General features: G+C 35.6%; 2 pseudogenes across 2 annotated transcripts; both read left to right on the top strand.

Moving 5' to 3' along the window:
* Positions 1-29,946: 29,946 nt before the first annotated feature.
* On the top strand, positions 29,947-30,918 carry LOC306667820 (S-adenosylmethionine decarboxylase proenzyme-like; annotated as a pseudogene). Its single transcript has one exon. The product of its transcript is annotated as an S-adenosylmethionine decarboxylase proenzyme-like (transcript).
* A 28,574-nt stretch (positions 30,919-59,492) lies between these two features.
* Positions 59,493-60,251, top strand: LOC306667218 (S-adenosylmethionine decarboxylase proenzyme-like; annotated as a pseudogene). Its single transcript has one exon. The product of its transcript is annotated as an S-adenosylmethionine decarboxylase proenzyme-like (transcript).
* The last annotated feature ends 11,838 nt before the right edge of the window (positions 60,252-72,089 follow it).

The following is a 72,089-nucleotide window of genomic DNA, read 5'->3' as shown; positions in this document are numbered from 1 at the left end:
GAATGGTAAATAGAACCAGTTGTGGTTCTTGCTTTCATGTAGCTTCCAGTCTAGTACAAGAGACCCTAAGTCAAATAATTACACAAATAAGTGGTTGCTTGTAGCCTGAGTGACCACAGTGCTCTGAGAGCAAGGAACCAAAGAACTCAACCTGGTTGCTGGGGTTGGCAAGGCTTCTCAGAGGAGCAATGTTTGTGTTCAATTAATCTGAGTAAGGGGGGATTACAGAGTGAGGGGGTCTTTTGGGGGAGGAGGTAACATGTGCAAAGCCATCGTGTTTACCAGGATGATTTGAGGAACTAGAAAAAGTCATCATGGCTGAAATGCAGAAGGTCAGGCAGAGGGTTGTGTGTTTTGATCCTGGAGAGGCCAGACCATATAAAGGTCTTATGAATTTGGGGGTTAATTGCAAGAGTAGTGCAATGTTCCTGAAGGGTTTTAATCAAGATGCTGATATTGAGAAAGGAAGTTAAGGTAAAGTGACATGCCCCCAAAGTCCCTAGATATCTTGTGGGTTTAAAGCCTATAAATATATTCCAACCTATTTTTACTTCTTAATAGAATCCATACATAGCCAAACCTATTTTTACTTTCAAGTAAATGATGATGATTCATTGTGTGTATAAAAATAGATAAATTCCCAAATGGGAGAAGAGACAGTTAATACTACTGAGAAAATAGAAAAACATATTCATTATTTCTCTAATGAAAACTTCTATTGTTCTATTTGCCTTGCTTGATCTGAAATCTTACTTCTTTTGAGATGACAGATTACATTATTTTAGTACCTACCTTATAAAACTCTAATTTATTTTTTCATCTTTACTCTTGGTTCTCAGGCAGTAACCAAATCTCTTTTTTTAATTTTTTTATTTTTACAGACTGTGTTTTGATTCATTGTACACAAATGCAGTACATCTTTTCGTTTCTAGGGTCATGCACGATATAGATTCATACCATTTGTGTGATCATACATGTACATAGGGTAATGATGTCTGTCTCATTCCACCATTTTTTATTACCCCCCCCCCCTCATTTCCTTCTACATAATCTAAAGTTCCTCCATTCTTCTCTCACCCCCACCCCCTTTATATATCATCATCCACTTATCAGGGAAAACATTCAGCCTTTGGACAGACACTTCACAGAAGAAGATATACAGGCAATTAATAAATATATGAAAAGGTGTTCAACATCTCTAGTAATTAGAGAAATGCAAATTAAAACAGCTCTAAGATTTCATCTTACTCCAATTAGAATGCCTATTATCAAGAACGCAAACAATAATAGATGTTGTCATGGATGTTGGGAAAAAGGCACACTTTTACATTTCTGGTGGAGTTGAAAATTGGTGCAATCACTCTGGAAAGCAGTGTGGAGAATCCTCAGAAAACTTGGAATGGACCCACCTGTTGACCCAGTTATCCCACTCCTCAGTTTATATCCAAAGTACTTAAAATTAGCAAATCTCTCTTTTTAAAAAATATTTTTAGTTGTAGATGGACATGATACTTTTATTTCATTTTATTTATTTTATGTAGTGCTGAGGCTCAAATCCAGTGCCTCACACATGCTAGGCACTCTACCACTGAGCTACAATGCCAGCCCAAGTAACTAAATCTCTTGTCAGTCCAAATAATCCAAATCTCCAGTGATTTTTTTTCTATAAGACTTTAAGTGTTTTTATTTCAGCTGCTTTCTTACATGTCTAGACTACAGACATGTTTTGCAAGGACATTATTTTGCAAGTCTGTTCATCCCTACATGGCCAGGCCTTTAAAGAAATGGTATCTTATAGTCAAGTGTTGTCTTACTCACCTTTCCCTGTCTTAGGTCTGATCTTAATCCTCCTTTACTGCTTTGTGGCTTCATGTCCAGATAGAAAGGTAGGTGATGCACCTAGAAGAGTGACAGCTGTGGGGAAGGACACCGGTCAGAGGTTTTTGGTTGCAAGCAACAGACCACTAAAAATGTACTTATTAGAACTGGCTTGCCAGATTTCAAAAGTGCCACCCAGGATCTTGGGTAGCAATCTTTTCAGTGTATTCTGGATATGATTTTGCTTTATGTATTTGAAAGATGAACACATTAGTATGTTTGGCAATAAGCCTTGTCTTAACCTTCCAAATGTACTTTAAAAGATCAAAGCAAAATATTCAAATAAAACAGAATCTAGCACACAGAACTTACTACTCCTCATTTTAGAAAATAATTGAATATGTATTAATAACTATAAAAATGATTATGACCTCTGACCTCACGATCTTAACCTTAAATCAGTAAATAGTGTATTTATGAAGTTTACAGATTTGATAAAATTTCAAAATTCACTTAATCTTGACTTTCACTTTGAGAATACTAAATTATGTTTCTGTAGAATTCAAAATTTATTCGGCGTTACATAATATTTCTTGAATGGCATTAGAATGATGGGACTTAACATTTTCCATCAAATTTGTGAGTTAGAAGTACAGCAATCCCTCCCAAGGGGCAACTCTGATCACCGACTTAGATGGAGAATCCTACTGCACAGAAAGCAACTAGGGCTTCCTGAAGCTAAGCTCACAAAATGTCCCTGCTTTCAGCTGGGAGTGCTTTTAACTTGGAATTTGAATCAAACTTATCACCAAGTTTTATGAAGTGAGAGGTCAGCTATTTAATGGGGTAGTTTTAATTAAATGATAATGGCTTTGTGTTGTATAAAAAAAAAAGTAAGCAAATTCCAAAATGGGAGACTGAATCATTATTCTAATGAGGACCTTATGAACAGAAACAGCAAAGTTCTTATTAATTACTTTCTTGAATGAAAGTTTATTTTGTACTATTTGCCTCTGCATTAATTTTTATAATGTCTTTCCCCAATATTTATTTGTTTTAAATTACAGTAGATAATTACTGTCATCCTATCAAAATTGTAAAAAATAAAATATTAATACCAAAGATGTATTGATATTAGAACGTGAGATAAACTGTATGTGCATTGATGATTAAAACCCATCTTTCAATTTTCACTACTTTAAAACCAAGATGGACATATCATTAATTCAAAGTCAAAATTATTTTTCCTACAGGATTGGTCATTTATGCCTCAAAATTAAAGATGGCTCTCATTTCTGTAGGTAGAGTATAGAGTATAGCTGTTCATTGGTGAGTGTATGGAATTCTGTGGTTAATTTAAACAGCAAAAAAGCAGAGAATCCTTGTAAAAATTTGCACTAAAACTAAATTAAAGATTGAGGAATTAGCAAGTTAAATGTGCACATAAACAGATATGCTTATTAAAGTTTATATTTGGGTGAGCAGTTACTGGCTGCTTCTCTCTTTTGAACATTTGTATACCAACTGCCTCCATCTTATATAAAACTTTCATCTGCCTTTTAGCCAGATTACTCTATTGAAAATGTTCTGAGAAATTCAATTATTTTCTAAATGATAATGCATGCTAATAATTTTAAATTGAAGTTTAACATACATGTAGAAAAATACACAGGTCATAATTGTTTTGCTCAATGAATTCATTCTTCTAAAGGTGACTACTATTCTTAACTTTATGGTTTCATTTTGCAAGGTTTGGAGGCATTATATATATATAATCACATAATGTTATAGACTGGGTTTCTTTTGCTTTATATTTATTTTTGAAATTCTTTTATGTTAATAGGTATACCTATTTATTTTAGTTTCTGCAGAATATTTCATTAAGGAATGTATAAACTTCATCCATTTTATTGGTTGACATGATAGACATTTGGGGTTTTAGCCAGGTTTGAGCTTTTATGAAAATGTTGCTGTGAATACTTTTATGCACATATTTCTATTGTACATTTAGGGGATTGCTGTATCATAGACGAACATTCTCCACTGTTGTAGATAAGGCCAAAAAGTTTCTTAAAATGATGTCAACAATTTATGCTTCCACCAATGATATATGACAGTTGTATATTTTAGTAAGTAAACAGTAGTATTTTATTGCATTTTTATATATATAGCCTCAATCACTAATGAAATCCATGGCTTTTTACAAAGAATATTTATTTGCCTTCTTTTGTGCAATGTTAGCTAGGGGATCTCTTTTTTTTTTTTTTTTTTTTTTTTTTGAGATGGGGTGTTCATCTTTTTCTTATTGATTTGTAGTTATATGTGTACCAATATCTCCTCCTACTCTGGGTCTTGCTTCTTTACTGTCTTAACTATGTCATTTGATGTATGTAAGTTTTTAGTTTTAATAAAGTCTAATTTGTCAGTCCTTTCCTCTAATGTTAGCACTTTTGTGTCCCCTTGAGGAGTCAGTTTGTCATTCTGAAGTCATGAGGATATTTGCCATATTGCCTTCTAAATGTTTTATTGATGGCCTTTTAGAAATAATATTTGGATATTGTAGAAGAATAAACCAAACAAGCTTGTAGGAGCATGAACTGGTAAAGAGAAGGCTCTTTCAGTTCCTTATAAATATTTCCAAGTCAAGGACTGAAGCAACTTTTACTTAAACAAAAACAATGGTAATGCATCTTCTGAGTTTCAGAATTAAGTATAAATAGCATTTTTAGGAATGACAGGGGCAGTGACCTCTTTGGGCTCAGTGATTTTTTGCTCAATTGAATTGTAGTTTTTCTGAGTGTGCTAAAGAGTGAACTGCTTTGGGAAGGGAGCAATGCAAGCCCAATTCCCGGAAGACCACCACGGGGAGCGCACCCCTCATTCAGAGGAAAGCTGTTCCGCTCCTTGCAGGAAAAGCTAGGAAATACATGCTTAGATTTTCCTGCAAGGAACTAAAGAAATATCTGCTTAGAGAAAAATCACAGTCCTTGTTTTTTTTTTTTTTTGTTTTTTTGTTTTGTTTTTTTTTGTTTTTTTCCCATTCAGATAGGGTTTGTCTGAATTCTGGTGTATTTGCTGTTGAACAGAAAATAAAGCATGACCCATTTCACTAAAACCAAATGTACTCAAGGAAATCAGATTCACCATTACTCCAAATGGAATCTTCTATCATTTGATTCTTTTTTAAAACAGCTTCTATTTTATACTTTTCAATTAGTAGTACTTTCATAAAATACTAAATAAATGAAATAAAAGTATACCTAGATATAGAAATGAATATTTTGGTACCACTTTTCTCATTAAATTGGTTTCCAAAGTGATTCTGATACTGTCAAAGGAATTGATGATGATGAGGGCAGTCAGGACTTCCTGAGTCTTACATGAGTTAGATTTTAGTTATTTGAAAACACTTGCATAAAGAAATCACAGAAGTGTGAATGACCTGGGTTGGGCTAGGTTCTTATTGGCTGGGAGATGGTGGGAAAGTTTTTAGATTGAGTCCTGATTTGGAAAGGGGGTTGAAAACTAGGCAGAGAGGTTTGGATTTGATGCTTTAAAAAATGTTAAAGGCTGTTGGAGAAATGAAGAGTGCTGAAAAGCAGTGCTAAAGAAAGGCTAACCATGCAGTGGTACGCATGAGGACTTGAGAAGGCGAGGTTCTGTGGAGGGCTAGTAGAGGAGGTGGCTGGGATAAGATGTGGTCCAGTACATTTGAGAGCCTCACCAGGAGGACCTGGCAGTGACTCCCTACTGTCCATCTCACCTTTCCAAGCCTCCTCTTCCTTTCATTAATCAGGAATCTTTCCCAGCAAGTAATGGAATCCCAACTCAATCTAGGCTTTAAAAAAAAGAAATTCCTTGGGCAATTATTCAACTAGCTCAGAAAGCCAACGGAAAACTGAAAAGCCAACCATGAGGAAAACACGAACTCAGATAGCTGTGGGAATTTAACACATAGAATTAAAGATTTAAAGCCTGACAAAATTCTTTTTTCTAGTCTGGGTAAGGTAGAGGGATGCTTCGCTATGGGTCAGGGATATGACTACAAGTAACTCTGCTTACTTCTTGTTAGTACCCTCCTCATCAGCAGAGGGAAACGGATTCCTCTTGCAGCTGAAGTTCTTAAATTCTGAGAAGAGACTAACATACACCCAGGCACGATTAAGAGTAATCTCTATTATGGTTTGGATATGGTTTGAGTGTGTCCGCCATGTGTTCACTTGTTGGAAGCTTAGTCCCCAGTGTGATGGTAGAACTTCCAAGGGGTAGAACTTAGCTCAAGGTAAATAGGTCATTAGAGGCATTGCCTTTGGAGGGAAATTATAGTCATTTTCTTGAAACCTTAGTTCTCACAAGAGAGTTGTTATAAAAGAGCAAGACTGACCTCTCTTCAGTCTTTGGCTTCCTGTCTCACCACGTTTTCTTTCCTTCCCACACATACTTCTACCATTGTGATACCATTCACTGTGAGGTCCTCACCAGAGCTGAGTTGATACCAGTGCCGTGCCTCAAAACTCTGGAACTGGGAGCCAAACAAATGTCTTTTCTTGATAAAGCACTTAACCTTGGGTATTTTATTGTAATAACAGAAAATGGACTAATAACAACCTCTCTGTGCCTCTGTCTCCTCATCTGAAAAATGAGAAAAAAAAACAGAACCTATATCATAGGATTGGTATAATGTCTAAATGACTTAACTTTTAAATGGAAAGTTGGAATAGTTTGAAATAGTTGTCAGCACAAAAGCTGCTGCTGTTGTTTCATTATTGTTATTAGCTTACCATTGGACCATCACTGTGGCTAGGAATGTACAGTTCCATGGTTAACTTTGGGGAGGAGGAAATAGGGGATTATCATTGGTACCACAGGAATCAGTTGGAAAAAGAATCACACCTCAAAAGAACATGAGGTGAAGGAAGGAGTATCAGTCAGACAAAAATAATAACTTTCCACCACATTCCTCATATGTAAAATAGGTTTATTATTGAGTTGCAGTGTTTCTGTGAAAATTAATAATAATTCATGCAAAATGTCTGGCACCTGGAAGGCCTTTGAGATATGATAGCTTTATAATCTGCACATGAGAAAATCAAAGCTTGAGCTAGATACCAGTACTTGGAATTAATGAAATGAATCTGTTGAAGAAATATCAGGCTGGAATTGGGTTGGTTTGTGTAGATAGTGGCCAGGGACCATCACTTGGGTATTTTACCATTTCTTATTTTATATCAGAATAGTCACATATACATACAGTGACATTGAAAACATGTTTTGTTATTTTTCTTTTGTTTACCATATTTTTTTCTATGACCCTAGGCAGGCATGGAAAGGCTCCTCAGAAGACAGTGCCTACCATAATCTCATCAGTCCAGTGGTATTTGGTCTTTGCTTATGAAGGAAACATCTCAGGAGCTGGAAGGTCCCCAAGGTCCTGGGTTATACTTTGTTAAGTCAGAGAGTGACCTTTTTAGTGAGCAGGACCCATTGCTGGCCAAAGATATTTCTACTCCCAATGCATTGTAGGAAAAGGTCTCTCTTTTTAAAAGACTAACAGAGTATGCTGGTTTTTCCCAATTGCTACTAAATGACCTAGTCATTATGCTGTCCTCTCTATCATCACATTCACATTATTCAAAATCTAAACCAGCACTTCTATCAAAATATCACATCATCATGGTTAATTTTATGTGTCAACTTGACTGGACCATGGACACCCAGTTTGCTGCTTAAACATTATTTCAAAATATGTCTTGAGGATGTTCTTGGAAGGGATTAGCATCAGAATGGGCATACTGAGTAAAGCACATGGTCCTCCCAATGTGAGTGGGCAACATTCCATCCATTGAGTGTCCAACTAGAACAAAAAGGTGGAGAAAGTTTGAATTAACTTAGCCTGTTTGATATGGTCTTCTCCTGCTTTTGGTGCTTCTGATTCTCAGGCCTTTAGATGCAGTTGAAATCTGTGCTATTGGCTCTCTGGCTCTTGGACCTTGGAACAGCACCAGTTTTCCTTGGTCTCCAGTTCCCAGACGGCAGATCACAGGACTTGGTCTCCATAATTAAGGGAGCAAATAACTTATAATGAATTCCATCCTGAAGATATGTCAGTTCTATTTCTGTGAAGGACCCTGACTAATACATACTTAGTTCATAAATTTGGGTCTATAGGCTTCTATTTAGTTAAATTAATATTGTAGTCATAATCTTTTAAATAACCCGTTGTGTAGTGCACTGAGAAGGAAAATCCAGTCCCAAGAGAGATAATCCCAGACCTTATTTAGACTCAGAAATGAAAAGCAGGCTTTAGTCAAGGATATTTCCGGTTTTTAAGGTCTCAGTCAAGAGATAAGAAAACACTTTTCTCATCTTAAATCCTTTGAAATGTATGAAGCAGAATAAACACTCAATGACCTTGTGTGTGTGTAATGTGCTCAAGAGGAGCAAGAAAACCTGAAAATCTAGCCTACCTTTCATTGTGACATCACTCTGAAAAAAAAAAAAAAATGTATGTAGAAGAAGGAATTTTATAAGCATTTGATTAACACAGATTATTCCTGACAGGAAAGAAAAAGTCTGGGAAGAGAAAATTGAACTTTTATTTGTACTACAAAAGCACAGCAGACCAAAGGGAATTTAAGAAATGATATTAGGGAACAAAGAAGGTGGGATATAGGGTGGTAAGATAAAAAAGAGCTATACAGCAGGAGCCTGTGAACTACCTTTGTTTCAAGATCATACTCTCTAATGTGTAGAAAAGTGGAAGAGGGGCTGTTATTTTATGAAGGTTTATTTGACTTCATGTTAAGTGTTTATGAAACTCATTGATCAGAGTTTTATTTGATATGCAAAATTCCTGGCTTACACCTGAAACTGTATTATTTCTTTACATTTTAAGATTCCAGGGGCTACCATATGTGTAAGTACACACACCTGTGCATGTCTGTGTACATATTGCAACTCTTAGAAATAGACAAGTGGTTCTTGTTGCATCCCTCCCAGGGGTGTTCCTGTGGCTCACGTACCTTATTTACTCATCTATCAGTTTCACATTAACTTTATTCTTAATGCATCAATTCAAATGAGAATTCAAGTCTTCTAAATTAGCTAATTGCATTGATCAAATGAATTAATAATCATCAGTCAGCATTCTAATTAATTAATAACAGCAAAAGCAGTAGCAGCAACAATTTCATCTCTTTAGCATTTTACAATTTACAAAGTGCTCTCACAGATTGATCCCATTTGAAAAATGAGCATACAAATGAGTGTGGCATGCACACAACTGGCTCTTTTACAAACAAAATTCCATATTTACATGGGGATAAGTACCTCTTCTTATAACCATAGACATTGACTTCTACCCCAATGCCAATTACAATAACAAATTTAATTAAACAAATAGCAGTTTTTGCAACATCAATGATAGGTTTCATTAATATGAAAGACATAAAAAGATCAGTCTAACACTTATGGTTCTGAACACTTAGTCTTCTGCCCAATGAGCACCTGACTGTGCTCTGGAAAAGTAAAACAAAGCTCTACTGCTGAGTAAGAGTAACTGGAAAGAGTCTCATAAATTTGGAAAGTGCAACTCATTTTTGCTTTAAAAATCTTAAATGGATTTAACACATATATTCCTTTTTGTGATTAATTCATGACTGACGATCATTTAAAAACTGCTCATGGTCTAATGTTTTTCTTCCAACTTTATTGGGGGTTAATTGCTTTGTAGTAAACTTCTCATAAAGACAGTGTACAATTTGATGAGCTTTGGCCTACATGTCTACATGGAAACCTCACCACAATCAAGACAAAGATATTCCCATCACCCCAGATGTTTTCTCCATGGCCCTCTGTAATTCATTTCTCACTCTCCCACTTCGCCGTTGGTGGTCATTCATCTACTTCCTACAGATTAATTTGCATTTTCTAGAGTTCCTAAAATTAGAATAATACAGTATGTCTGCTTTTTTTGTCTGGGTTCTTTCAGCACAGTTAATTTGAGATTCATGCATGTTGTTAATGTCTACGGATGGTTCTTTCCATTTTAGTGCTGTTATGTTTTATCGTATGTATAGTCATTTGTTTATCCAAGTTTTTCACCTGTTGACGGACATATGGTATTTCTCTCATCTGGGGCTCGTTACAAAGAAAGCTGCTATGAAACATCTGCACAAGTCTTTGTATGGACATATTCCTTTGGTTATCTTAGGTAAATACTCAGAAGTGTGATGGCTAGATCCTATGGCAAAGGTATATATAACTTCTTAAGAAACTGCCAGACTTTTCCAAAATGGAAATCAAGCAGATAATTTACAAAACAAACATTTCTTCAATGTAAAATTAAACTTGCTCGATTTGAAAGGGTTGATTCTTGGTGCATCATCAGAGAGGAAGGGTGGATATTTTTCACACTATTAATGAAAATTAGTCTTGATTGAGTTAACATGTTTTAGAGCTTCTGACTGATGTGCTAACATTTGCACCAACAGTTTTTTCAAACTACTTTAAACTAATGTGCCAAATATAATCTCATTATTCATCTGAGGCACCCATTTCTTTGCATGGCTATAGCACAGATGTGTCAGTCACTCGCCCTGCTTCTTCCTTCGTTTATATTGAGGTTAGTGAAAAGATCATTACTAAAGTATACATGCTAGGATTGATATTATGGAGAGACTTTAGTAACAACACAGATGATTTAGTTATAAATACACATTAGATAAAACTAGGGACCTAAGAAAAAGATTTATTTTTGGAAGAATATACATATTTCCTTAGAAACAGTAAATAATCAAGTTTGACACACAAGCTACAAAACAGAGTTGGACACAAATTTACAAATGCCTGTAACCAGTCCCCTCTCCTACTCTACTGGGTAGAAGAGGAGGAATCATTTATTTTTTAGCATGAAAATGACTCCAGCTGACACCCCACTTGCAGAAACAGCATCTCTCATTCTCTGACCCCTTCCCACACCTTCCCATATTATTAGAGATTGTTGGAGTGGTGGATTACCTACTTATCACTGCTTTAAACTCCTACTTCTACTAAACTCCCAATCTCCTTTGTGTCTTGCCTCCTGAAGCTGGTCTTGTGTCTGCCCCACAACAACACAAATATGGAACAGCCAACTATTCTTTAATCCCACAGTGACACAAACATAAGGCTCTTATCTATGGCAGAGTAGCAGTGTGGGTTCAGGAACATGGCAAATATAGTAGGGATTTCAAATGATTTAACTGAATATTAAGCATTATTTTTCCAGAGGTCTTCAACCACCCTGCCTTGGAAAATTTCTGCCCAACACCCTATTGCTCTTCCCTCTCTCCTTCTGCAGTCCCTTGTCAGTCTCACCTCCTTTGAATGTCCTGGAGTCCCTCTCTTTCCCTCTACATAAAAAGGGTTTCAGAATTATCTTCAGTTAAATAGTGGACTAGAGCAGTCCTTCTCAAACTCAATGCACATATGAATCATCTTGAGATCCTGTTACAATACAGATTCTGGTTCTGTGGACCTGGGGTGGAGCCTGCGATTCTGCATTTCTAACAGGCTCCCAGGTGATGCTCAAGTTGCTGGTCCGAAGACTACACTCTTAGGAATGCTAGAGAAGCATTGTAACTCAAGTCCCTATCCATTTCTCAACTTACATTTGTCCATCTTGTTCTCAACTGGGGTCAATTTTGTCCCCTCAAGGACATTTGGTAATATCTGGAGAACACTTTTGACAAATGGGGAGATGATGCTACTGGCATCCAGTGGGGAGAGGTCAGGGATGCTGCTAACTATCCTAGAATGCACAAGACACCCCCATTCCCCAGAATGTCAATCATACTATGGTGGACAAACCCCACTCATCCCAATAACATAAACTCCTTTGCTGAATGGAAAACTACCACCCATCTGTCTTTAGATGAAGGCAGAAGCAGAGAAAGTCAGTTTGTTGCTTTTTGTTTGTTTTAAATATCAATAAAATTGTCTCCAAGTGCATTCAATATAAACATACTTCTTGTTATGTGTGCATGTTATTAATAAACCTCTGCTTATCTTCCCATATGTTTTTCCCTTATGGCATTAAGAACATAAAAAGGATCTCAAGCATCCTGCTAGCATAAATAGTTTTATAAATGTATGAGGAAAGAAACTACTTTATTTGGTAGAATTCTGGATTAGGTGAAAGAATACCCTCTGCTTTCCTCAGGTTCTACTAGTGACCGTGTGCTCACAGTCCCAGGCACATGAGTGTTGTGTCCAACCAGTGTTATGGTTTGGATCTGGACTGTCCCCCAAAGGATCATATGTTGAAGTTTTGGTCTCTGATGCTGCAAGATTCAGAGACTGGGCTTTTGAGAAGTGATTGACTCATGAGGTCTCTGACCTCACTAATGGATTAATCCATTGATTGCTGAATGGACTATTGGAAGGTGGTGGGAATCACAGACAGGTGGGACAAGCTTGGAGGTAGTAGTTCACAGGGAGGTTACCCTTAGCGACTGTAACTTGTCTCTGGTTCTTTCCTTGATTTTTCTCTCCTCTCCTCCCTTCTCCCATTCTCTCCTCTCTTCTCCTATCTTCTTCTTCCTCCTCCTCCTCCTCCTTTCCTTCTCTCTTCTCTCTCTCTCTCTCTCTCTCTATATATATATATATATACACACACATATATATACATGCATATACATATATATGTATATATACATATATAACATATAATATATACACACACATATATACATACATATACATATGTGTTTATATTGAGGTTAGTGAACATATATATGTGTATATGTATGGGTATATGTATGTATATATATATATTTATATATACATATATCTCCTTCCACCATGATGTTATGCCTCTCCTCACACTCAGAGCAATAGAGTTAGCCTACCATGACCTGAAACTTCCGAAAACATGAACCAAAATAAACCTTCCCTCCTCTAAGTTGTTTTTCTTAGGCCAGCTGTCACAATGATGAAAACCCAACGAACACAACTAGAGTACAAAATATGACTGATAATGAATAGTCCCTAAATAACATCAAAGAATTGACCTTTCCAGCATTAGGAACCCACCAAAATAGATTGGAATCACTGTCCCCTTAAGGCACCTTGTTCCTAATAATAATGTGGGAAACATGTGAAAGGAAAGGTCCTAGATTAGTGTGATAGCTAAGGGTAAGGACTGTAGTCAGGTTGCCTGCATGAAAATCTTACCTGCATCAATTACTAGCTCTGTGACCTTGGAAGGGCAACTCAAGGCAAACAAGTCCTCTTGGCTTTGGTAGGCATTTGAAGGGTGAATAATGCCAGGTGTAAAACACCTGAAGTTATGCAATGTACGATCTGCTATGTATTCAGCCCTTGTACACCTTTATGAATCCTTCTGTGCATCTGTTTACCCTTTTGTAAATGGAGATAAGAACTAGCTGCCTCATAGAGATGGTAACAGTTTTAAATGACTTCATATTTATGATCTGTTTAGAACAGAGGCTGGCACAATAAACACTTAATAAATACCACGTGGTCACTTCTTTCTAATGTAGGCAAAAGGGCAGTAGGGATTCCATGATCCAAGAATTCTTGTGAATTTGGGAAGAACTACAAAGTAAATAGATGGGGACAAGAGGAAAAAAGAGTGTCTGAAATATCCCATAATTGTAAAATCCTAGACAATGTGTCTAAACACCCAGACTCCGTTACTTGATCCACGTAACCTTATTTCCTTTGGGAAAGTCCTTATAGATATGACTTAGCACAATGTCCCCAGATTTTATTATGTGTTCATTATTGGATGGGGCTTAGGAAGGGTATATTCTGCATCTTGAAGGAGTCCCTAATAAGACCATCTCTATTACATTACTCAGTATATTAAAAATCAGAGTGATTTGTTCCTGAATCTACCACCAGGTTAGTGATGATCTCTGGAGAAAGTGATGGGGACAGTGACAGTTGTGAGGTCACCTGCCCCAAGGAACTTCAGAGTTAATACTTAAGAGGATTATTGCACCCTCGTTTTTCTTTCTCTCTACTAATTTGAATTTTCATCTTAATTCCATTTCCCTGTGAATAATATGAGTGTGTGATTTTTGTATAAGGAGAGCAAACTCTTATGAAAATAGGAAAGATATGAATTGCACCCTGATTTTTAAAACGATAATATCTTTGACCATATCTGCACCATTTTTCAAGTCATCCCAGCTCAAACTCTAAAATTCTTTCTTTTCCCCTCCTTTCATTCTTGAAAAGTATGCCACAGCAATTTTTTCCATATCTATTGGTGCATGATAGGTGTACATATGGTGTGATTTGTTTTCACATATTTGTACACACACACTTTATAAAAATAGAATTTAGTCAATATCATTCCCCAGTATTTCCCCTTTCCCTCCCTTTCTCCTTCCCCTGGAATTCCTTTCCTCTACTCTAGAATCTCCCTTTGATTTTCACGAGATCCTCCCCAAATACCTTTCTTTTCCTTTTTACTCTCTAACATCATTTTTTTCCCTAAAAACATTCCTTCATAGCCATTTTCCCCTCCATCCCTAATGCTCTCACTATATTCTGGGTGTTACGGTTTCGATATGGGGTGTCCACCAAAAGTTCATGTGTGAAACAATTCAACAAAAGTTTAAAGGTGAAACGACTGGATTATGAGAGCCTTAACCTAATCACTGCATTGATTCGCTGCTAGGGATTTATTGGGTGGTAACTGCAGGCAGGTAGTGTGTAGCTGGAGGAGGTGGGTCCCTGGGGGCATGCCCCTGGGGTTTATATTTTATTCCTGATAGTAAGCAGAGCACTCTCTCACCAGCATAGAGAAATGCAACCAGCCGTCTGAGACTCTGAGACCTTTGAAACCATGAGCACCACATAAATTTTTAACTCCCCGAAAATTGTTCTTATCAGGTCTTTTGTTTGCGGCAATGAACTGACTAAACCACCAGTTCTTATCTCATTATCCCTGGATTATGAAGACACTCCTCTCTCTGACCTCTTGGACTTAAGTGCTCCCTTGAAGCCAGCCTCAATATCCATGTTCAGTACATACCACTTTTATCGGGCCATTCCTGTGCTCAAAAACTCACAATGACTCTGTTTCCTCATGGCCTGGCCCTTTGTCCATATCTTTTGCCTGTGTCTCTGGCCTTCCTTCTTTAATCGCTTACTATCCAACCACACTCCTGTTTTGCTTGTTCCCTCACTGCCCTTCCTTTGTATCCAACTTTTGTTCAGGTTTTTCTCAGCAAGGATACTTTTCTACCACTCTGCTCCGTTCAAATGCAATTATTTTTGTTTGTTTGTTTGTTTGTTTGTTAAGCATTATCTTAATTGGTGGCATCGGAATTTCAAGTAGGAAGAGAAGCATCTTTGTTAGGCTGTCTTACAAACGACAGCCTCACAAAGATGCCTTGGAGCCGCGTGGAGTGAAAGGTGGGACAGTGAGATCTGACCCTACAGCTAAGACAGAGCAGAATAGCTAAGTCTGGGGCATTGTAGATGAGAGAATTGAGAATGAGAGAGAGCAGAGAAAACTAGAAGAGAGCCAAGCAACAAGGCCCAGTGCTTTTAGAACAAGGATATTCATTATGCAACTTGAAATTATTTTATTTGCTCTGCTGGAAATGCCTCTGTTTTCCCCAGCTTGACCTTTGATTTGCTCTTACACACAGGCCTCATTTGTGCTTGTTAGAAACAGAAGCTACTTGAGTCCACATTTGATTCAGTGCAGAACAGAACATTGTTTGGGTTTTTCTATTTTCTGATTGTTCTTTTTAGCTAGATTTTAGGCTACTTGAGGGCAAACGTTACAATTTACACTCTTTCAGAATTCTCCACAGGGCCAAATACAGGATGGGGCAAACATACACTCTACTGAAGTACCACTGATAAAACTTGCCTTCCGGTAGAGATGAACAATACCTCAGGATATTTACATGGGCAGAGTAGACAATATAACCAAATGTAGGAACAAAATAAATTATGGTAAAACCTACTTTTAGGAAGTGAGCTAGAATGTTCTCATTATAGCAGAAGTTGGTAAATGTTTGCGGCAAAGGGCCTGAAAGTAAACATTTTGGGCTTTGCAGAGCCCAATGACTTTGTTACAACTATTTGAGTTTGCCCTTATAATTTAAAAGTAGGTAATAGATAAACATGACCATGTTATGTATCAATAAAAACTTTTATGGACATTGAGATCTAAATTTCATATGTTTTTCATGAGACAGGAAATATTATTCTTTTGATACAATGTAAAAATGTGAAAATTATTTTTAACTCAGTGGGCTCTCAGAAATAGTGCACCAGATTTGGCATACAGGCCCCAGTGGGTAACCTTTGACTTAGAAAATCTACCTTGCTTGCTTGTGTGTTTTATGAAATAAGCTCTTATTTTTAAAAATATATTTTGTACTCTGTGAATTCTATACATACTTTTTTAAAAATTTTTTGAAAATAGTGTTTCCTGTGTAAAAAATAAAAATTTTGGAAACTCTTGATGATGACTGTTAGACCATCACTTAATGGTTTTATTTCCCTTGAGTAACTATTATAACTTTGAAGAATACACCAGAGCTGCCAACTATAAACAACTCAAACACATGAATCAAGGGAAAACACAAATATTGCCTGCTTACCCAGACTCAATGTTCATATTGCAGAGCCTAGAGTTTTTTTTTCCAGATCATTAGAACAATCGGAGGTTCTGTTTCCATTAACTTCTCCAATGTATACCCACTCGCATCATTGCCAGTGTTGGAAGGACTTAAAACCTCTCTACATTAAGAGTGTACAACATTCCTGCGCTTGGTATCTGGTGATTTTAGCAACGTTAAACCAATAGACAGAAGAATATTTTAACTGCAGACCGCAAATAATGCAAGTTCATGGTTTTCTTTTAAAAATTCCTAAAGTTAGAGCTTTACTTGCCTAGGGAAGAAATTTATAATTCAGTATTCTCTCTTAGCTTTTCTGAAGTTCAGAAAAGCTAGAGACTAATTCATGTGCTTGTACCCATCAAACTTTTATTTTGCATTTTTTCCCACCAGGGGTAATTTAGCTTCAAAATCTCATTAGCCATTTTCATAAAGACATCACAATATACTGAGGGGATTATCACAAACATTTTTAAAATCATCTTGATAACTCATTTTATGTTGATTATACCCCTGACTCACCATGGTTATAACACATTCAGTTCTAAATTTGTCCAAAAGGCCCAGAGAAAATATGAGCAAAGATAGAAAAGGATAATAGTACCAGGAAAGTGAAAATATCTTCAATAAACCCATGGAGAAGAGGTGTAGATATTCTCACTCCAAATGATTGCAAATATGTTGGGTCCCTTAATAGAAACCAAATATGGCATGATTCATATCCTGATTGTCTCCCAGTGTATAGAAATGTGATTTGCCTGGTTCCTATATTGAATTGTTCTTGGAGAAGATAGTAATTTCTTCTACTTTTTTTATTTTTTTCCTACTGCAAATGGATTTTATTCCTTTTGTGTTAAAAACATGGTACTTATATTTAAAATAACCAAAACAGTAAAGAAAATTTGATGAAACAAAGGAAATCATTACAATTGGTTTACTGAAAATGTCTTTCTTCTAGACTCTTGTGATCTCTGGATGTCCCACACACTATCACCATGGTAAAACTATCAGAAAGGGGCACTTCATCTTTCAGCATTATATCTTCTGATCTAGGTACATATGCTTAATGTTAGAGATGAATGTTAATAAGAAAAATTGTATTGACTTTTAAGTAATTAAGACATACAAAGACTGAATGAAAAGCAACACCACCAGAAGTATAAGACAGAAACAAAAAGCGAATCTGAGCCCCAGCTCAGTATGAAAGCAATGATAATTAGCGTCAGTTCATGTTTGAAAATCTTGTCAAACTATTATGCAAATAAGCAAGCCTATAATTGGGGAGACTGACTTTTTCACTTTTCTTCAACTATTTATTTTTATATTAGCCACAGATTGTATATTGGAAATATCATAATGATTGGAAGGATAAGGTTATAAATGATCAATCAAAAGGGTCAGGGAGGAAGAAAATGTTTCATCTTGGCTCTGGGAATGACTAGATGGCCTTTCATCCCCCAAAACATCCAGTTCCCAAGATTCCAGTGAATCTTGAAATTCACTAGAACAAATTCTTTCAGCTGCAAAGGATGACAATTTTCAATCTACAAACCTTCCAAGCATACTACTAAGCATCTTGGAAAGGGATTGTTCATTTGTATTTATCTTCTCAGTTAACTTTAGAATTGATTTTAAAATACTACATAATCAGATTTGAGTTGTTTTTAAGAGTGAAAACAAGAAGTACATGGTTTTGGTAAATTTCTGAGCTTCTACAACCTCTCCCCATTCCCACCATGAACTTATGTAAGAAAAAGAAATGTTTTTAAAGGTTAATAAGTAATTATTTTAGAAATTTTCCTTAGTTTTATCTCTATTTATCCATACCCAAATACAAAGTTCAGCAAATTCAGGCCCCTGAGTCAAAACCAGCTAGTCACCTATTTTTATAAGGATGGCCTAAGGTTGGTCTATATTTTTAAATGGTTGAAAGTAGTCAAAAAAGAATAATGTTATCCTAAATAATTTTCACATAATATTCAAATTTCAGCATTCATACTAAAGCTTATTTAAAACATGGCCATAGTATTCATTAACAGACTAAGAGTGCTTTTGCTCTTTATATAAATAATTTGCCACCTTCAGCTTCATGACAGTCTTGGTCACAAATTATACATATAATTTAAAGAAATGACTAGAAAAACACAACTATTAATTAATATAACATTAAAAACAAGTGGATAGCTGGCAAGTCCATCTTATTGGACTCTGAATGTCTGGCCAAGCGGAAAGGGATTTACTGAAGAAAAAAGACAGGAAAAAAATGGACATTGTCTGCTTTGGCTACATCTAAAGAGTCTTTTGTTGTATTTTATGAGATCAGAAGTAGTTTGAATTTTGGATTTTCACCTTTCTGAACCTGCCCCAACTCAAACGGCAACAGTTATAAGTGAGGTGACTTATAACTTGTGATACAAATAACAAGAATTATTACAAATAACACACTCATCCATCAGGAACATCTAATGAGTAGTTTAAACTTTTTTAATAATTTATGAAGCATGATCCCATTAGTTTTTTAAAAAGTACATTACGATAAATTCATATGCCATATAATTCACCCAAATTATAGTTTTTATTATTTAAAGACATGAGGAATGTCATCAGAGTTTATAGAATTTTTTTATCACCTCAAAAATAAACCTCATATTTTTTAATGATCTTTCCCTATTCCCCATTTCCATAGCCTTAATCAGCCACTTAATGTACATTTTGTTTGTATGTATTTGCCTGTTCTGGACTTTTCACATAAATGCACCATGTTATATGTGGGCTCATGTTACTTGCTTCTTTCACTTAGCATGTTTTCAAGATTCATGCATATAGTAGCAATTATCAGTACTTCACTCCTTTACATGGCTGAATAATATTCAGTCATATAACTAAGCCACATTTTCCTTATAAATTGGTGGACTTTTGAGTAGTCTTTACCTTTTGACTGCTGTTAATAGTGCTGGAGTAGTAAACACACAAAATATAAAAAGAAATGAATCAAGGCATACACTACAAAAAACAAATCACAAAGGAAGACAGAAAGAGAGAATGTCAGAAAACAAATAACAATGGAAATTGTAAGTCCCTACCAATCTATAATTGCTTTAAATGAAAGTGAATTAAATTATCTTATTAAGAGATATACAATAATAGTTGAAAGGATTTTGAAAACCAGATTCAACTATATGCTACCATAAGAAATGAACTTCAAGTACATATGTGGACTGCAAGTGAAAGGACGAGAAAAAGTCTTCTGTGCAAACAGTAACCAGAACAGAGCAGGAGAGGCTATGTGTAAATTAGATGAAATAGACTTGAGGTCAAAAAGGTCAGAAGAGACAGTAGGTCAGTATATTAAAATAAAGGGTTAGTTTATGAAGAGGATGTAACAGTACATATGCACCCAATATTACTGAATGAATGTAAATAAAGGAAACAAATATTAAGAGAACCAAAGGGAGAAATAAACAATAATCTAATAATAACGGTGGGGAACTTCAGTACCCCACTTTCAACAATGAACAGGTTACCCAGACAGAAAATCAATAAAGAAACAGAGGACTTGAAAAACACTATACACACCCTGGACCTAACAGACATGCACGGAACATCCCATCCAGCAACAGCAGTACACAGTCTTCTCGGGTACACATGAAACATTCTGCAGGACAGGCCATTGACTTGCCACAACACAAGTTTTAAGAAACTCAAGAAGACTAAAGTTATATCAAAGGTCTTTTATGACCACAGTGGTATGCAACTACAAATCAATATTAGGAGGAAAATTGGAAAAGAACATAAATATGTGGAAGTGGAGAAACACATTCCTAAACAAGCAATGGATCAAAGAAGAAATCAAAAAGTATCTTGAGACAAATAAAATGTAAACAACATAACAAAACATTTGGGATGTAGTAAACACAGTTCTAAGAGGGAAGTTAATAACAATATATGCCTAAATTAAGAAAAAAGTTTTAAAATTAAAAAAAACTGACTTTACAACTCAAAGTAATATAGAAAGAACACACTAAGCAATAATTTAGCAGAAGGAAGGCAATAATACAGATTACAACCAGAAGAAATGAAATGTAGTTAGAAAAACAGTAGAAAAGATCAATGCAACTAATTGGTTTATTTAAACAGAAAAATATTGACAACCTTAGCTAGATGGACTGAGAAAAAAGAGACACAGATAAGTTACAAATAAAGAGTAGACATTGCAATTGATACCATATAAAGAATCATGACACTGAATCATGACCAATGAATTTGATAACCTAGAAGAAATGGATAAATTCTTAAAAATATACAAACCAACAAGAATTAATAATAAAGAAGTGGAAAATCTGAACATATCAATAAAAGGTAAGAGGACTAAATTGGTAATAAAAAACATCTCCCAGCAAAGAAAAACTAAGACCTGGCAGTTTGGTGAATTCTATTAACACCAATCATTCTCAAACTATTTCAGAAATTGGAGAGGACAGAATACTTCCAAACTGATTTTATGAAGCTATTATTCCATTTACCAAAGTCATACAGGGATACAAGAAAAGAAAATTATAGACTGATATCCCTGAGTAACACAGTTGCAAACATTCTCAATAAAATACTAGCAAACTAAATTCAACAGCACATGAAAAGAATTATACACTATGATCAAGTGGGGTTTTCCCTGAGATGTATCAAATCAAAAATGTGATACGCTATATTAATAAAAGTCATTTAATCATCCCAATAGACACAGAAGAAACATTTAAGAAAATCAACACCCTTTCATGATTAAAAGTCTCAATAAATTAGGTATAGAAGAAATGTCCCACAACAAAATAAAGGCCATATACCACAATCCCACAGCTATCCTATTTCTCTGTGATCAGGAACAAGATAAGGGTGCCTATTCTCATCATTTCTATTCAATATAGTTTTGTAGTACTTGCTATTGCAATAGGTAAGAAAAAGAATTGAGTTATACAAATGGAAAGGAAGAAGGAATATTTCTGTTTACAGATAACATGGTCTTATTCACAGAAAATCCTAGAGGCACCGCTAACAAACTGTTAGAACTAATAAACTCAGTAAATTAGCAAAATAATAAATCAACATGCAAAACATTTGCATTTCTATACACTAGTAATTATGTTAAAAGAAATTAAGAAAACAATTTCACTAGCATCAAATACAATAAAATATTTAGGAAGAGATTTAAGCAAGGAGGTGAAAGATCTATATGATGAAATTTATAAAACACTGATGAAAGAAATTAGACACAAACAGAATGATATCCTATGTCCATGGTTCATAGCCAAAAAGTCATTACCAAGACAAATGTCAAGGAGCTTCTCCACCACGTTCTTTTCTAGGAGTTTTACAGTATCGGTGTCAGAAAAATTAATATTATTAAAATCTCCATACAACCCAAATTTATCTACAGATTCAGTGCAATTCCTATCAAAACTTCAAACACATTTTTGAAAGAAATTTTAAAATCCTAAAACTTATGTTAGAACCACAAAGACCCTAAGTAGACAAATCTTAAACATGAGAGAAAAAAAGAAAAACTTATTGGCATCAGACTTCCTAATTTTAAATTCTATTACAAAGATATTATAATCAAAATAGTACAGTACTGGCATAAAATCAGACACATGGATCAAGGGAACAAATCGCTCCAAAATAAATTCACATATGAATAGATAACCAAGTTTTAAAAAGGGAGCCAAGAATATACAGTGGGGAAAGAATAGTTTTCTTAGTAAATGGTTTTGGGAAAACTGGAGATTCACATGCAAAGAAAGGAAGGAAGGAAAGAGAAAAAGAAGAGAAAAAAGAAAGAAAGTAAAGAGAAATTGAATCCTTACCCCATATGCAAAAGTTAACTTGAAATAGATTAAAGACTTTCAAATAAGACCTGACGTTGCAAAACTCCAAGAAGAAAACATAGTGGGAAAAGCTCCTTGACATTTGTCTTGGTAACAATTTTTTGGTTATGACCCAAAAGTCCAGGCAACAAATGCAAAAATAAACAAATGGGATTGCATCAAACTGAGAAGATTCTGCGGAGCAAAGGAAACGTGTGAAGAGACAACCTCTGGACTGGGAGAAAATAGTTGCAAACAATACATCTCATAAAGGGCTAATATTCAAAAGATGGAAGAAATTCAAACAACTCAATAGCAAGAAAATAATGCAATAAAAGGAGGGAGGAACAATGAGCCAAAAAAGATACTTCTCAAAAGAAGCCATAGAAAGGGTCAACAAATATATGAAAAAAAAAAAAAAAAATACTTGTCATCTCTAATCATTAGGGAGTGGGCATTTAAAACCACTAGGTACCATTTCACATCAGTTAGAATGGCTTTGATCAAATAATAATAACAGGTGAAAAAAAAAAGAAAGATTAAAAAGAATAATAATAATAACAGGTATTATCAGAGACAGAAAAGGGAACCTTGTACACTATTGGTAAGAATATAAATTCATATAGCCACTATGGAAAACGGCATGGAAGTGCCTCAGAAAACTAAAGATAGAATTACCATATGATCCAGTAATTTCACAACTGGGCATATATACACAAAGGGACTGAAATCAGTGTGCTGACAAGATATCTTCACCCCCATGTCCATTGTAGCACTCTTCATAATGGCCATGAAACAAAAACAACTTAAGTGTCCATGATCAGGTGAATGGAAATTAAAAATGTGGTATGTATATGTATGTGTGTGTGTATGTGTATATATACACAAATACATACATATATATTTACATTGGTGTGTGTATAAATATGTGTATGTGTATATATATGTATATATATGTATGTATATGTGTGTGTATGTATACATACATGTACTTACATACACTAATGAAATAGGATTCAGCCTCAAAAATGGGGAAATCCTGTCATTTGCTGCAACACTAATAAACCTGGAGGATATTATACTAAGTGAAATAAACCAGGCACAGAAAGGCAAATACCCATGATCTCATATGTGGAATCTAAAATCATTGAACTCATAGAAATAGAGAATAGAGGATGGCTACTAGTGTCTGGAAAGAGGAAAATAGATGAGGAAAAGGAAGATGTTGGCCAGAGGATACAAAGTTTCAGCTAGAAAGAATAAGCTTTAGTGATCTATTGTACAGAATGGTGACTATAATAAATAATGCATTGCACATTTCAATATTGATAAAAGATTTTAAATTTTTTTCCACTAAGAAATGATGTGTGTGAGGTAATAGATTTATTGATTAACCTGACTTAATCATTCTACCTTGTAAACATATATCAAAATATCACATCGTACTCCCAAATATATACAATTATTATGTCAATTTAAATTTTTAATTAAAATAAAGTAAAATAAAACATAACTTCATCCTTATTCAGAGAAAACAGATGAGAGATAAATCTAAATCTATACAATTGCACGCATTTTTTCCTAGCAAACCATTGCTTATCAATAAAAGTTTTCACTAATTTTTATGCAATACTTTTTCTTATCTTATATATCCTCAAAATATCTGAAATTAAGAACAATAAAAGTTAAATTGTTACAAGACCAGAAAAAAAGAAAGTTTTGTTTTCTAAGGAGCATTTCAGTAAATATCATTAATTGTGAATGTTATTTATTTTAACCATTTTAGTCTTATGCATATTTATTTCTAATTTTACATAGATGTTTTAATAGAAGTTATTATATTGAGATACAGTGTAGTAATTCAGAATTATTTCATATCCAACATATTTTTTTTAGCATTTTTTAGGTGATTTTTGAGTTGACCTAATAACCAAGGATTCTCAGGAAAATAGACACCACTCTGAATGAGCCTAGATTGGGATAGGCAACTCTTAACTTTGTGGTAAGATGATTTAGTAGTGGATTTAGCCATTGTGATTACTTCACCTGATCCGACACATAGAAGATAGATTTTTATATAAATTACTGTATCTTCCAAATAATAGTAAAAAACTAAATGTAGGTGTTGGGCAAGTTGCATCTCTTCCCACTTCCAGGGAGGAGTCCCACTGTGTGGAGAACAGCAACTGGCACAACACTGGCTGCCACCGGAAGCATAGTTCCAACATGTCTGCCACTCCTCTTGGCCAAGTGTCAGGGTCACCAAGAAAGACCGGCCGTAGGCACTGAGTGGAACAATGCCTCACTCACATAGAGAAGAGGCAGAGCAAGATCAGCTTCAACACTAAGCACTGGTTAGTACTGAAGCAGTGGGTCTTGCCCAGCAGCCACCAGAGGGTAGTGGTCTATATTTAGCTCAGGTTGTAAAGGCTCTTCTCTTCCCTGTAAGAAAGTATTCCAGTCTGAAGGTCCATTCTATGCAGGCAGCTGGTGGGGGTTGAGGGTCCTCCCTACTCCTAATCTTATAATTAGCAACAACCTGAAGAACAAATAAAACAACATTTAATGATTGCCCCAAATATTGGACTTAAAAATATTTCATAACATTTTATCAACCCATCTTGCTTTAGAGATAATGCTTAGGCAATTTCGGTTTGTACACACTTCTTCGCTCGTCTGAAAGTTTTCACTCTACCAATAAATGGTGGTCTTGACCCTACGGCCGGTTTTATGATACAGGATCAACTCACTCCATTTGAACGAACTTTACTAGAGAGAACACTGCTGTTATGGGCTGAATTTTGTCGCCCTCAAACCGTATGTGGGAGTCTTGACTCCCAGAGAATGGGACTGTATTTGGAGATGGGACCTGTAACAAGGTGATTAAGGTGAAATGAGGTCATATGGCATGGCCCTAATACAGTAAACCTTTTGGCCCTCTATAAAGAGGTTAGGCATACTCATGAGAAGAGGGAAGACTATGAAGACACAGGATGAAATGGCCAACTACAAATCAAGGAGAGACTTCAAAAGAAACCAGTCCTTTCAACACCCTGTTCTTAGACTTTTAGCCTTTGGAGACATAAGAAAATAAGTTTCTGCTGCTTGAGCTACCTTGTCTGTGGCACTTTGACAGCCTTATCAAACTAATAGAAGCGCCCTTGTGTGAAAGCCACCCATGCCCTTTGGACATCAGCATATGGGCCCTTGCTATCAGTGGTCACTGGGCATGCACAGAAGTGGCCTCAGTGCCACTGAAGGGGACAGCACAGAAATGAACCTTCAGTCCAAGTAAATGCCCTCTGAGGTCAGTGCAGCCCTCTCTAGTGAAGTCATCAGAGCAGAACATCCTCCCAGTGAGGGGCTGTTGAGAAAAGCTAAAATGGAATTAGCATGACTTCAGGAAGTAAAAATGCATTTGGGAGAGTCAGTAAATAAAAGAAGCCATTCGATGCATTTTTTTTTTTTTTTTAATTTGCCAAACTGTCATCAGATTCTTTCAAATTTACCAGATTATCATCAAGTATTTCAAAGCCTGGCTTGACCCTAACATGTGGTTCCTAAAATCCAGTCATCTTACCTTTCAGTTTTGAGTCTTAAGGTCTGTGGTCTTCCTCCACTTAGTCTCCACACTCTCCTCACATGACATTTTTTTAAAACCTTCATTTAGAAGAGGGATGGAAGCATCTGCAGAAAGGCGCCGGACAAACAGACTCATCTGTGTGGTGCTGGGTTGGGGATTAGGTACATTTATTATTTTTGTGATTATCTTAAAAGGACTTAAAGGACTTAAAATGACTTAAAAGAAAGAAATTTACAAAGACAAGAATTAAGATTAGACAAACTGAAAGAAATGAATCTTGGTTCTGTTACTTTCTGTCGTTCATCTTAAATGAAGTTTGTCCTCTCTCTGGTTGGTAGACACATTCTGGCTGGGACTAGTAACAAGATTGCAGGGCTCTTTACCACTCCTTGCAGATCACAAGATCAAATGTTTACCACATAATTTACTTGGGTGCCTGCTGGGTTTCCCAGTATGAGCAAAGAACTCTTTGTCAGATGAGGCTATAGTGAAGGTCTATTATCCCCAACATATTTAAGTATTTTCTAGACTAAATAAATTTAGTGAAATGCCTCACCTGAATTAGTTTCCTGCTGGATAGAAATAGAATATTTTCCTCCAGATAGAAACAGAGTAATGGGTAGACAGAACTGATATGCCTCTTGGGTATAGTTACAGAGACTGGAACAATTGGTATGTCCTCTGAGAAAACTTGCTTTTAAAAGGGTGGAAAGATCTATCACTTCACTCTTATTATTCTTAACATCTTTATGCTGCACTTGACTGGTCTGACTTCAGTTTTCACTGATATTCATATACCTTTGTTCTGTTTTTAAAGCTACATAGGGATACTATTAACAAGAAACAAACACATGCCTAATTCTTGGACAACCAAGTCCAATAGCAAGTCCAAATTGCATGGGGCAATTTGGTACCGAGGAAGCCATGCATGTTAGTCTGGCCAAAAGAGACATCAGGAAGATGAATGCCGCTCCACCTCCCATTTTTCAATCAACAGTCTGGCTCTTCTATTTAACCTGCTTCTGAGAACTGGGGAGAAGGCAAAGCATACTTAAGCTGAAAAGGGCATTATGTGTCTTCTGGGAGTGGGACTCATTTCCGGTGACAAGCAGTAAAACTAGTAGTAAAACACTAAAACTTACTGGGGCACTGCCAGTCTTGTTGATATGGGCAGGGATAATTCTGTTTTAACATGTAGGAAGATAGCCCTCATCAGTAGTCCCCACCTCCACCCATGCCCAGAAAAAAGAAAACAGAGTCCCCAACCAGGAAACACGCTCCACTCAGCAGAAGCAAGCAGGGTAGGTCACTGCTCCAAATGCAGCCGCCACTTGACCACCTAAAATTGGCCCGTGACTTATAATTCTCTATATCCTTGACTTTAAATGACGTTTCACTGACACTATTCCTATGTCCATCCCTAGCAGTCTTCTCTCTGAGAATTATTTGAGGTTATAATTTCCCAGAGATTTGATCTAGCTTGCTTTTTATTTTTCAGATATTTTTTCAAAATTTTTCAATCCTTCTTATTGTTTTCTAAGGCAGGCTATTTGAGAAATATATATGCATATATACATTTCTCTCTTGGAGGTTGGAAGAAATATAAAAATTTGCCATCTTGATTCAACTAAAGATGAAAACTTATTTTTAAATGATGATCATACTTTAAAAGAAGAAAATCCAACTATATCCACTGAGTGATAAACTAAAATCTTACCCACGAGTGATAAGTATTTGAATTATAATCTATATATACTTAAAATTCAGTATATAACTTCAAGACCACAGTTAATAAAACCTTTAGATTCTCTTCAAAATTGCATTATTCTCAAGAAACTTTCTCATTTATCAGAACTAAAATTCTTTCATGTTAGGGAAGAAGCAAAATTTATTTATAAAACAGAGAGAGGCTAGGATATTGAATTTATCAAACAGATTTTTAAACAAATACTCACATTTTCCTACCAATTCTTTAGGACACTCCATATTACTTTATATCCTAGTCCCCTGTGGTGATCCATGTTTAAGATTTTAGTTAGTAATCACTTTCCAATGCCAAAATTAGCATGTATTATTGTTAAATATACACATGTATATATTGATTGGACTCTACTTAATCTAATTGCCCGAGCATTTACAAGTAAGGCAATTTAAAAAACACAGGTATAGTGAGGTGCAGTGGCACACACCTCAATCCCAGCAGCTCTGGAGGCTGAAGCAGGAGGATGGCAAGTTCAAAGGCGGCCTCAGCAAAAGTGAGGCCCTGAGCAACTCAGTGAAACCCTATCTCTAAATAAAATACAAAATAGGGCTGGGATATGGCTTAGTGGTGGAGGGCCCCTGAGTTCAATCCATGATACCCTTCCCCCCCCCCCCCCACACACACACACAAAAAACCATAGATATAAACAGCAACTCTGCTAAGGTGCAAGAGGGAGACCTAGTATGAGGTTTTCCTCCTCTTGGTTGGAAAACCATCCAGCGAGTGGAGCCAATTCCCAGATAAGGACCATAAAGTAGAAGACCATGGAAAGTGCTTGACCTTGGTGAGCAGGAAGGAAAGAAATAATTTTCCTTCTGTGAGGAAGGAAAATTATTTGTCCTGCATGAACTTGCCATTTCTTTCTGACTTTCAAAAGGCTAAGAAGTCACTGAATGAGTAGGCTAAGGCTACCCTGCTCCTGATGCTAGAGGAAAGACACAGGAAGACCAAATTGCAGAGAGGCCTCCATCAAGAACTAGCAAGTAAATGACTCTCTGTCTACTCCATCATCATCAGCCCTCAGGGATAGAGGTCAATTTGCCCATCATCACCACCAAGACAGCTGCCATGTAGGCTACCCCAGAATCAGTCCTGAACTCTGGTTTGCCAATGAGCAAAAATAACACATAAGGGAAACTAGCACCCAGCAATAAAAATTAGAACAAAAAGAGCAAATGCTGAGTGAAATACAGTTGTCCAATAATACAGAATAAAAACTCAAACTATAAAAAGGTAATATAATGTAAGGAGATTCAAGTAGAAGCCATAAAATATTCTGTGAACTTTATGAATGGTGATGGATACATAATTCTTTAATGAAATGATCCCATACATAAAATGCATTAGGCAAATTGACTATTCCAAGCAGATCTGGAACATCTAGTGGAAGAACTATCTTGTATTCCTGTCCTACAGCTGCCATAACAAAGTGACAATAAACTGGGGACTTAAAACAAGCTCTGGAGGTGAAGTCCAAACCCAAGGTGTCAGCAGGGTTGTGCTCCCTCTGCAGCCTCCGAGGGAAGATCCCTCATGGCCTCTTCCTAGCCTCTGGTGCTTGCTGGCAGGCTTTGGCACCCCTGGACTCAGAGCTGCATCACTCCAATCTCTGCTTTGGCCATACCTGGCTCTCTTCTCCTTTGTGTCTCTGTGTCTCCAAATTTCCCTCTCCCCAAAAGGATACTACTCAAGGGACTCAGGGCCTCTACACCTCAGTTACATCTGCAAAGACCCTTTTTTCAAATAAGGTCACAGTCAAAGGCATAGGGGGTTGGAACTTCAGCATGTCTTTTTGTAGGACACATTTCAACCTCTGCTCTAACTCAAAGCACAAAGAAAAGAATGAGATAGAAAGCTTTAGAGAACGGTTGGGGGAATTGGATGATATCTTCAGGAAACTTAACATGGAAATAAAAGCAGTTCCATCAGAGAAATAAATGAAACCTCTAGAGGCTATGGTTGGTGACATTAGCTGGTACTCCCTCTACTCTCTGAAAGCATCAGACTCTAATCAGAAAGCATCAGACTCTAAGAAGATTGAACTCTATATACCTCTATTTCCAACAGACTCTTATTCAACTTTTGCTCACCCACACACAAAAAAAACTGAGAAATTTTTATTAATCCTTTTTTAAATGTTAGTATAAAATTATAGCAAAAAAAGGAACCTGAACTTCATAACACAGCTGGAACAATCTGGAGCAGCAGTGCAGTAGTGGGAGCAGGGATGTAATTTATTTGATTCTCTGTGGTTATTGGGTGCTCACTAATCTCATGGTGAGGGAAGCAGCACATTTTTCCGGAGAGACCAAGAAGCTGCTGGAGGCTTGATTCTCTTGGCAGCAGCCCAATGCAAAACAAGGATCTGGGCATGTTTGCACTATCCCAAGATCTGAGTAGAATGTCTTTTTAAAGGATGTGCAATGTTCAATCCTAAGTGTGACAAAAACAGACAAGCAGGAGGATGCTTATGTACTCAGAGTAGCATGTTTGTCTCCAGGTGACATTGCATTTTGAAGATTTGTGGTGCCACCCTTTGCTGAAAGCACTGGTTCCCCTGTTAACGCTTGCTAGGAATTACAGAAGGTTTGACTCAGCTCAAACTGTCATTTATTCTTGTAAGAATTTCATGAAACTTTCTTGCCAAGGATACCTGCACCAGAATTTCCAGGAAGAAATGGAGCTTCTTAATGCAATTTTCCCAAATAGAGCAGCATATTGTATGAGGCATCCTTCAGTCAGCTAGATCAAACCCTGAAAATTTTGGTGGGTGAGCTTGACCCAGCAGTTATGGATTAAATCCACATGATAGATGGTATTACTACAGAAGATGTCACTCATGAGAGTGGAATTTGTGACATGATACCAGGTTCTGCTATTGATATCACACCCCATTCAAGTCTTGTGGGTATTCAGTGAATGGAACCAAATCAGATGGAACACATTGGATTAGTTACATCAAGCCAGAACTAGAATTATCATATGTTATGTTTAAAACAAACTTAAGTCAGACTCCTCATGATGCCCGAATCAGGAAAGTTATCGAAGTCTTCAAACCAGGAAAATTTGTGACCACCTTGTTTGTCAATCTGAATTCTAAAGGTTGCACAGTACTTTCTTCACCCCAGAAGACTGAAGGTTTTAAACGTCTTGATTGCCAGAGTGCTATGTTCAATGATTACAATTTTGTTTTTACCAATTTTTCTAAGAAATGGCAACAACAACAGAGTTGATTAAGAAAATTGAGGAAAAGTGCAAAAAGAGAACATATAGAAGGTAGTGGCTGCTTTCTAGATGTCGATACCAGGGGGCACGCTCTCCATTAGCACCACCTTAAGTTTCAGAAAGCCCTATATGTAATAAGAGCGTAATCATCTTATTTCATCAAGAAGTTAGATATCACCATGAATGCTTTCTTCTCTATTTTGGTAACCCTTGCCACCCTTGCTGAGAAATTGAAGTGCAAGGAGAAAAAAAGTTTTTACTATATGAAGCTACAATGACTTGTGATAACAATTCAATTTGGTTTATGCAGAGTATAATGTTTCTGCAGGTTTTGTCCAAAATTCCCCAAGGCTCTTGTCCTCATTAGGTGTTGACCTTAGCCTACCCATCTGGGTCTATTTTATTAAACTGCTGGCAGAATTTTATATCCAGTTACCTCCACTTTCTAGAACATATTCTCTACTAATATTATTGAAACCAATTTCTACTTCACACTATTTTTTACAACAATTAAAGTTTTTCTTTTACAAGTCAAGTTCAGTTAGAAAGAGAGAGAGAGAAAGAAGAAAAGAAAGAAAGGAGGCACAAAAGAAAGGAAATATCCCTGAGCTAAAGAAAAGGCCTAATCTTTAGATTGAAATGGAGATTGTTGAGGAGTGATATATACTTAGACATATTCTGGGAAGTTTCTGAGTGCTAGTGATAAATTGAAAACATTCAAAGTTTTCTGTCAAAAAGAACAAGCAACCATAAAGAAAAAAAAAAATTATACTGACTGAACTTCTCGTTTGCCACCTGGAAGTTAAAAATCAGTAGCATACATCTGAAAAATACTGAGAGAAATGAATTTCAATCTAAGAATCGTATATGTAGCTAAGAAATTATTCATCTGTCAGCAAAATAAAGATATTAGAAGATATGCCAGTGTTCAGGGAGGAAAATTTCTCAGCAAATTCTAATGAAAACCGATAATAAATGCTGCAGAACACAAAAAGGCTATTTAATATGGGAGAAACAAAAACATGATAAAACAATGATGTGCAAAAAATGCTTCAATATTAAGTCTAAATAGTAAATCAACAGTATGCTAAGGGGGCACAACTGTAGTCACAGCTACTGGGGAGACCGAGACAGGAGGATCACAAGTTTGAGGCCAGCCTAAGCAACTTAGTAAGGCCCTGCCTCAAAAATTTTAAAGGGCTGGCAATATAGAGGGCACCTGGGGTTCAATTCTCAGTACTGCAAAATGTATATATATAGATAAAAATAAAATGTAAAAAAAAAAAAAAATCAAAAGAGCAAAACATGTAAAGAAAGCACTAAATAAACCCTCTAGAAAGAGAAGGGAAATACAATAAGGGAAATTTTATTAATCATTTCAAATGAACTGTAACAAACTTCCTCTGCAAAAACATGAGAGTTAGTAAGGAATGGGAGGGATGGGGAAGGAGAAATTAAAACTCTCATCTATGGGGGAGATAGTGGAGAGATGTGATTAAAGGAAAAGGAAATTATTTAAAACTCTTATTGGTGATAATTTTTAAAAAGGAAAAAAAAACAAGATATTTGTAATATGTAGTGTCCTTGTGCTTTCATGTAATGTTTGTACATTAAAATTTAAATTAATAAATGAAAGAAAATGAGGCATAGCTTCATAAATCCAATACAAAAATAAGAAAAAAGAAGTAGAAAACAACTTAAAAATAAGTGATAGGTAGAATACATGATGAAATAGTAAAACTCAATGTCATTACTTTGAATGTAAGTAGACTAACTTCTTCCATAGAAGAATAGAAAACATCAGATTGGATTTTAAAAATTAAACCTTTGTAAAATCTTTATAAGAAACACAAAATAATAAAAAGGTTATAAATATTGGAGTGGAAAAGATACTAAACAAACCAAAAAGGAAGTAGAAATGGCAATATTAATATCAGACAATGTGAAATTAGAGTAAAAATGCTAAAGATAAGTTAATTTTATAATGAGAAAATATCTATGAAAAATGTATAGTCAAGATTTTATTAACAAAGAGCAGCTAAGTATATAAAGTAAAAATTATCCAATATACAGAGATCTGCTTTAAAAAAATAGACTCACAGTAGAAGACTATAATACATGACTTGGTAAAATTAACACAACTTGAAGAATTATATCATATTATTTTAAAATGTGGTTTAATGGATAAGGTATTTGTGTGTTTATGTGCATATCTGATAGCCCTTGACTAAAAAATAAATTGTTTTCTCAATATTTCTTGAAGACTTATAAAAACTGATCATCTCCCAGCTATAAAGAAAACCTTAATAAGTTTGAAGAAGTATCTTAAATGTCACATTGTTTTATAATACTCTAGTAAAATCGGAAATAAGCTAAAATGAGTTACCAAATAAATCTTGTTGTGATTTGGATGTGAGGTGTCTCCCAAAAACTCGTGTGTTAGACAATGCAAGAACTTTCAGAGGTGAAATGATTAATGAGATCCTTGACCCAATCAATGAACTAATCCCCTAATGGGATTAGCTGAGTGGTAACTGAAGGCAGGTAGGGTGTGACTGGAAGAAGGTGGGTCATTGTGGGTGTGTTTTTGGAGTATATATCTTGTATCTGACAAGTGGAGCCTCTGATCATCATATAAGCTGCTCCACCACACTCTTCCGCCATGATGTTCTGCCTCATCTCAAGTTCTAAGGAATGGAGCCTGCTGTCTATGGACTGAGACCTCTGAGACCATGAGCCCCAAAAGAAACGTTTCCTCCTCTAATTGTTTTGTTTGGGTCTTTTAATCCCAGCAGTGAACAAACTGCCTAAAACAAATCATGAGTCTTAGAAATTAACTAATTTACTCTTAAACATAAGAAAAAAATCAAAAGAAAATTTACAAACTATATAGAAAGCAATGAAAAGAACATCTATTTTCACTTGTTTTAAAAATTTGGAATTAAGATACTTTAATTCATACTGGCATTTCTTTTTTCACATGGGAATAGAGTATATTTTGAAGTATTATACGTACATAGAATAAGTACAACATTGCAATTAGGATCCCATTATTGTGGTAGTACATGATGTGGAGTTATATTGGTTGTGTATTCATATATGTGGATAGGAAAGATATGTCTGATTTATTCTATTATCTTTCCTATTCCCATCCCTCTCCCTTGCCTTCATTCCCTTTTGTCTAGTCCAATGAACTTCTAATCTTCCCCTCCCCTGTTGTGGCATCCACATATCAGAGAAAACATTCTGCCTTTGGTTTTTTGGGACTGGCTTATTTCACTTAGCATGATATTCTCCAGTTCCATTCATTTACTGGAAATTGCCATGATTTCATTCTTCTCTATGGCTGAGTAATATTCCACTGTGTATATATACACTACATTTTCTTTATGCATTCATCTGTTATCAGGTCGACTTTAGCTCAAGTGATTACTTCCTCACGCTGGACTTTCCATCCATCATTTCACTTCATAATTTGAAATCTGGTGAAAGTTACTCAGGAAAATGTACAGCCTTAAATATTTTCACTATTAAAAAAAAAGAAGATGCTAAGTAGTTTTTTCATGTTTGAAAGACCAATAATAAATGGCAGTCATCATTCCTATTCATTAAGAAAATTAGAAAAATGGATCACAACATACAACTTTCCTTATTTCCACATGGCCAGAGTAAGTCATGTGAGCACCCCTGAGTCCAAGGGGACAGGAAGATCATTATTCCTCTTTGCCCAGAAGTAGAACAGAAATATCTGTGAGTAGCCCTAGACTACCACAGTACCTATGCCCAAATTTCATGGGTCTAACATTGGGATGAAATATTCATTTTCAAATTCCAAATCTCAAAGTCTATTTAATACAAAATGTAGGTGAAATAAGATTTATGTGACCTTTTAACCTTTAAAAAATCCTAGTGTATCAGTCTTGAACTTCCCTTACACACTCTGAACCTCTCTGAATCTGAGGGCTGAATTGAAGAAATTGAGGTCTGGGCAACTTTCTCAGGATTAGTAAATAAAGTGTGAGGTTAAAGGGTAACAACCATTCTATACTGATGTACCAGTCACTATGAGCTCAAGTATTAGTAAATTGGTATATGCACATCTACATTTACTGAAACTATAAAATAACTCTCTTTGATTAGAAAGTAGTAGTCTAATTATTGTGTATTTCATAATGTATTTTTGTGTCTAACAATAGCTCATTGATGTAAATATTTTTGTTGGAATGGGCAAATATAAATCTTATTAAATCAATAAGTAGGACTAATCTGAGATGTAGCAGCAATATCATCAATAAATGTTTGTGTGTTTATGTTCACATTTGCTACCCAATTAGTTAAAAAATTATGTTTATATTGGAATGTTAAGCCAGTGCAAAAAGTATAAGGCTCCAAGAAAAACAGTTACATCTTCTTAGTTGTTTAGCTGAACAAGGAGACAAATATTGAATAATAATTTCAATTATTAAAGGAAAAAGTTTCACAATTTGAAATTGGACACTGCTAAACATTGAAGTGTAAAGGATATAATATCAAAATGTTTTATCAATTCTTTAGATGGCAAATCTTCAAAGACAACGCCAAGAACTTCCCATCTGTGTCTTTATCTGATATGAGCTTCATGACTCACCAATGACAGAATTATCCACCATTATTTCCAGGTAAAACTAGTAGAGTTCACTTGATTTAAAATAAGAATGAGCACTGAAACAATCATATTATGTATGACTACATGTATAAATTGTATATATCATCTTATGTATATCTACATATTTAGCTATCAATTTACCATTTATAATAAGAAGATCTGAAAAATTCAAAACACTTTTTAACTTAGCTTTTTGCTTTTGCCTTTTATTAGTGTAATAGAATTATCTTAACTTTTTGGATGCTAAGCTTTTAAATAAAACCTTACATTCTCAAGGTGTTCTGTCTTGCACTTACAAAACCACTGATTAACCTTTTTTCAACTCCACTCAGGAGTTTTTCAAACTCAGTCCTCACCTTTTTACCACCTCTGTAAATTTTTAGAATTTAAATTTTTTAAAAATCTTCACAAGCAACCCTCTGAGGCATAGAACTTTCCCTTTACCAGACCCTCCCCAAAACCATTTTTTAAATTTTCCCTGGTGACCCCCTTTCCCTTCCCTCCTCCCTACCCCATGTCCTTCCCTTCTCCTCTCCCATTCCCTTCCTTCTATTTTACTGGTCTAACTTCCACTTATTTATATGTTTTTAAGTGGTGCTTTATAGATACATTCTAAGATAGAATTCACTGTGGTATATTTATATATGCAACATAGTGTAATTTTGTCAAATTCATTCTGCATTTCCTCCCCTTTCCCATCCCTCCCCCACCACCTCCCCCTCAAGCTCCTTCTACTGCACAGATCTTCCCTCTATTTTCATGGAAACTCTCCTCCACTTTTTTCCCTCCTTAATTTGCTTTTAGCTTCAGTTTCAGCATATGAGAAAGAACATTTGACCCTTGACTTTCTGAGTCTGGCTCATTTCACTTAGCATGATATTCTCAGTTACATCCATTTACTGGCAAATGCTGTGATTCCATTCTTCTTTATGGCTGAGTAAAACTCTTTTTTATATAATAAGTACATATTATATATGTGTGTGTATTATATACATAACACACATACACACACACACCCGATATATTCTTAATCCATTCATCAATCGATGAGCACCTGAGTTGGTTCCATATCTTGGCTGTTGTGAATTGCACTGCTATAAACCTTGGTGTGCACGTGTATCTAGTATGCTGATTTTAATTCTTTTGATAAATATGAAGAAGTGTGATAGCTGGGTCATCTGGTGGTTCCATTTCTAGTTTTTTGAGGGAATCACCATATTGCTTTCCAGAGTGGTTGAACTAATTTTCAGTCCACCAACAATGTATGAGTGTACCTTTTTCTCCCATATCCATGCCAGCATCTATGATTATTTGTATTCTTGATAACTATCATTCTGACTGGAATAAGATTAAGTCTCAGTGTAGTTTTGATTTGTATTCCTCTGATTGCTAGTAATGTCTAAAACCTTTAATTTAATCTTCAAGTTGAGTTAATCCTCAATTTGCCCCAGTTGCTTACAATTACAATGAATTTTTAAGCCAAGCAATTTATTTAGAGTTCCTTAAATAATTGTTAAACTAACACCAACTTTCTACAGTGGTATGATAATCAGAATTTCAAAGGGATAATAGAATGACTAGTTGGAATGAAAACACAGAAATAGATAAGCACATTTTGTATTTGTTTGCTTATGACTATAGAGGTACAGTGTATGATCATTGTAGAAAAATTGGCAAATTGAAAAAATAATAAGAAAACAGAAATCTCTATAATTTCTCCACTCAAATATAACCTATTAATATTCTTGTTAAGTTTTGTTTCATAATAAACTGTATGCTACACAAGATTCCATAAGGATGTGAAAATAAATGTATTTCTCTTTTGTCCCCCTCCCCCTTATGGAGATGCTAAAGAGCAGTACTAAACAAAGGAGAAAGAATGAAAGGATGGGGAGAAATGAAAGCCATCATGAACAGAGGATGCTGAAGACAACCATTCATGTGGGATTTTAGCAACACTATTTTCCTCTGGAAGATGGCTAAGTTCAGCTAGTACTTCCACTGAGCAAATCCCCTAACAACAGTCATGCTATAGAACATGCTGTGTTCTGTGATACTGGTGTTTGACATCCTTGGTTAAAAGTGAGGCTGGGCTTGTTTACCTAGATGTGATACATGGACTGTTCGCTTGAACCATGGTTAGCTTCTCATTGTTGCATTCAGTCTGCCCATTATTTCAGGTCCTTTAGACAAACATCTTACCATGTTTCGTGATGTCATCAATCAAGATAGTGTGTGTCAATATCCGTAAGTTTACCTGTGTACTCAGGTTTATGAACACCTGGTCTCTGGGCCAAGTTTTTCTACTCAATTGCTGTCAGTACACTTGGAATCCTTTGACTCTTTTGTAGCACATAAGCATATTTTTTATTTGTTCTAATTAGTTATACATGATAGTAGAATGCATTTTGACACATCATATGTAAATAGAGCATAAAATCTCATTCTTCTGGAAGTACTCGAGTAGAGGTACACTAGTCATGTAATCATATGTGCAAATAAGTTAATAATGTTTGATTCATTTTACTGTCATTCCTACCCCCATCCCCCCTCCTGACTTCACTTCCCTCTGACTAATCCAAAGTACCTCTGTTCTTCCCTGGCCACCCCACCCCATTGTGAATTAGCATCTGCATATCAGAGAAAATATTCAGTCTTTGGTTCTTTGGGATTGGCTTATTTCTCTTAGCATGATATGCTCCAGCTCCATCCATTTACCAGAAAATCCCATAATTTATGTGTGCATATTTTTGAAGGATGTTGAAGATTCCTATTCAATTTCAGGTTATCATTCCCCTTCATATCATCTTTCTTTAAAGTTCACTTTAATAAATTAATATTTTTTTATTGTTTCTTTCAGGACCACCTAAAAATAACTTCTCCTGCCTTCTTCAGTTTTTAACTGAAAATAAAATCTTATTCAAAATGGAAACATTGTTTTACTTAAAATTCTCCCACTTCTTAGGCCACAAAAGTTTATAATAGGTAAGTAAAATCACCTATTATAAACTTTTGGGTAAATCAGGTTGGGTACTTTGTCCCAACCTGACCCCTTTGTCCTGGTTTCTTATCTGCTGTTCTCTTTCTACTTTCTTTGTCTCACTTTCTCCACTATAAAATGTTTTCTTCATTACAAATATTTTTTGTCCCCTGTATAGTCCATTAAAGTGCATATGAGTTTAACAAAATCTATCTTCATTATTCTTTTTTTTCCTGTAGATTCACACCATTCATGTAATCATACATGTACACAGGGTAATGATGTCTGTCTTATTCCACCGTCTTTCGTACCCCCACCCCCTCACCCCTCTCATTTCCCTCTATATAATCTAAAGTTCCTCCATACTCCTCTTACCCCCACCTCCCACCCCCATTATGTATCATCATGCACTTATCAGGGAAAACATTTGGCTTTCAGTTTTTTGGAATTGGTTTATTTCACTTAGCACAATATTCTCCAACTCCATCAATTTATCTGCAAATGCCATAATTTTATTCTTCTTTATGGTTGAATAATATTCCATTGTGTATATATACCACAGTTTCTTTATCCATTCATCTGTTGAAGGGCATCTAGGTTGCTTCCACAATCTAGCTATTGTGAATTGAGCTGCTAAAAACCTTGATGTGACTGCATTATTGTAGTATGCTAATTTTAAGTCCTTTGGGTATAAACCATGGAGTGGGATAACTGGATCAAAACATGAGTCCAGGGCTGGGGAGATAGCTCAGCTGGTAGAGTGCTTGCCTCACAAGCACAAGACCCTGAGTTCGATCCCCAGTACCACAAAAAAAAAAGAATCCATTCCAAGTTTTCTGAGGAATATCCATAATGCTTTCCAGAGTGGTTGCACCAATTTGCAACACTACCAGCAATGTACAAGTATGCCTTTTTCCCCACATTCATGCCAAAACTTATTATTGCTTGTATTCTTAATATCAGCCATTCTAATTGGATTAAGATGAAATCTTGGAGTTGTTTTGATTTACATTTTTCAAATTACTAGAGATGTTGAACACTTTTTCATATATTTGCTAATCACCTATCTATCTTCTTCTGTAAAATTTCTATCCAGTTCCTTGGCCCATTTATTGACTGGGTTCTTTGTATTTTTGATGTAAAGTTTTGTAAGTTCTTTGTAAATTTTGGAGATTAGTGCTCTATCTGAAGTGCATGTGGAAAACATTTTCTCATACTCTGTATTATTCTTTTGTATAATAATATCATAGTTAAAATTTTTCCGTGGTCTGTGTATACTCATATATCTTCATTTCATTTTCAGAAAATTTTAGCAAAAAAATATTTTCAGTGTAAGACAAATGTGATCTTGTTCATTGGGAAATAAAATTATATATATAACAAATGACATGGTTTTTATTTAAATTAACTGCAGCATCAAGAAACCCCACCTATTAAACAATGACTACTTCATATTATGTAAATAGTTATCTTAAATAAAATGATTTCAAATAGAAAATTTCTGGTCTCATTTTAATGTACAAGTCTTAAGTGTATGTTAAAAGATAGGTGGGTAAATGTAAATACAAGACTAAGAAAGGATTCTTATAAAATTTCCTTCTAAAACTCACATTATTACCTTGTCACATAGTAAAAATAAACAGAAAATAATTGGTTGATGGATTAAGATTCTCAGAAACAATCTCTGAGGTGAAGAGTAAATATTTAAATGAATGAAAATGAAAAATAATATATCAACATTTGTATGCTAGGAGCTTAGGTGAGGCTAGATCACTTGCAGGAATCTCAAGGCACTGGATTTAATCCCCAGTAGTATTTAAAAAAAAAAAAAAAACACCAAAAAATGTGCTGAATGAAAGCAAGACTTAGAGGGTAATTTTTAGCATTGAATACATGTATTAGATGAGACTAAAACTCCATAATCAATCATTTAAGCTTCTACTTCAGGAACTGAAGAAAGAGCAATATCAAAACAAGCTGAAGGAAAAAATTAGAGCAGAAATCAATTACTTGAAAACAGGAAATCAATAGAAAAAATCAATAAAATCTGGTTCCTTAAAATAACATTGGTAAACCTCTAGCCAGAAATGAAGGGGTAATAACAAATTGTTATTACCAGAAATGAGAGAGGGGCCATCACTACTGATTGTAGATGTTCAGAGACGGGGTTCACTGAGGTTGAGGACGAACAATGCCTACCCTACCTAGCCTTACCCAGCGCGCTTACTCAGGCATCAGAGAGAGTTCTGAAGGCACGGATCTAGGGTTGCATGGGATGTATACAGGCACATTATCCAATCAGGTTAACAGGCTTTTTAAAGTATAACAGAGTCAGCCTATAGGTGAACTATACGTAGAAGGTTGAGGTAGTGCAAACAAACCAAGTATGCCTAAGTAATTCTGCCCAGCAACAGGTCTGAGACAAAGAACTGGGGGGATGGTAAGCTCCTGCACACAGCATGAGGTAAGGTAGCTCTGGTGAGCTCACATCACAGCTTGCTGGGATGCATGACAGGGCGAGGCCTCCCCTCAGCTCCGAGCTCAGCCTCAACAACTGCAAAGACCTTCATTCCATGGTGAGTCTTTACCATTACCTCAGTTTCTCTGTTCAGACTGTTTGGTTTACTTAGACCATGGTGTCAGTGACTGCTGTCAGATAAGCTTGAGGAATGTTCCCTACAACTGATCACATAGATATTGAACCCTGAATGACAGATATACATATATATCAATTCACACATAGACATAAAATACAAAATATGAAAAAATACTCATCAAAATCAATGTATAGGTACCCTTGGAGAAGGATCTGGAATGTAGTAGCAACTTGAAAATGACTTGACACAAACTTTTAGCAGTGTATTATTTTAAGCAAGAGAAGATATTTATGTATTTCTTATGCTATTAAAAACATTTTTGAAAGAGAAGAACAGTGGAAGTCCTGGATAATCCTCTAATTAGCATTATACAAGGCAAAGGTGAGTATTGTTAGCACAGGAGCACACCCAACAGATACAGGTGCATAAGGAGAGTTGTCAGTCACTGCTGATAGTATAACCACACTCATCAAGTGCTCACAGTGTGCCAGCAAGAGAGTTGGGATAAAACTTCCCATGATGGAGACATCATCATCAAGAACATACATTTGGCACCTACTTCCATTCTTAGGAGGCAAGATTTATTGAGCACTAACCATAAGGCACTGTTCCTTATGTTTTACAACATGGATTTTCCACCCAGTCCTCACAGAAACCATATGCATTATTCTATTTCTGTTCTGAAAATACCCAACCTAGGTGGGTAAATAACTTGCTTATGTATAGCCCAGCTAGACAGCGGGATTCAAACTCACTATGCCTTGCTGTCAACACTACTTTATTCATCTTTACCTAAACCTGGCTAAGTACTACCCACTATTATTTAGCATATGAGGAAACAGACCTGAAGAGGTCAGCAGTATATGGTCACACCAAATGGTGGAGGCAGAACCACATTTTCAACCAGCTGTCTCTCCAACAGTCATTCTTTGTGAAGCTATGGAAATGTCTAAGTGTATAAAAGCCTTTTAAAGGTATACTGTCCAATTTGTTTCCAGTTTTATTGGGGAATAATTGGTGCATGCAAAAACCATGCACAAGTAAAGTACCCAACTGGGTGAGTTTAGACACAGGTATATACACTCATGTTACCATCACCATGATCAATTTAAAAGACAGATCCAATACTTCCAAAGGATTCCTTGTGTCCCCTTTGTGGTTTTTTTTGTTGTTGTTGTTGTTGTTTGTTTTGTTTTATGGTAAGAGCACTTAAGAAGAGACCTACCCTCTTGACAGAATTTTAAGTTCATAATAACTTGCTAACTATGTGTTGTACAGAAAATCTTTGGAACATACTCATCTTCTATAACTAGTCAAAGGAAGAGAAGTCGTCCAGGGTGGAGAAGTAAACAGTAGAGGTTACCAGAGAATACGTGGGGGATTTGGAAAGGCATTCAATATGGTGCTTCAGAGGCTTGGCTAATACCCCAGGGTGACTACTGAGCCTCATTGCCATGCTGTATTTCTTCTGTACCTTAGTCAGTTCCCCTCAACTTCTTCCTCAATTCCCTTCCTGCTGTTTATCTACATGGGTTTCCTCTTGGTAGCTGCTTTTGTCTGTCAGTCTTTCTCCCCTTTTCCTCTATCATCCTGCCTCTCTTAACTACACCCTCTATAAATAGTTATACCAAACTCCTAAGTTAAAAAACACCATTCTTCATGGTTTCAGTTTAAGGAAAAGGCAAAAGAGGAAGCACTGGTACTTTTGGTTAAATGCAGGTCTTTGTTGATCAATTATTTCCTGAAAAGTTAATGCTTTCTTCTTGTGCATGTTCACAATGACTGTGGTTGCAATGGTTTAGTGTGCATACATGTATCACATATGTCATATACAAGTGCTGATGGAAAAGGGTCTTATGGGTAAAGAACTTGCCAGCTGGTGCCTGGGTGCTTAGAATGCCTATTGCTCTCAAATCGCAGGCTGAAAACTTCATAATGAAACCCGAAAATCACAAAAGCATAAACACAGCTGCTTATGCCTCTAAAGTAAGTGGTTTACAAGGGGAAAGCATAATCAGTAGAATCGAGTGTTTAGTCAATTACATTAACAGCAGACAAATAGAAATCATATGTATTTGACAGAAGGCCATTTTAAGAAACTTTGTATGCTGCAAATGTAATGAGACATCTTAAAAGAAATGTCATCCATTCTCAGAGTTTGAATGAAATACAAAGGACTCTCCTAAAAAAATTAGAAATTAAAATTCTTTTAAAATGCAAGGTTTTGATTTTAATAGCTCATTTTGTTTTTTAAAATTGGTTCAGAGGTGCTTTTTTTCTAGAAGTGATTTTTATGTGATTACAACCAGAGAGATGTAATACACCTTTAAAATACCAGAGATATTATTTCAGGAAATCCTGCGTGTCTGAGAATTTCTAAGAATATAAAAACAATCTCTCAGAACTTGAACTGGGCTGGGACAGGGGCATAGAGAAAAGTCAGACCCTGCAGAGTGGGGCAGGTGGTGGAGGAAATTTCCTTGGTGGATAACAGAAGGTAATCACTGTATGCAGGAGGACAATGGAGGCAAAATCTGGTAGAAGGCAAAGGTCAGAGTTCAAACCAGGAAGCTCAAAAGGCTCCTTGCAGGCTCTTGAATGGAATTCCAGTCCCTGGGACCCAGAATACAGAAAGATCATTGATAAAACCTAAAACACCAGAAAAGAACCCCTACAATGGGACTAGGGTACCAGCATCCTGTTATTAGAATTGCAACTTCAGGTAGGGTCCATTTCCAAGGCCATCCAGACATGAGTTACAGCAGGAGAGTTATTTATTTCTTAAATTCTACTGATTAAAGTCTGTTTTGAGGGACTAAAATGGGCCTGCATGTTCTAGGTACATTGTTCTGATGATGGAGTCTGTGGGAGTGGGGAAAAAAAAAAGCTAATTGCAAATGAAATTTACTGATCTATCGCTGCAGCAAGGATAAAGCAATAAATGATAAAGTTCCAGTATATACAACTAGAAATAGAAAATTTCCCAAAGCATTTTTAAACTCCAATTTTTATGGGAAGTCCTTGGGACGTCTGTTTTGGTAAACAGATAAGGTGCATGGTTCATATAATTAGCACATCAGTGATGATTCCCAACAACTATCACGAACCAATGCATCAGAAAAATCATGAGGCTGTATTTTACAAACAAGGCACCCACAGATGAATGGGATAGAACTTGAGAGCAAAATAAGTCACATGCTGAAACAGTCAAAAGTCCTGTTTTCTCTCACATGTGGAGGCTAGAGAGGAAAAAAACAAAAGTTGTCCTGTTTTGCTTGTTCCCTCACTGCCCTTCCTTTGTATCCAACTTTTTCAGGTTTTTCTCAGCAAGGATACTTTTCTACCACTCTGCTCCGTTCAAATGCAATTATTTTTTTGTTTGTTTGTTTGTTTGTTAAGCATTATCTTAATTGGTGGCATCGGAATTTCAAGTAGGAAGAGAAGCATCTTTGTTAGGCTGTCTTACAAACGACAGCCTCACAAAGATGCCTTGGAGCCGCGTGGAGTGAAAGGTGGGACAGTGAGATCTGACCCTACAGCTAAGACAGAGCAGAATAGCTAAGTCTGGGGCATTGTAGATGAGAGAATTGAGAATGAGAGAGAGCAGAGAAAACTAGAAGAGAGCCAAGCAACAAGGCCCAGTGCTTTTAGAACAAGGATATTCATTATGCAACTTGAAATTATTTTATTTGCTCTGCTGGAAATGCCTCTGTTTTCCCCAGCTTGACCTTTGATTTGCTCTTACACACAGGCCTCATTTGTGCTTGTTAGAAACAGAAGCTACTTGAGTCCACATTTGATTCAGTGCAGAACAGAACATTGTTTGGGTTTTTCTATTTTCTGATTGTTCTTTTTAGCTAGATTTTAGGCTACTTGAGGGCAAACGTTACAATTTACACTCTTTCAGAATTCTCCACAGGGCCAAATACAGGATGGGGCAAACATACACTCTACTGAAGTACCACTGATAAAACTTGCCTTCCGGTAGAGATGAACAATACCTCAGGATATTTACATGGGCAGAGTAGACAATATAACCAAATGTAGGAACAAAATAAATTATGGTAAAACCTACTTTTAGGAAGTGAGCTAGAATGTTCTCATTATAGCAGAAGTTGGTAAATGTTTGCGGCAAAGGGCCTGAAAGTAAACATTTTGGGCTTTGCAGAGCCCAATGACTTTGTTACAACTATTTGAGTTTGCCCTTATAATTTAAAAGTAGGTAATAGATAAACATGACCATGTTATGTATCAATAAAAACTTTTATGGACATTGAGATCTAAATTTCATATGTTTTTCATGAGACAGGAATATTATTCTTTTGATACAATGTAAAAATGTGAAAATTATTTTTAACTCAGTGGGCTCTCAGAAATAGTGCACCAGATTTGGCATACAGGCCCCAGTGGGTAACCTTTGACTTAGAAAATCTACCTTGCTTGCTTGTGTGTTTTATGAAATAAGCTCTTATTTTTAAAAATATATTTTGTACTCTGTGAATTCTATACATACTTTTTTAAAAATTTTTTGAAAATAGTGTTTCCTGTGTAAAAAATAAAAATTTTGGAAACTCTTGATGATGACTGTTAGACCATCACTTAATGGTTTTATTTCCCTTGAGTAACTATTATAACTTTGAAGAATACACCAGAGCTGCCAACTATAAACAACTCAAACACATGAATCAAGGGAAAACACAAATATTGCCTGCTTACCCAGACTCAATGTTCATATTGCAGAGCCTAGAGTTTTTTTTTCCAGATCATTAGAACAATCGGAGGTTCTGTTTCCATTAACTTCTCCAATGTATACCCACTCGCATCATTGCCAGTGTTGGAAGGACTTAAAACCTCTCTACATTAAGAGTGTACAACATTCCTGCGCTTGGTATCTGGTGATTTTAGCAACGTTAAACCAATAGACAGAAGAATATTTTAACTGCAGACCGCAAATAATGCAAGTTCATGGTTTTCTTTTAAAAATTCCTAAAGTTAGAGCTTTACTTGCCTAGGGAAGAAATTTATAATTCAGTATTCTCTCTTAGCTTTTCTGAAGTTCAGAAAAGCTAGAGACTAATTCATGTGCTTGTACCCATCAAACTTTTATTTTGCATTTTTTCCCACCAGGGGTAATTTAGCTTCAAAATCTCATTAGCCATTTTCATAAAGACATCACAATATACTGAGGGGATTATCACAAACATTTTTAAAATCATCTTGATAACTCATTTTATGTTGATTACCCCTGACTCACCATGGTTATAACACATTCAGTTCTAAATTTGTCCAAAAGGCCCAGAGAAAATATGAGCAAAGATAGAAAAGGATAATAGTACCAGGAAAGTGAAAATATCTTCAATAAACCCATGGAGAAGAGGTGTAGATATTCTCACTCCAAATGATTGCAAATATGTTGGGTCCCTTAATAGAAACCAAATATGGCATGATTCATATCCTGATTGTCTCCCAGTGTATAGAAATGTGATTTGCCTGGTTCCTATATTGAATTGTTCTTGGAGAAGATAGTAATTTCTTCTACTTTTTTTATTTTTTTCCTACTGCAAATGGATTTTATTCCTTTTGTGTTAAAAACATGGTACTTATATTTAAAATAACCAAAACAGTAAAGAAAATTTGATGAAACAAAGGAAATCATTACAATTGGTTTACTGAAAATGTCTTTCTTCTAGACTCTTGTGATCTCTGGATGTCCCACACACTATCACCATGGTAAAACTATCAGAAAGGGGCACTTCATCTTTCAGCATTATATCTTCTGATCTAGGTACATATGCTTAATGTTAGAGATGAATGTTAATAAGAAAAATTGTATTGACTTTTAAGTAATTAAGACATACAAAGACTGAATGAAAAGCAACACCACCAGAAGTATAAGACAGAAACAAAAAGCGAATCTGAGCCCCAGCTCAGTATGAAAGCAATGATAATTAGCGTCAGTTCATGTTTGAAAATCTTGTCAAACTATTATGCAAATAAGCAAGCCTATAATTGGGGAGACTGACTTTTTCACTTTTCTTCAACTATTTATTTTTATTAGCCACAGATTGTATATTGGAAATATCATAATGATTGGAAGGATAAGGTTATAAATGATCAATCAAAAGGGTCAGGGAGGAAGAAAATGTTTCATCTTGGCTCTGGGAATGACTAGATGGCCTTTCATCCCCCAAAACATCCAGTTCCCAAGATTCCAGTGAATCTTGAAATTCACTAGAACAAATTCTTTCAGCTGCAAAGGATGACAATTTTCAATCTACAAACCTTCCAAGCATACTACTAAGCATCTCTGGAAAGGGATTGTTCATTTGTATTTATCTTCTCAGTTAACTTTAGAATTGATTTTAAAATACTACATAATCAGATTTGAGTTGTTTTTAAGAGTGAAAACAAGAAGTACATGGTTTTGGTAAATTTCTGAGCTTCTACAACCTCTCCCCATTCCCACCATGAACTTATGTAAGAAAAAGAAATGTTTTTAAAGGTTAATAAGTAATTATTTTAGAAATTTTCCTTAGTTTTATCTCTATTTATCCATACCCAAATACAAAGTTCAGCAAATTCAGGCCCCTGAGTCAAAACCAGCTAGTCACCTATTTTTATAAGGATGGCCTAAGGTTGGTCTATATTTTTAAATGGTTGAAAGTAGTCAAAAAAGAATAATGTTATCCTAAATAATTTTCACATAATATTCAAATTTCAGCATTCATACTAAAGCTTATTTAAAACATGGCCATAGTATTCATTAACAGACTAAGAGTGCTTTTGCTCTTTATATAAATAATTTGCCACCTTCAGCTTCATGACAGTCTTGGTCACAAATTATACATATAATTTAAAGAAATGACTAGAAAAACACAACTATTAATTAATATAACATTAAAAACAAGTGGATAGCTGGCAAGTCCATCTTATTGGACTCTGAATGTCTGGCCAAGCGGAAAGGGATTTACTGAAGAAAAAACAGGAAAAAAATGGACATTGTCTGCTTTGGCTACATCTAAAGAGTCTTTTGTTGTATTTTATGAGATCAGAAGTAGTTTGAATTTTGGATTTTCACCTTTCTGAACCTGCCCCAACTCAAACGGCAACAGTTATAAGTGAGGTGACTTATAACTTGTGATACAAATAACAAGAATTATTACAAATAACACCTCATCCATCAGGAACATCTAATGAGTAGTTTAAACTTTTTTAATAATTTATGAAGCATGATCCCATTAGTTTTTTAAAAAGTACATTACGATAAATTCATATGCCATATAATTCACCCAAATTATAGTTTTTATTATTTAAAGACATGAGGAATGTCATCAGAGTTTATAGAATTTTTTTATCACCTCAAAAATAAACCTCATATTTTTTAATGATCTTTCCCTATTCCCCATTTCCATAGCCTTAATCAGCCACTTAATGTACATTTTGTTTGTATGTATTTGCCTGTTCTGGACTTTTCACATAAATGCACCATGTTATATGTGGGCTCATGTTACTTGCTTCTTTCACTTAGCATGTTTTCAAGATTCATGCATATAGTAGCAATTATCAGTACTTCACTCCTTTACATGGCTGAATAATATTCAGTCATATAACTAAGCCACATTTTCCTTATAAATTGGTGGACTTTTGAGTAGTCTTTACCTTTTGACTGCTGTTAATAGTGCTGGAGTAGTAAAACACAAAATATAAAAAAATGAATCAAGGCATACACTACAAAAAACAAATCACAAAGGAAGACAGAAAGAGAGAATGTCAGAAAACAAATAACAATGGAAATTGTAAGTCCCTACCAATCTATAATTGCTTTAAATGAAAGTGAATTAAATTATCTTATTAAGAGATATACAATAATAGTTGAAAGGATTTTGAAAACCAGATTCAACTATATGCTACCATAAGAAATGAACTTCAAGTACATATGTGGACTGCAAGTGAAAGGACGAGAAAAAGTCTTCTGTGCAAACAGTAACCAGAACAGAGCAGGAGAGGCTATGTGTAAATTAGATGAAATAGACTTGAGGTCAAAAAGGTCAGAAGAGACAGTAGGTCAGTATATTAAAATAAAGGGTTAGTTTATGAAGAGGATGTAACAGTACATATGCACCCAATATTACTGAATGAATGTAAATAAAGGAAACAAATATTAAGAGAACCAAAGGGAGAAATAAACAATAATCTAATAATAACGGTGGGGAACTTCAGTACCCCACTTTCAACAATGAACAGGTTACCCAGACAGAAAATCAATAAAGAAACAGAGGACTTGAAAAACACTATACACCCTGGACCTAACAGACATGCACGGAACATCCCATCCAGCAACAGCAGTACACAGTCTTCTCGGGTACACATGAAACATTCTGCAGGACAGGCCATTGACTTGCCACAACACAAGTTTTAAGAAACTCAAGAAGACTAAAGTTATATCAAAGGTCTTTTATGACCACAGTGGTATGCAACTACAAATCAATATTAGGAGGAAAATTGGAAAAGAACATAAATATGTGGAAGTGGAGAAACACATTCCTAAACAAGCAATGGATCAAAGAAGAAATCAAAAAGTATCTTGAGACAAATAAAATGTAAACAACATAACAAAACATTTGGGATGTAGTAAACACAGTTCTAAGAGGGAAGTTAATAACAATATATGCCTAAATTAAGAAAAAAGTTTTAAAATTAAAAAAAACTGACTTTACAACTCAAAGTAATATAGAAAGAACACACTAAGCAATAATTTAGCAGAAGGAAGGCAATAATACAGATTACAACCAGAAGAAATGAAATGTAGTTAGAAAAACAGTAGAAAAGATCAATGCAACTAATTGGTTTATTTAAACAGAAAAATATTGACAACCTTAGCTAGATGGACTGAGAAAAAAGAGACCAGATAAGTTACAAATAAAGAGTAGACATTGCAATTGATACCATATAAAGAATCATGACACTGAATCATGACCAATGAATTTGATAACCTAGAAGAAATGGATAAATTCTTAAAAATATACAAACCAACAAGAATTAATAATAAAGAAGTGGAAAATCTGAACATATCAATAAAAGGTAAGAGGACTAAATTGGTAATAAAAACATCTCCCAGCAAAGAAAAACTAAGACCTGGCAGTTTGGTGAATTCTATTAACACCAATCATTCTCAAACTATTTCAGAAATTGGAGAGGACAGAATACTTCCAAACTGATTTTGAAGCTATTATTCCATTTACCAAAGTCATACAGGGATACAAGAAAAGAAAATTATAGACTGATATCCCTGAGTAACACAGTTGCAAACATTCTCAATAAAATACTAGCAAACTAAATTCAACAGCACATGAAAAGAATTATACACTATGATCAAGTGGGGTTTTCCCTGAGATGTATCAAATCAAAAATGTGATACGCTATATTAATAAAAGTCATTTAATCATCCCAATAGACACAGAAGAAACATTTAAGAAAATCAACACCCTTTCATGATTAAAAGTCTCAATAAATTAGGTATAGAAGAAATGTCCCACAACAAAATAAAGGCCATATACCACAATCCCACAGCTATCCTATTTCTCTGTGATCAGGAACAAGATAAGGGTGCCTATTCTCATCATTTCTATTCAATATAGTTTTGTAGTACTTGCTATTGCAATAGGTAAGAAAAAGAATTGAGTTATACAAATGGAAAGGAAGAAGGAATATTTCTGTTTACAGATAACATGGTCTTATTCACAGAAAATCCTAGAGGCACCGCTAACAAACTGTTAGAACTAATAAACTCAGTAAATTAGCAAAATAATAAATCAACATGCAAAACATTTGCATTTCTATACACTAGTAATTATGTTAAAAGAAATTAAGAAAACAATTTCACTAGCATCAAATACAATAAAATATTTAGGAAGAGATTTAAGCAAGGAGGTGAAAGATCTATATGATGAAATTTATAAAACACTGATGAAAGAAATTAGACACAAACAGAATGATATCCTATGTCCATGGTTCATAGCCAAAAAGTCATTACCAAGACAAATGTCAAGGAGCTTCTCCACCACGTTCTTTTCTAGGAGTTTTACAGTATCGGTGTCAGAAAAATTAATATTAAAAATCTCCATACAACCCAAATTTATCTACAGATTCAGTGCAATTCCTATCAAAACTTCAAACACATTTTTGAAAGAAATTTTAAAATCCTAAAACTTATGTTAGAACCACAAAGACCCTAAGTAGACAAATCTTAAACATGAGAGAAAAAAAGAAAAACTTATTGGCATCAGACTTCCTAATTTTAAATTCTATTACAAAGATATTATAATCAAAATAGTACAGTACTGGCATAAAATCAGACACATGGATCAAGGGAACAAATCGCTCCAAAATAAATTCACATATGAATAGATAACCAAGTTTTAAAAAGGGAGCCAAGAATATACAGTGGGGAAAGAATAGTTTTCTTAGTAAATGGTTTTGGGAAAACTGGAGATTCACATGCAAAGAAGGAAGGAAGGAAAGAGAAAAAGAAGAGAAAAAAGAAAAAGTAAAGAGAAATTGAATCCTTACCCCATATGCAAAAGTTAACTTGAAATAGATTAAAGACTTTCAAATAAGACCTGACGTTGCAAAACTCCAAGAAGAAAACATAGTGGGAAAAGCTCCTTGACATTTGTCTTGGTAACAATTTTTTGGTTATGACCCAAAAGTCCAGGCAACAAATGCAAAAATAAACAAATGGGATTGCATCAAACTGAGAAGATTCTGCGGAGCAAAGGAAACGTGTGAAGAGACAACCTCTGGACTGGGAGAAAATAGTTGCAAACAATACATCTCATAAAGGGCTAATATTCAAAAGATGGAAGAAATTCAAACAACTCAATAGCAAGAAAATAATGCAATAAAAGGAGGGAGGAACAATGAGCCAAAAAAGATACTTCTCAAAAAAGCCATAGAAAGGGTCAACAAATATATGAAAAAAAAAAAAAAAATACTTGTCATCTCTAATCATTAGGGAGTGGGCATTTAAAACCACTAGGTACCATTTCACATCAGTTAGAATGGCTTTGATCAAATAATAATAACAGGTGAAAAAAAAAGAAAGATTAAAAAGAATAATAATAATAACAGGTATTATCAGAGACAGAAAAGGGAACCTTGTACACTATTGGTAAGAAATAAATTCATATAGCCACTATGGAAAACGGCATGGAAGTGCCTCAGAAAACTAAAGATAGAATTACCATATGATCCAGTAATTTCACAACTGGGCATATATACACAAAGGGACTGAAATCAGTGTGCTGACAAGATATCTTCACCCCCATGTCCATTGTAGCACTCTTCATAATGGCCATGAAACAAAAACAACTTAAGTGTCCATGATCAGGTGAATGGAAATTAAAAATGTGGTATGTATATGTATGTGTGTGTGTATGTGTATATACACAAATACATATATATTTACATTGGTGTGTGTATAAATATGTGTATGTGTATATATATGTATATATATTATGTATATGTGTGTGTATGTATACATACATGTACTTACATACACTAATGAAATAGGATTCAGCCTCAAAAATGGGGAAATCCTGTCATTTGCTGCAACACTAATAACCTGGAGGATATTATACTAAGTGAAATAAACCAGGCACAGAAAGGCAAATACCCATGATCTCATATGTGGAATCTAAAATCATTGAACTCATAGAAATAGAGAATAGAGGATGGCTACTAGTGTCTGGAAAGAGGAAAATAGATGAGGAAAAGGAAGATGTTGGCCAGAGGATACAAAGTTTCAGCTAGAAAGAATAAGCTTAGTGATCTATTGTACAGAATGGTGACTATAATAAATAATGCATTGCACATTTCAATATTGATAAAGATTTTAAATTTTTTCCACTAAGAATGATGTGTGTGAGGTAATAGATTTATTGATTAACCTGACTTAATCATTCTACCTTGTAACATATATCAAAATATCACATCGTACTCCCAAATATATACAATTATTATGTCAATTTAAATTTTTAATTAAAATAAAGTAAATAAACATAACTTCATCCTTATTCAGAGAAAACAGATGAGAGATAAATCTAATCTATACAATTGCACGCATTTTTTTCCTAGCAAAACCATTGCTTATCAATAAAAGTTTTCACTAATTTTTATGCAATACTTTTTCTTATCTTATATATCCTCAAAATATCTGAAATTAAGAACAATAAAGTTAAATTGTTACAAGACCAGAAAAAAAGAAAGTTTTGTTTCTAAGGAGCATTTCAGTAATATCTTAATTGTGAATGTATTTATTTTAACCATTTTAGTCTTATGCATATTTATTTCTAATTTTACATAGATGTTTAATAGAAGTTATTATATTGAGATACAGTGTAGTAATTCAGAATTAATTTCATATCCAACATATTTTTTTTAGCATTTTTTAGGTGATTTTGAGTTGACCTAATAACCAAGGATTCTCAGGAAAATAGACACCACTCTGAAGAGCCTAGATTGGGATAGGCAACTCTTAACTTTGTGGTAAGATGATTTAGTAGTGGATTTAGCCATTGTTGATTACTTCACCTGATCCGACACATAGAAGATAGAATTTTTATATAAATTACTGTATCTTCCAAATAATAGTAAAAAACTAAATGTAGGTGTTTGGGCACGTTGCATCTCTTCCCACTTCCAGGGAGGAGTCCCCACTGTGTGGAGAACAGCAAACTGGCACAAACACTGGCTGCCACCGGAAGCATAGTTCCAACATGTCTGCCACTCCCTCTTGGCCAAGTGTCAGGGTCACCAAGAAAGACCGGCCGTAGGCACTGAGTGGAACAATGCCTCACTCACATAGAGAGAGGCAGAGCAAGATCAGCTTCAACACTAAGCACTGGTAGTACTGAAGCAGTGGGTCTTGCCAGCAGCCACCAGAGGGTAGTGGTCTATATTTAGCTCAGGTTGTAAAGGCTCTTCTCTTCCCTGTAAGAAAGTATTCCAGTCTGAAGGTCCATTCTAGCAGGCAGCTGGTGGGGGTTGAGGGTCCTCCCTACTCCTAATCTTATAATTAGCAACAACCTGAAGAACAAATAAAACAACATTTAATGATTGCCCCAAATATTGGACTTAAAAAATATTTCATAACATTGTATCAACCCATCTTGCTTTAGAGATAATGCTTAGGCAATTTCGGTTTGTACACCACTTCTTCGCTCGTCTGAAGTTTTCACTCTACCAATAAATGGTGGTCTTGACCCTACGGCCGGTTTTATGATACAGGATCAACTCACTCCATTTGAACGAACTTTACTAGAGAGAACACTGCTGTTTAGGGCTGAATTTTGTCGCCCTCAAACCGTATGTGGGAGTCTTGACTCCCAGAGAATGGGACTGTATTTGGAGATGGGACCTGTAACAAGGTGATTAAGGTGAAATGAGGTCATATGGCATGGCCCTAATACAGTAAACCTTTTGGCCCTCTATAAAGAGGTTTAGGCATACTCATGAGAAGAGGGAAGACTATGAAGACACAGGATGAAATGGCCAACTACAAATCAAGGAGAGACTTCAAAAGAAACCAGTCCTTTCAACACCCTGTTCTTAGACTTTTAGCCTTTGGAGACATAAGAAAATAGTTTCTGCTGCTTGAGCTACCTTGTCTGTGGCACTTTGACAGCCTTATCAAACTAATAGAAGCGCCCTTGTGTGAAAGCCACCCATGCCCTTTGGACATTCAGCATATGGGCCCTTGCTATCAGTGGTCACTGGGCAATGCACAGAAGTGGCCTCAGTGCCACTGAAGGGGACAGCACAGAAATGAACCTTCAGTCCAAGTAAATGCCCTCTGAGGTCAGTGCAGCCCTCTCTAGTGAAGTCATCAGAGCAGAACATCCTCCCAGTGAGGGGCTGTTGAGAAAAGCTAAAATGGAATAGCATGACTTCAGGAAGTAAAATGCATTTGGGAGAGTCAGTAAATAAAAGAAGCCATTCGATGCATTTTTTTTTTTTTTTTTAATTTGCCAACTGTCATCAGATTCTTTCAAATTTTACCAGATTATCATCAAGTATTTCAAAGCCTGGCTTGACCCTAACATGTGGTTCCTAAAATCCAGTCATCTTACCTTTCAGTTTTGAGTCTTAAGGTCTGTGGTCTTCCTCCACTTAGTCTCCACACTCTCCTCACATGACATTTTTTTAAAACCTTCATTTAGAAGAGGGATGGAAGCATCTGCAGAAAGGCGCCGGACAAACAGACTCATCTGTGTGGTGCTGGGTTGGGGATTAGGTACATTTATTATTTTTGTGATTATCTTAAAAGGACTTAAAGGACTTAAAATGACTTAAAAGAAAGAAATTTACAAAGACAAGAATTAAGATTAGACAAACTGAAAGAAATGAATCTTGGTTCTGTTACTTTCTGTCGTTCATCTTAAATGAAGTTTGTCCTCTCTCTGGTTGGTAGACACATTCTGGCTGGGACTAGTAACAAGATTGCAGGGCTCTTACCACTCCTTGCAGATCACAAGATCAAATGTTTACCACATAATGTTACTTGGGTGCCTGCTGGGTTTCCCAGTATGAGCAAAGAACTCTTGTCAGATGAGGCTATAGTGAAGGTCTATTATCCCCAACATATTTAAGTATTTTCTAGACTAAATAAATTTAGTGAAATGCCTCACCTGAATTAGTTTCCTGCTGATAGAAATAGAATATTTTCCTCCAGATAGAAACAGAGTAATGGGTAGACAGAACTGATATGCCTCTTGGGTATAGTTACAGAGACTGGAACAATTGGTATGTCCTCTGAGAAAACTTGCTTTTAAAAGGGTGGAAAGATCTATCACTTCACTCTTATTATTCTTAACATCTTTATGCTGCACTTGACTGGTCTGACTTTCAGTTTTCACTGATATCATATACCTTTGTTCTGTTTTTAAAGCTACATAGGGATACTATTAACAAGAAACCAAACACATGCCTATTCTTGGACAACCAAGTCCAATAGCAAGTCCAATTGCATGGGGCAATTTGGTACCGAGGAAGCCATGCATGTTAGTCTGGCCAAAAGAGACATCAGGAAGATGAATGCCGCTCCACCCCCATTTTTCAATCAACAGTCTGGCTCTTCTATTTAACCTGCTTCTGAGAACTGGGGGAGAAGGCAAAGCATACTTAAGCTGAAAAGGGCATTATGTGTCTTCTGGGAGTGGGACTCATTTCCGGTGACAAGCAGTAAAACTAGTAGTAAAACACTAAAACTTACTGGGGCACTGCCAGTCTTGTTGATATGGGCAGGGATAATTCTGTTTTAACATGTAGGAAGATAGCCCTCATCAGTAGTCCCCACCTCCACCCATGCCCAGAAAAAGAAAACAGAGTCCCCAACCAGGAAACACGCTCCACTCAGCAGAAGCAAGCAGGGTAGGGTCACTGCTCCAAATGCAGCCGCCACTTGACCACCTAAATTGGCCCGTGACTTATAATTCTCTATATCCTTGACTTTAAATGACGTTTCACTGACACTATTCCTATGTCCATCCCTAGCAGTCTTCTCTCTGAGAATTATTTGAGGTTATAATTCCCAGAGATTTGATCTAGCTTGCTTTTTATTTTTCAGATATTTTTTCAAAATTTTCAATCCTTCTTATTGTTTTCTAAGGCAGGCTATTTGAGAAATATATATGCATATATACATTTCTCTCTTGGAGGTTGGAAGAAATATAAAAATTTGCCATCTTGATTCAACTAAAGATGAAAACTTATTTTTAAATGATGATCATACTTTAAAAGAAGAAAATCCAACTATATCCACTGAGTATAAACTAAAATCTTACCCACGAGTGATAAGTATTTGAATTATAATCTATATATACTTAAAATTCAGTATATAACTTCAAGACCACAGTTAATAAAACCTTTAGATTCTCTTCAAAATTGCATTATTCTCAAGAAACTTTCTCATTTATCAGAACTAAAATTCTTTCATGTTAGGGAAGAAGCAAAATTTATTTATAAACAGAGAGAGGCTAGGATATTGAATTTATCAAACAGATTTTTAAACAAATACTCACATTTTCCTACCAATTCTTTAGGACACTCCATATTACTTTATATCCTAGTCCCCTGTGGTGATCCATGTTTAAGATTTTAGTTAGTAATCACTTTCCAATGCCAAAATTAGCATGTATTATTGTTAAATATACACATGTATATATTGATTGGACTCTACTTAATCTAATTGCCCGAGCATTTACAAGTAAGGCAATTTAAAAAACACAGGTATAGTGAGGTGCAGTGGCACACACCTCAATCCCAGCAGCTCTGGAGGCTGAAGCAGGAGGATGGCAAGTTCAAAGGCGGCCTCAGCAAAAGTGAGGCCCTGAGCAACTCAGTGAAACCCTATCTCTAAATAAAATACAAAATAGGGCTGGGATATGGCTTAGTGGTGGAGGGCCCCTGAGTTCAATCCATGATACCCTTCCCCCCCCCCCCCCACACACACACACAAAAACCATAGATATAAACAGCAACTCTGCTAAGGTGCAAGAGGGAGACCTAGTATGAGGTTTTCCTCCTCTTGGTTGGAAACCATCCAGCGAGTGGAGCCAATTCCCAGATAAGGACCATAAAGTAGAAGACCATGGAAAGTGCTTGACCTTGGTGAGCAGGAAGGAAAGAAATAATTTTCCTTCTGTGAGGAAGGAAAATTATTTGTCCTGCATGAAACTTGCCATTTCTTTCTGACTTTCAAAAGGCTAAGAAGTCACTGAATGAGTAGGCTAAGGCTACCCTGCTCCTGATGCTAGAGGAAAGGACACAGGAAGACCAAATTGCAGAGAGGCCTCCATCAAGAACTAGCAAGTAAATGACTCTCTGTCTACTCCATCATCATCAGCCCTCAGGGATAGAGGTCAATTTGCCCATCATCACCACCAAGACAGCTGCCATGTAGGCTACCCCAGAATCAGTCCTGAACTCTGGTTTGCCAATGAGCAAAAATAACACATAAGGGAAACTAGCACCCAGCAATAAAAATTAGAACAAAAAGAGCAAATGCTGAGTGAAATACAGTTGTCCAATAATACAGAATAAAAACTCAAACTATAAAAAGGTAATATAATGTAAGGAGATTCAAGTAGAAGCCATAAAATATTCTGTGAACTTTATGAATGGTGATGGATACATAATTCTTTAATGAAATGATCCCATACATAAAATGCATTAGGCAAATTGACTATTCCAAGCAGATCTGGAACATCTAGTGGAAGAACTATCTTGTATTCCTGTCCTACAGCTGCCATAACAAAGTGACAATAAACTGGGGACTTAAAACAAGCTCTGGAGGTGAAGTCCAAACCCAAGGTGTCAGCAGGGTTGTGCTCCCTCTGCAGCCTCCGAGGGAAGATCCCTCATGGCCTCTTCCTAGCCTCTGGTGCTTGCTGGCAGGCTTTGGCACCCCTGGACTCAGAGCTGCATCACTCCAATCTCTGCTTTGGCCATACCTGGCTCTCTTCTCCTTTGTGTCTCTGTGTCTCCAAATTTCCCTCTCCCCAAAAGGATACTACTCAAGGGACTCAGGGCCTCTACACCTCAGTTACATCTGCAAAGACCCTTTTTTCAAATAAGGTCACAGTCAAAGGCATAGGGGGGTTGGAACTTCAGCATGTCTTTTTGTAGGACACATTTCAACCTCTGCTCTAACTCAAAGCACAAAGAAAAGAATGAGATAGAAAGCTTTAGAGAACGGTTGGGGGAATTGGATGATATCTTCAGGAAACTTAACATGGAAATAAAAGCAGTTCCATCAGAGAAATAAATGAAACCTCTAGAGGCTATGGTTGGTGACATTAGCTGGTACTCCCTCTACTCTCTGAAAGCATCAGACTCTAATCAGAAAGCATCAGACTCTAAGAAGATTGAACTCTATATACCTCTATTTCCAACAGACTCTTATTCAACTTTTGCTCACCCACACACAAAAAAAACTGAGAAATTTTTATTAATCCTTTTTTAAATGTTAGTATAAAATTATAGCAAAAAAAAGGAACCTGAACTTCATAACACAGCTGGAACAATCTGGAGCAGCAGTGCAGTAGTGGGAGCAGGGATGTAATTTATTTGATTCTCTGTGGTTATTGGGTGCTCACTAATCTCATGGTGAGGGAAGCAGCACATTTTTCCGGAGAGACCAAGAAGCTGCTGGAGGCTTGATTCTCTTGGCAGCAGCCCAATGCAAAACAAGGATCTGGGCATGTTTGCACTATCCCAAGATCTGAGTAGAATGTCTTTTTAAAGGATGTGCAATGTTCAATCCTAAGTGTGACAAAACAGACAAGCAGGAGGATGCTTATGTACTCAGAGTAGCATGTTTGTCTCCAGGTGACATTGCATTTTGAAGATTTGTGGTGCCACCCTTTGCTGAAAGCACTGGTTCCCCTGTTAACGCTTGCTAGGAATTACAGAAGGTTTGACTCAGCTCAAACTGTCATTTATTCTTGTAAGAATTTCATGAAACTTTCTTGCCAAGGATACCTGCACCAGAATTTCCAGGAAGAAATGGAGCTTCTTAATGCAATTTTCCCAAATAGAGCAGCATATTGTATGAGGCATCCTTCAGTCAGCTAGATCAAACCCTGAAAATTTTGGTGGGTGAGCTTGACCCAGCAGTTATGGATTAAATCCACATGATAGATGGTATTACTACAGAAGATGTCACTCATGAGAGTGGAATTTGTGACATGATACCAGGTTCTGCTATTGATATCACACCCCATTCAAGTCTTGTGGGTATTCAGTGAATGGAACCAAATCAGATGGAACACATTGGATTAGTTACATCAAGCCAGAACTAGAATTATCATATGTTATGTTTAAACAAACTTAAGTCAGACTCCTCATGATGCCCGAATCAGGAAAGTTATCGAAGTCTTCAAACCAGGAAAATTTGTGACCACCTTGTTTGTCAATCTGAATTCTAAAGGTTGCACAGTACTTTCTTCACCCCAGAAGACTGAAGGTTTTAAACGTCTTGATTGCCAGAGTGCTATGTTCAATGATTACAATTTTGTTTTTACCAATTTTTCTAAGAAATGGCAACAACAACAGAGTTGATTAAGAAAATTGAGGAAAAGTGCAAAAAGAGAACATATAGAAGGTAGTGGCTGCTTTCTAGATGTCGATACCAGGGGGCACGCTCTCCATTAGCACCACCTTAAGTTTCAGAAAGCCCTATATGTAATAAGAGCGTAATCATCTTATTTCATCAAGAAGTTAGATATCACCATGAATGCTTTCTTCTCTATTTTGGTAACCCTTGCCACCCTTGCTGAGAAATTGAAGTGCAAGGAGAAAAAAAGTTTTTACTATATGAAGCTACAATGACTTGTGATAACAATTCAATTTGGTTTATGCAGAGTATAATGTTTCTGCAGGTTTTGTCCAAAATTCCCCAAGGCTCTTGTCCTCATTAGGTGTTGACCTTAGCCTACCCATCTGGGTCTATTTTATTAAACTGCTGGCAGAATTTTATATCCAGTTACCTCCACTTTCTAGAACATATTCTCTACTAATATTATTGAAACCAATTTCTACTTCACACTATTTTTACAACAATTAAAGTTTTTCTTTTACAAGTCAAGTTCAGTTAGAAAGAGAGAGAGAGAAAGAAGAAAAGAAAGAAAGGAGGCACAAAAGAAAGGAAATATCCCTGAGCTAAAGAAAAGGCCTAATCTTTAGATTGAAATGGAGATTGTTGAGGAGTGATATATACTTAGACATATTCTGGGAAGTTTCTGAGTGCTAGTGATAAATTGAAAACATTCAAAGTTTCTGTCAAAAAGAACAAGCAACCATAAAGAAAAAAAAAATTATACTGACTGAACTTCTCGTTTGCCACCTGGAAGTTAAAAATCAGTAGCATACATCTGAAAAATACTGAGAGAAATGAATTTCAATCTAAGAATCGTATATGTAGCTAAGAAATTATTCATCTGTCAGCAAAATAAAGATATTAGAAGATATGCCAGTGTTCAGGGAGGAAAATTTCTCAGCAAATTCTAATGAAAACCGATAATAAATGCTGCAGAACACAAAAGGCTATTTAATATGGGAGAAACAAAAACATGATAAAACAATGATGTGCAAAAAAATGCTTCAATATTAAGTCTAAATAGTAAATCAACAGTATGCTAAGGGGGCACAACTGTAGTCACAGCTACTGGGGAGACCGAGACAGGAGGATCACAAGTTTGAGGCCAGCCTAAGCAACTTAGTAAGGCCCTGCCTCAAAAATTTTAAAGGGCTGGCAATATAGAGGGCACCTGGGGTTCAATTCTCAGTACTGCAAAATGTATATATATAGATAAAAATAAAATGTAAAAAAAAAAAAAATCAAAAGAGCAAAACATGTAAAGAAAGCACTAAATAAACCCTCTAGAAAGAGAAGGGAAATACAATAAGGGAAATTTTATTAATCATTTCAAATGAACTGTAACAAACTTCCTCTGCAAAAAACATGAGAGTTAGTAAGGAATGGGAGGGATGGGGAAGGAGAAATTAAAACTCTCATCTATGGGGGAGATAGTGGAGAGATGTGATTAAAGGAAAAGGAAATTATTTAAAACTCTTATTGGTGATAATTTTTAAAAAGGAAAAAAAAAACAAGATATTTGTAATATGTAGTGTCCTTGTGCTTTCATGTAATGTTTGTACATTAAAATTTAAATTAATAAATGAAAGAAAATGAGGCATAGCTTCATAAATCCAATACAAAAATAAGAAAAAAGAAGTAGAAAACAACTTAAAAATAAGTGATAGGTAGAATACATGATGAAATAGTAAAACTCAATGTCATTACTTTGAATGTAAGTAGACTAACTTCTTCCATAGAAGAATAGAAAACATCAGATTGGATTTTAAAAATTAAACCTTTGTAAAATCTTTATAAGAAACACAAAATAATAAAAAGGTTATAAATATTGGAGTGGAAAAGATACTAAACAAACCAAAAAGGAAGTAGAAATGGCAATATTAATATCAGACAATGTGAAATTAGAGTAAAAATGCTAAAGATAAGTTAATTTTATAATGAGAAAATATCTATGAAAAATGTATAGTCAAGATTTTATTAACAAAGAGCAGCTAAGTATATAAAGTAAAAATTATCCAATATACAGAGATCTGCTTTAAAAAAATAGACTCACAGTAGAAGACTATAATACATGACTTGGTAAAATTAACACAACTTGAAGAATTATATCATATTATTTTAAAATGTGGTTTAATGGATAAGGTATTTGTGTGTTTATGTGCATATCTGATAGCCCTTGACTAAAAAATAAATTGTTTTCCTCAATATTTCTTGAAGACTTATAAAAACTGATCATCTCCCAGCTATAAAGAAAACCTTAATAAGTTTGAAGAAGTATCTTAAATGTCACATTGTTTTATAATACTCTAGTAAATCGGAAATAAGCTAAAATGAGTTACCAAATAAATCTTGTTGTGATTTGGATGTGAGGTGTCTCCCAAAAACTCGTGTGTTAGACAATGCAAGAACTTTCAGAGGTGAAATGATTAATGAGATCCTTGACCCAATCAATGAACTAATCCCCTAATGGGATTAGCTGAGTGGTAACTGAAGGCAGGTAGGGTGTGACTGGAAGAAGGTGGGTCATTGTGGGTGTGTTTTTGGAGTATATATCTTGTATCTGACAAGTGGAGCCTCTGATCATCATATAAGCTGCTCCACCACACTCTTCCGCCATGATGTTCTGCCTCATCTCAAGTTCTAAGGAATGGAGCCTGCTGTCTATGGACTGAGACCTCTGAGACCATGAGCCCCAAAAGAAACGTTTCCTCCTCTAATTGTTTTGTTTGGGTCTTTTAATCCCAGCAGTGAACAAACTGCCTAAAACAAATCATGAGTCTTAGAAATTAACTAATTTACTCTTAAACATAAGAAAAAAATCAAAAGAAAATTTACAAACTATATAGAAAGCAATGAAAAGAACATCTATTTTCACTTGTTTTAAAAATTTGGAATTAAGATACTTTAATTCATACTGGCATTTCTTTTTTCACATGGGAATAGAGTATATTTTGAAGTATTATACGTACATAGAATAAGTACAACATTGCAATTAGGATCCCATTATTGTGGTAGTACATGATGTGGAGTTATATTGGTTGTGTATTCATATATGTGGATAGGAAAGATATGTCTGATTTATTCTATTATCTTTCCTATTCCCATCCCTCTCCCTTGCCTTCATTCCCTTTTGTCTAGTCCAATGAACTTCTAATCTTCCCCTCCCCTGTTGTGGCATCCACATATCAGAGAAAACATTCTGCCTTTGGTTTTTTGGGACTGGCTTATTTCACTTAGCATGATATTCTCCAGTTCCATTCATTTACTGGAAATTGCCATGATTTCATTCTTCTCTATGGCTGAGTAATATTCCACTGTGTATATATACACTACATTTTCTTTATGCATTCATCTGTTATCAGGTCGACTTTAGCTCAAGTGATTACTTCCTCACGCTGGACTTTCCATCCATCATTTCACTTCATAATTTGAAATCTGGTGAAAGTTACTCAGGAAAATGTACAGCCTTAAATATTTTCACTATTAAAAAAAAAGAAGATGCTAAGTAGTTTTTTCATGTTTGAAAGACCAATAATAAATGGCAGTCATCATTCCTATTCATTAAGAAAATTAGAAAAATGGATCACAACATACAACTTTCCTTATTTCCACATGGCCAGAGTAAGTCATGTGAGCACCCCTGAGTCCAAGGGGACAGGAAGATCATTATTCCTCTTTGCCCAGAAGTAGAACAGAAATATCTGTGAGTAGCCCTAGACTACCACAGTACCTATGCCCAAATTTCATGGGTCTAACATTGGGATGAAATATTCATTTTCAAATTCCAAATCTCAAAGTCTATTTAATACAAAATGTAGGTGAAATAAGATTTATGTGACCTTTTAACCTTTAAAAAATCCTAGTGTATCAGTCTTGAACTTCCCTTACACACTCTGAACCTCTCTGAATCTGAGGGCTGAATTGAAGAAATTGAGGTCTGGGCAACTTTCTCAGGATTAGTAAATAAAGTGTGAGGTTAAAGGGTAACAACCATTCTATACTGATGTACCAGTCACTATGAGCTCAAGTATTAGTAAATTGGTATATGCACATCTACATTTACTGAAACTATAAAATAACTCTCTTTGATTAGAAAGTAGTAGTCTAATTATTGTGTATTTCATAATGTATTTTTGTGTCTAACAATAGCTCATTGATGTAAATATTTTTGTTGGAATGGGCAAATATAAATCTTATTAAATCAATAAGTAGGACTAATCTGAGATGTAGCAGCAATATCATCAATAAATGTTTGTGTGTTTATGTTCACATTTGCTACCCAATTAGTTAAAAAATTATGTTTATATTGGAATGTTAAGCCAGTGCAAAAAGTATAAGGCTCCAAGAAAAACAGTTACATCTTCTTAGTTGTTTAGCTGAACAAGGAGACAAATATTGAATAATAATTTCAATTATTAAAGGAAAAAGTTTCACAATTTGAAATTGGACACTGCTAAACATTGAAGTGTAAAGGATATAATATCAAAATGTTTTATCAATTCTTTAGATGGCAAATCTTCAAAGACAACGCCAAGAACTTCCCATCTGTGTCTTTATCTGATATGAGCTTCATGACTCACCAATGACAGAATTATCCACCATTATTTCCAGGTAAAACTAGTAGAGTTCACTTGATTTAAAATAAGAATGAGCACTGAAACAATCATATTATGTATGACTACATGTATAAATTGTATATATCATCTTATGTATATCTACATATTTAGCTATCAATTTACCATTTATAATAAGAAGATCTGAAAAATTCAAAACACTTTTTAACTTAGCTTTTTGCTTTTGCCTTTTATTAGTGTAATAGAATTATCTTAACTTTTTGGATGCTAAGCTTTTAAATAAAACCTTACATTCTCAAGGTGTTCTGTCTTGCACTTACAAAACCACTGATTAACCTTTTTTCAACTCCACTCAGGAGTTTTTCAAACTCAGTCCCTCACCTTTTTACCACCTCTGTAAATTTTTAGAATTTAAATTTTTTAAAAATCTTCACAAGCAACCCTCTGAGGCATAGAACTTTCCCTTTACCAGACCCTCCCCAAAACCATTTTTTTAAATTTTCCCTGGTGACCCCCTTTCCCTTCCCTCCTCCCTACCCCATGTCCTTCCCTTCTCCTCTCCCATTCCCTTCCTTCTATTTTACTGGTCTAACTTCCACTTATTTATATGTTTTTAAGTGGTGCTTTATAGATACATTCTAAGATAGAATTCACTGTGGTATATTTATATATGCAACATAGTGTAATTTTGTCAAATTCATTCTGCATTTCCTCCCCTTTCCCATCCCTCCCCCACCACCTCCCCCTCAAGCTCCTTCTACTGCACAGATCTTCCCTCTATTTTCATGGAAACTCTCCTCCACTTTTTTCCCTCCTTAATTTGCTTTTAGCTTCAGTTTCAGCATATGAGAAAGAACATTTGACCCTTGACTTTCTGAGTCTGGCTCATTTCACTTAGCATGATATTCTCAGTTACATCCATTTACTGGCAAATGCTGTGATTCCATTCTTCTTTATGGCTGAGTAAAACTCTTTTTTATATAATAAGTACATATTATATATGTGTGTGTATTATATACATAACACACATACACACACACACCCGATATATTCTTAATCCATTCATCAATCGATGAGCACCTGAGTTGGTTCCATATCTTGGCTGTTGTGAATTGCACTGCTATAAACCTTGGTGTGCACGTGTATCTAGTATGCTGATTTTAATTCTTTTGATAAATATGAAGAAGTGTGATAGCTGGGTCATCTGGTGGTTCCATTTCTAGTTTTTTGAGGGAATCACCATATTGCTTTCCAGAGTGGTTGAACTAATTTTCAGTCCACCAACAATGTATGAGTGTACCTTTTTCTCCCATATCCATGCCAGCATCTATGATTATTTGTATTCTTGATAACTATCATTCTGACTGGAATAAGATTAAGTCTCAGTGTAGTTTTGATTTGTATTCCTCTGATTGCTAGTAATGTCTAAAACCTTTAATTTAATCTTCAAGTTGAGTTAATCCTCAATTTGCCCCAGTTGCTTACAATTACAATGAATTTTTAAGCCAAGCAATTTATTTAGAGTTCCTTAAATAATTGTTAAACTAACACCAACTTTCTACAGTGGTATGATAATCAGAATTTCAAAGGGATAATAGAATGACTAGTTGGAATGAAAACACAGAAATAGATAAGCACATTTTGTATTTGTTTGCTTATGACTATAGAGGTACAGTGTATGATCATTGTAGAAAAATTGGCAAATTGAAAAAATAATAAGAAAACAGAAATCTCTATAATTTCTCCACTCAAATATAACCTATTAATATTCTTGTTAAGTTTTGTTTCATAATAAACTGTATGCTACACAGATTCCATAAGGATGTGAAAATAAATGTATTCTCTTTTGTCCCCCTCCCCCTTATGGAGATGCTAAAGAGCAGTACTAAACAAAGGAGAAAGAATGAAAGGATGGGGAGAAATGAAAGCCATCATGAACAGAGGATGCTGAAGACAACCATTCATGTGGGATTTTAGCAACACTATTTTCCTCTGGAAGATGGCTAAGTTCAGCTAGTACTTCCACTGAGCAAATCCCCTAACAACAGTCATGCTATAGAACATGCTGTGTTCTGTGATACTGGTGTTTGACATCCTTGGTTAAAAGTGAGGCTGGGCTTGTTTACCTAGATGTGATACATGGACTGTTCGCTTGAACCATGGTTAGCTTCTCATTGTTGCATTCAGTCTGCCCATTATTTCAGGTCCTTTAGACAAACATCTTACCATGTTTCGTGATGTCATCAATCAAGATAGTGTGTGTCAATATCCGTAAGTTTACCTGTGTACTCAGGTTTATGAACACCTGGTCTCTGGGCCAAGTTTTTCTACTCAATTGCTGTCAGTACACTTGGAATCCTTTGACTCTTTTGTAGCACATAAGCATATTTTTTATTTGTTCTAATTAGTTATACATGATAGTAGAATGCATTTTGACACATCATATGTAAATAGAGCATAAAATCTCATTCTTCTGGAAGTACTCGAGTAGAGGTACACTAGTCATGTAATCATATGTGCAAATAAGTTAATAATGTTTGATTCATTTTACTGTCATTCCTACCCCCATCCCCCCTCCTGACTTCACTTCCCTCTGACTAATCCAAAGTACCTCTGTTCTTCCCTGGCCACCCCACCCCATTGTGAATTAGCATCTGCATATCAGAGAAAATATTCAGTCTTTGGTTCTTTGGGATTGGCTTATTTCTCTTAGCATGATATGCTCCAGCTCCATCCATTACCAGAAAATCCCATAATTTATGTGTGCATATTTTTGAAGGATGTTGAAGATTCCTATTCAATTTCAGGTTATCATTCCCCTTCATATCATCTTTCTTTAAAGTTCACTTTAATAAATTAATATTTTTTATTGTTTCTTTCAGGACCACCTAAAAATAACTTCTCCTGCCTTCTTCAGTTTTTAACTGAAAATAAATCTTATTCAAAATGGAAACATTGTTTTACTTAAAATTCTCCCACTTCTTAGGCCACAAAAGTTTATAATAGGTAAGTAAAATCACCTATTATAAACTTTTGGGTAAATCAGGTTGGGTACTTTGTCCCAACCTGACCCCTTTGTCCTGGTTTCTTATCTGCTGTTCTCTTTCTACTTTCTTTGTCTCACTTTCTCCACTATAAAATGTTTTCTTCATTACAAATATTTTTTGTCCCCTGTATAGTCCATTAAAGTGCATATGAGTTTAACAAAATCTATCTTCATTATTCTTTTTTTTCCTGTAGATTCACACCATTCATGTAATCATACATGTACACAGGGTAATGATGTCTGTCTTATTCCACCGTCTTTCGTACCCCCACCCCCTCACCCCTCTCATTTCCCTCTATATAATCTAAAGTTCCTCCATACTCCTCTTACCCCCACCTCCCACCCCCATTATGTATCATCATGCACTTATCAGGGAAAACATTTGGCTTTCAGTTTTTTGGAATTGGTTTATTTCACTTAGCACAATATTCTCCAACTCCATCCATTTATCTGCAAATGCCATAATTTTATTCTTCTTTATGGTTGAATAATATTCCATTGTGTATATATACCACAGTTTCTTTATCCATTCATCTGTTGAAGGGCATCTAGGTTGCTTCCACAATCTAGCTATTGTGAATTGAGCTGCTAAAAACCTTGATGTGACTGCATTATTGTAGTATGCTAATTTTAAGTCCTTTGGGTATAAACCATGGAGTGGGATAACTGGATCAAAACATGAGTCCAGGGCTGGGGAGATAGCTCAGCTGGTAGAGTGCTTGCCTCACAAGCACAAGACCCTGAGTTCGATCCCCAGTACCACAAAAAAAAAAAAAAAAAAAAAAAAAGAATCCATTCCAAGTTTTCTGAGGAATATCCATAATGCTTTCCAGAGTGGTTGCACCAATTTGCAACACTACCAGCAATGTACAAGTATGCCTTTTTCCCCACATTCATGCCAAAACTTATTATTGCTTGTATTCTTAATATCAGCCATTCTAATTGGATTAAGATGAAATCTTGGAGTTGTTTTGATTTACATTTTTCAAATTACTAGAGATGTTGAACACTTTTTCATATATTTGCTAATCACCTATCTATCTTCTTCTGTAAAATTTCTATCCAGTTCCTTGGCCCATTTATTGACTGGGTTCTTTGTATTTTTGATGTAAAGTTTTGTAAGTTCTTTGTAAATTTTGGAGATTAGTGCTCTATCTGAAGTGCATGTGGAAAACATTTTCTCATACTCTGTATTATTCTTTTGTATAATAATATCATAGTTAAAATTTTTCCGTGGTCTGTGTATACTCATATATCTTCATTTCATTTTCAGAAAATTTTAGCAAAAAAATATTTTCAGTGTAAGACAAATGTGATCTTGTTCATTGGGAAATAAAATTATATATATAACAAATGACATGGTTTTTATTTAAATTAACTGCAGCATCAAGAAACCCCACCTATTAAACAATGACTACTTCATATTATGTAAATAGTTATCTTAAATAAAATGATTTCAAATAGAAAATTTCTGGTCTCATTTTAATGTACAAGTCTTAAGTGTATGTTAAAAGATAGGTTGGGTAAATGTAAATACAAGACTAAGAAAGGATTCTTATAAAATTTCCTTCTAAAACTCACATTATTACCTTGTCACATAGTAAAAATAAACAGAAAATAATTGGTTGATGGATTAAGATTCTCAGAAACAATCTCTGAGGTGAAGAGTAAATATTTAAATGAATGAAAATGAAAAATAATATATCAACATTTGTATGCTAGGAGCTTAGGTGAGGCTAGATCACTTGCAGGAATCTCAAGGCACTGGATTTAATCCCCAGTAGTATTTAAAAAAAAAAAAAAACACCAAAAAATGTGCTGAATGAAAGCAAGACTTAGAGGGTAATTTTTAGCATTGAATACATGTATTAGATGAGACTAAAACTCCATAATCAATCATTTAAGCTTCTACTTCAGGAACTGAAGAAAGAGCAATATCAAAACAAGCTGAAGGAAAAAATTAGAGCAGAAATCAATTACTTGAAAACAGGAAATCAATAGAAAAAATCAATAAAATCTGGTTCCTTAAAATAACATTGGTAAACCTCTAGCCAGAAATGAAGGGGTAATAACAAATTGTTATTACCAGAAATGAGAGAGGGGCCATCACTACTGATTGTAGATGTTCAGAGACGGGGTTCACTGAGGTTGAGGACGAACAATGCCTACCCTACCTAGCCTTACCCAGCGCGCTTACTCAGGCATCAGAGAGAGTTCTGAAGGCACGGATCTAGGGTTGCATGGGATGTATACAGGCACATTATCCAATCAGGTTAACAGGCTTTTTAAAGTATAACAGAGTCAGCCTATAGGTGAACTATACGTAGAAGGTTGAGGTAGTGCAAACAAACCAAGTATGCCTAAGTAATTCTGCCCAGCAACAGGTCTGAGACAAAGAACTGGGGGGATGGTAAGCTCCTGCACACAGCATGAGGTAAGGTAGCTCTGGTGAGCTCACATCACAGCTTGCTGGGATGCATGACAGGGCGAGGCCTCCCCTCAGCTCCGAGCTCAGCCTCAACAACTGCAAAGACCTTCATTCCATGGTGAGTCTTTACCATTACCTCAGTTTCTCTGTTCAGACTGTTTGGTTTACTTAGACCATGGTGTCAGTGACTGCTGTCAGATAAGCTTGAGGAATGTTCCCTACAACTGATCACATAGATATTGAACCCTGAATGACAGATATACATATATATCAATTCACACATAGACATAAAATACAAAATATGAAAAAATACTCATCAAAATCAATGTATAGGTACCCTTGGAGAAGGATCTGGAATGTAGTAGCAACTTGAAAATGACTTGACACAAACTTTTAGCAGTGTATTATTTTAAGCAAGAGAAGATATTTATGTATTTCTTATGCTATTAAAACATTTTGAAAGAGAAGAACAGTGGAAGTCCTGGATAATCCTCTAATTAGCATTATACAAGGCAAAGGTGAGTATTGTTAGCACAGGAGCACACCCAACAGATACAGGTGCATAAGGAGAGTTGTCAGTCACTGCTGATAGTATAACCACACTCATCAAGTGCTCACAGTGTGCCAGCAAGAGAGTTGGGATAAAACTTCCCATGATGGAGACATCATCATCAAGAACATACATTTGGCACCTACTTCCATTCTTAGGAGGCAAGATTTATTGAGCACTAACCATAAGGCACTGTTCCTTATGTTTTACAACATGGATTTTCCACCCAGTCCTCACAGAAACCATATGCATTATTCTATTTCTGTTCTGAAAATACCCAACCTAGGTGGGTAAATAACTTGCTTATGTATAGCCCAGCTAGACAGCGGGATTCAAACTCACTATGCCTTGCTGTCAACACTACTTTATTCATCTTTACCTAAACCTGGCTAAGTACTACCCACTATTATTTAGCATATGAGGAAACAGACCTGAAGAGGTCAGCAGTATATGGTCACACCAAATGGTGGAGGCAGAACCACATTTTCAACCAGCTGTCTCTCCAACAGTCATTCTTTGTGAAGCTATGGAAATGTCTAAGTGTATAAAAGCCTTTTAAAGGTATACTGTCCAATTTGTTTCCAGTTTTATTGGGGAATAATTGGTGCATGCAAAAACCATGCACAAGTAAAGTACCCAACTGGGTGAGTTTAGACACAGGTATATACACTCATGTTACCATCACCATGATCAATTTAAAAGACAGATCCAATACTTCCAAAGGATTCCTTGTGTCCCTTTGTGGTTTTTTTTGTTGTTGTTGTTGTTTGTTTTGTTTTGTTTTATGGTAAGAGCACTTAAGAAGAGACCTACCCTCTTGACAGAATTTTAAGTTCATAATAACTTGCTAACTATGTGTTGTACAGAAAATCTTTGGAACATACTCATCTTCTATAACTAGTCAAAGGAAGAGAAGTCGTCCAGGGTGGAGAAGTAAACAGTAGAGGTTACCAGAGAATACGTGGGGGATTTGGAAAGGCATTCAATATGGTGCTTCAGAGGCTTGGCTAATACCCCAGGGTGACTACTGAGCCTCATTGCCATGCTGTATTTCTTCTGTACCTTAGTCAGTTCCCCTCAACCTTCTTCCTCAATTCCCTTCCTGCTGTTTATCTACATGGGTTTCCTCTTGGTAGCTGCTTTTGTCTGTCAGTCTTTCTCCCTTTTCCTCTATCATCCTGCCTCTCTTAACTACACCCTCTATAAATAGTTATAC

The sequence above is a fragment of the Sciurus vulgaris genome, assembly GCF_902686455.1.
Source record: "Sciurus vulgaris genome assembly, chromosome: 8".
Taxonomy (NCBI): Eukaryota; Metazoa; Chordata; class Mammalia; order Rodentia; family Sciuridae; genus Sciurus; species Sciurus vulgaris.
Note: the sequence above shows the minus strand (reverse complement) of the source record. Positions and strands in the feature narration are given on the sequence as shown.